We start from the raw sequence: 72,089 nt of genomic DNA, 5'->3' as shown, positions 1-72,089 counted from the left end.
CAAATCACAAGATCAAAGATCAGAATACAAGACCCAATTCTATTCCACACTTGAGATGATCCAAAAGCTCTTTGAAAACTGTCTTTGATTGATCTCTTTTACTTAGTTAATGCATAGGAGCGTAAAACCACCTTTTTATCTTTCAATCAAAATGGTTAAAACAGTTACAACAAAAGCCCAAAAGCAGTTGGAATCATTTAAAACAGAAAAACCACCTAACAACATTTTGTTAAGGTTTTCAGCAAAACAGTCAGTTGATTTTCAAAATAACTGATTGAATGTTATTTGACAGCATTCAAAAATCACTAAGTGTCAAATAACCTGTTGTTTCAAAATTTTAACCTGTTAAAATTTGTTTGACGACAAAGGCAAAGACAAAGCTTTAAAATCCATTAAGTGTCAAAACTACCTATTGATTCGAAATTTCAACCTGTTGAAATTTCACTTCCTTTTAGAAAATCCATCTTTTCAAAATGTTAAAGATTCAATTGAGTTTGGATCAACTTAAGGAGTGAATTAACAAGTTTCAAACAACTAGACACACACACACAACAACAACAAGGTCTTCAAGCTTTCTACTAGGATTTGGAGACATAAAAGCATCTTCTTCAACAAGATGTTGCAAGGGACTTTCACCGAGATGGCTTTAAAATTCTCCAGTTGCATCCTGGACAAAACCATCAACTTGTTTCGGGAATTCTCCCAACTGTTTGGAGCGCAGTTCGTGGCCAACGTGGTCAAGCCACCTCGGATGGTTGACCTCTTTGATGTTAGGCAGAAGACGGGCGAGTCACTAAAGGAGTACCTTAACCGCTTTTGTGAAATATTAGTGTGCATTCAGAACCCAAGAGACGAGATGGTGGTAGACGCGTTCGTGAAAGGTTTGTTGGCGAACCCGTTTAGTAACGGAAGTCTAAGAACGTGTTTCAATCAACATAGCGACTGAAGAAGCTATCCGACACAAGAAGACAAATGAGCACCAAGGCGAGGCGCGGTACAAGGAGCTCTCTCAGAAAGCCCAATCGATAACGGCTGAGACGATAACCAGCAAACTACGGAGAAAAGGTACGTACCTTATGTGGCGCAGAAAGAAAGGACACGTCTCATCCTTGGTCACTACGACCATACCAGTCTTCACCATTCCACTGAGACGCCTGTTCGAGGATGTCGATGTCTCCGCTGGACTAGAATACCCCAGGAAGACTGACCGCGTTTTGGGCTACAACTGGTCTACCTGGTGCATGTTCCACCAGGCACGAGGGCATGACACGGAAAAATGTCAGACCTTGATCTACTAGCTGGTGGGGTTAGTTGAGACAGACCACCTCAAGCAATATGTACAAACAATGGAAATGAGCACGACTGCAAGCCGGAAACGTTGCTCTCGTGGCTAGTTGATCTATGAGGCTCTAAAGCTTAAGTCGGTGTCTCGGCCAGCAATTCCCTTTTCAAGCACTGACAAAGCAGATGTCCACCTTCATGAAGATGATCCTATCATAATCACCATAGTAACAATGGGATGAAATGTACATCGAGTGTTAGTTGAGCAAGGAAGCTCGACGAACATGATGTTCCTAAGCACTTTCAAAGGCTTACAGATCCCCAAGGACCAACTCAAATCTTTTAATGGAACCCTGGTGGGATTCAATGGGGGACAAGTGGAAGTGTGGGGCTACGTAGAGCTCTGGATGACCTTTGCCGATGGAGAAAATGCAAGCACCATTACCATCAAGTACATTGTAGTGAACACTCCCCCATCCTATAATCTACTCTTAGGACGACCCTCGCTGAATAAGATCGGGGCAGTGTTGTCCACTCCTCAACTAAAGATGAAGCTACCATCCCCCTTAGGGGCCGTGATAACCTTAAAGATGGACCAGAAGGAAACCAAGAAATGTTACAAGAACAACTTAAAGACTCAAAGGGGGTCATACACCATTACAACCTCAGAAAGGAGCCCAAACTTAGAGGCGGATCCAAGGGTAGGCCAGCGAGAGGGGCGACCCGAGCCGGTCGAAGAGATAAAGGAGATCGACCTAAATGGCAGGAAGTTCAAATTGGGAGCATCCGTCGGGGAAGATTTCGAATAAGCGTTGAAGGAGGTGTTGTTTAAAAATATGAACGCTTTCGCCTGGTCAGTCGTCGACATACTAGGTATTGTCCTTGATTTTTATGCCACTGTTTAATGATTAATCAACAGGTAAAACTGGTCACCCAAAGGAGGAGGAAGATCAGCAAAGAAAAGAAAGTGGCAGGGCGGGAAGAAACTAGGAAGCTGATAGAGGCCAACCACATCAGAGAAATCCAATACCCGACGTGGTTGTCAAACGTAATCATGGTAAAGAAGGCTAGTGGAAAATGGAGGATGAGGGTCGATTTCACTGACCTTAATAATGCGTGCCCAAAAGACTCATATCCCCTACCCAACATTGATATGTTGGTGGATAGCGCTTTAATCATGGTTTCCTCAGCTTCATGGACGCCTTCTCAGGGTACAACCAAATCCGAGGGCATTTGTTCGACAAAGATAAAACCGCCTTCATGGCCGAAACAGCCAACTATTGTTACAAGGTAATGCCTTTCGGTCTTAAAAATGCAGGGGCAACATACCAACGCTTGATGGATAGGATCTTTCAAGCCCTGATCGAAAGGAACGTTCACTCTTATGTAGATGACATGGTGGTAACGTCGGCTGAGGAGGAATCTCACCTATCTGATCTGAAGGAGCTCTTTCGCACTATTGACAAGTACTTGTTAAAGCTTAATCAATAAAAATTTGTGTTCGGCGTACAAGTTGGAAAATTGATGGGTTTCCTACTATCAGAAAGGGGAATAGAGGCAAACCTTGAAAAGTGCACCACCATAATCAACATGAAAAGTCCGACCAATGTGAAAGAGGTTCAGCACCTCATGGGAAGAATGGTTGTTGGGTTTCCTATCCACAAGCAGGGAGAAAGATACCCTTATTTTGCATGCCTTAGAAAATATGAACGCTTCTAGTCGAACCCAGAGTGCGAGAAAGCTTTCAATGACCTAAAGGAATACCTCGCCCACCCGTCGGTGTTCTACAGAACTACCTTGGGATGACCGATTCGCCTCTACCTTACAGTCATCGACTAATGATTAGCATGGTCCTGTTGCAGAACCATGAAAACGGGCAAAAGCCCATCTATTATGTCAGCAAGGTTTTGCAAGGAGTGGAGGTCTGATACCAATCATTTGAAAAAAGTACTTTGACTATCATAACCACCGCCTGAAGGTTACGCCACTACTTCCAGAGCTTCATGATCGTGATTATAACGGTTTTCCCGCTTCGGAAGGTGTTTAGCAAGCCCAACGTGGTTGGACGAATGGTCAGATGGGAAATAGAGTTTTCAAGTTCGATATCCAGTTCCAATCGCAAGGCCTGCTTCAAGGTTAGATACAAGCCGACTTCTTGGCCGAGTGCACTCCCCAACAAAAGCCTTCAGTCAATGGTTTTAGCTGGACCCTTTTGGTAGATGAGGCGTCTAATCTGAAGGACAGTGGAGCAGAGGTCATCCTAGAAGGACCTAACGGGGTGTTACTCGAGTAAGCACTCAGTTTCTCTTTCAAGGGAGTAACAACCAAGCCGAATACAAAGCCTTAATTTCCGAGATGCTACTGGCCAAGGAGGTTGGAGTACAAAAACTCATAACTGACAATCGGTCAAGTAAAGGAAAGTTTTCAATCCACAACTATCCTTATACTTTAAATACGTAAAGACTTTGGTTGAAGCCTTCTGAGTTTTCAATCTAGTGCACATTCCCAGGGATGAAAATTGTAGGGCATACCTCTTATTTAAATTAGCAACCTCGAGAAAAAGGAGGTGTCCACCAAATAGTAATACAGGAAACCCTGAAAAGTCCCAGGGTCACTACGGGAGATTTCATAGAAGAATGGTTTGTCATAAGCTGAGCAGAAGCAAGGAATACTTGGATGACCCTATACATCTTTTATATAGCAGATGTAACCCTGTCGAGTGATTTCGACGAGGCCCGGGTCATAAGGAGAAACACAAGAAGGTATACCCTGGTCGATGGACAACTATTCAGATATGGCTACTCCCACCCATTGCGGACCTGTGTGGACCATGAGCAAGCCACTCGAATACTTACCGAGCTACATGAAGGAATTTGCGGTAGTCATATTGGTGGTAGAGCCTTCTCCCTAAAGATCACCTGAGCAGGATATTTTTGGTCGACTGTGAAGGAAGACAGTCATCGGTATGTACAGCAGTGCGACCAATGCCAAAAGCATGTTGATTGACATCATGCGCCGGCGGAAGAGCTACATTCCATCACTACCCTCTAGCCTTTCCACACTTGGGGAATAGATATTCTCGAATCTTTTCCTTAAGCAGTCCGCCAGTTACATTACTTGATTGTGGCAATAGAATACTTCACGAAGTGAATAGAAACTGAATATGTGGCACTGATAACTACACACAAGGTACATGGTTTTTTGTGGAAGAACATGGTATGCTATTTCAATATACCTAAACAACTGATTTCTAACAACGGGACACAGTTCACGAATTGGCAGATGGAGGAAACCTGCAAGAAACTCAGCATGTGACAAATCTTTTCATTCGTCAAACATCCACAGACCAATGGCCAGGCTAAGGCGGAAAACAGGGTATTACTTAGGGGTTTGAGAAGGAAGCTAAAGAATCCTAAAGAAGGGTGGCCGAACAAGGTTCCGCAAGTACTATGTTCCTATCACACCACCCCACAGTCCACAATGTGGGAGACTCCTTTTAGCCTGGGGTACGGGATCGACGCAATGATCCTTGTAGAAATTCTAAAGTCCTCTCTTCGAGTCTAAAAGTTTACTGAACAAGCTTCGAACGAAGGACATCGGACCGATTTGGACACCATAGAAAAAAATTCGGGAAAATTCTCGAATACATTCTGAGACCCTCAAAAGAAGATTCGAGCGACATCACAAAACCAAGATCATTCTCCTACAGTTCAAGGTGTCGGACCTAGCCCTTCGAAAATCTCACCCTTACCAGATGGAGCACAAGTTGTCCCTAAAGTGGACAAGACTGTACCGAGTGAAAGAAGTCGTGGGGAATGGAGCCTACCAGCTGGAAACTTTAGACAGGGGAGTCATCCCCAGGACATGGAACGCGTCAAACCTTAGGTTCTACTTCAGCTAAGTGTAATGTGTTCCCCATTTTTTGCAGGAAGACACTTTTTTCCCTTCAGTTTTTTGAAATTTTTTCTCAAGGGTTTTTAATGAGGTCGCACTTTGATAAAACTGCAAGTTTCAATATCCTTTTTTCCTATTTTGCATGATTTCCGATATCTCTTCGTTTTATTTAAAAAATTCATTGAACAACCAAGTTCGATAAAAACAACTCAGAACAGGGAGTTGTGCAAATCCAGACGACTAAAAGTCCATTGAAAACGACCTTAAAATTAAATTCGTTCGTCCAAGTTTGGATCTGAGAAATCCGCAATAACAAGTCATTAAAACAACAAAAATCCAATCGATCGCACCTGCTCAAACTTGATCTTGTGACGATGGGTGCAAACACAATACGATACTCGACCGATCGATGGATGACAAGGGCATTGTGCTTGTATTTAAACCCGACTGACTTAGAGGTAAGACGTATTTTCTTCATTACGCATTTTCTTATGAAATAGGATTTTTACTCAATGTCGAGAATAGGTTCATCAAATCACAATTCCAAGATTCATAATCCAGGTAAAAAAAACTTAAGTAAAGTTCAGAAAATAAACTTACAAAACCAAAAATAGAAATAAAATAAGTCCCAACAAGCTAGGAAAGGTTTCAAAAAAAAACATAAAATAAGCCACCATGTCTTCACAAGTCCTTCACAATTTACCATCCACCATGGCATGGCAAGGGTTCACCTCGGAAAAGTCTATTCCAGGATGACTAACGCACATCTGCTCCATCGCGACTTCAAAACCAACAACATAGGAGTTGGCTATGTCATTTTTCATAGCTTCAGAACTACTCGCCCACTCAACTTCCCGACGAGCAATCTTTCCCTTCAGTTCTCGTATCTCCTCCACATGCACCTTTACGTCCCTCTCCAACTGGTGGATTTGTAAAAGTTCCATTTTTTCCTTGGTCCATCAGCCTTCTTCTGAATGTAGACGATCTATTTCAACCACCTCTTCCTGGAGATGGTCGATCTCCCTCTGAAGTTCGCCTACACGGTGTTCTAGCTCGCCGATCTTCTGAAGATTCTTTTGAGTCTTCACATTGGCCATACTGACCAACGTATTAGCCCGACTTAGTATCCCCTCGGCGTCGCCACAGAGGGTGTCGACCTCCGCATTCTGAAAACGAGTCGCATGGGGCTTCAACCAATTGTGTAGCTTGTTGTGACTCCCAAAGTCAAAGGAGGGATCCCAAACGTTGTTCTTCGTTCCCGAGCCAGAACCAGGTCCCTAGTTGTCCACCATGATCGTCTCTACGTTTGGAGCTTGATCGTCAGATAGGGAATGAGCCCATGGGGCCGACCTCTCAACTCTCCTTCTCTTCGTATTCAGGTCTGAGGTCACACGCTCAACCTCCTCCAAGTGGATGTGGACGGGGCTCGGGCCTCCTACATCAACGACAAGGGAAGGCTTCGGAGCCCTAATCTCCTTCATAATGAAGCCATTCATTCTAACAGTTTCGCTAAAACAATTGGTTGTTTTTAACTTGGTTTGAAAAAAAAATTCTTTCAAAAAGATTGAGAATGCCTATTCTTTGAATTCAATCAAAAGGTGGATTACATACACAATCTACCCCAGATCCTAACTAAAACAGCACAGCGACAACAAGGACAGCTAAGGCTTCAACATCCTTCAAAGGGTTTGGATTTTTCAAAGCTTGAACACCACTTGGTTCAACAATCTCCCCCTATCTGATGAAGACAAATCCCTGATGCTTGTGTTGTACCTGATTGAATCTGAAGCAGTTCCTGCAAGATACAGTTTTAAGCAAAGCATAGAACTTCTGATATTTGGTTAGCATAGAAACAAATACAGAAATCTAGAGCATAAAATCAGAGTAAACAACATTCAAAATATAGCAAACTGTTTTTGCAGAAAAACATAAAACTGAAATCAAACACAAACAGAATAAATCTCCCCCTATTTGTCTTCACAAAAAGACAAAAAGAAGAGATAAAACAAGATAATTGTTTTGATTACATCAGAATTAAAGCAGTAACAGCAGAAAGAAAGAAAAATTTAAAACCAGATATAACCACCAAAAATAATCGGTTGTTTCGATACATCAACCGATTGTTTTTTCTCATTCATCATCATCAACAAACTGAAGATCAAAGATTTTATTCTGGACAGCTTCGATGTGTTCATCTAGAGTCATGAAGCGTGCATCCATGCTGTCAAACCTGTTGTCAATCCTCTGGAAATTACTAACACAGAGATCATGAAGGTTTCTTTGATTCTCGGCAAAGCTATCAAGCCTATTCACCATGAGTCTCTCAAAAGGAGACATGGTTTGCATCCTTTCTTCTTGATTTCCAACATCAGCACTAGGTCCAGCATCTTGATAATCTTCAGGTGGATCTTCATGTTGAACATCCATATCAGCAGGTTCATCTTGTTCAGGATCAGCAGCAGCACTAGATGAAGCACCAAGATCACCATCTTTGCTAATCCACTTGCCACCTACTTTGGTAAAACCCATTTTGCTGAGTGATCCATTGTTCAACTCTTGAGTTGACTTGACCAACTCAGATGTTTCATCTTCAAGGTTCACTTCAAAATAGAGTAGAAATTTAGATACCAAAACAGCATATGGATAGTGATAGTCACTTAACCTCATAGCCTTTTGCATGTGCTCTTTGATGATGTGGATCCAATTGTTTTTGATCTTTTTCATGATGCAGAAGATATACACCAGATCTTCCTCAGTAAGCACTGAATGATTGCTCCCCCTTGGAGTTAGAATCCAAGTCACAATGAGGGCTATCAACCTTTCATCAAGCTTTAGACCTCCAACCGAGCATGTTCTAACTTGAGCATGTTGATTCTTCAAGCAACTTTTGTAGTATTGGATTTTGTTGAAATCCTCCACTACTCCAAGGTTTCCCTTTTTGATTCTAAGACCAGAGAACTTGAGACCAGCAACAACAGCCCATACCTCATGAGTTATCTCCATTTCTACACCTTTCACATGAGAAACTAGATTGTTTCCCTCAAACTTGAGATTTGTGTAGAACACCCTTACCAAATATGGGTAAATGTTTCCCTTCATCTCCAAGAACTTTCTGAGAGATTGATCTTTGAGCAACCTCCTTACATTATCAAGCTTTTGACTTTTCAGGCAATCAAAGCACACAACCTTGGGGTTGTTTATCTTTTAGATACTTGTTTCATACCTATACCTCTCAATAAGATCATTGTCTCCAGAAAACCAGCCTTATAGCCTTCCTCCAGACCTTACACCTCTGGTTTTGACTCTCTTTGAGGTGGGAGGAGTTGATTCCATGATGCCAGAGAAGAAAACAGAGAAAAGCTCACTTCACAGATTTTGCAAGAGATGTTGCAATTGGTTATTCTTGAGGAAGAGATCAGCTGCAACAGATTTTATAGCATTAAAAGAATCAAATAGCATTCAATGATATGGGTGGGCACCAGATTTTCAGAGAGAGAGGACTTGACCCTGCCCTGCACAGAAAACGTTAGAAAAAACTTAAAATCACATGGTCTTCACATGTGATCTTTGACTAGTCATTAAGGCTCTTGAATTTCCAATATTTTGAAATATATTCCTTTATGACAGTGGTAACTTCTCTCTGAACGTGATCAACTTTCAATCACAGGTTCTTTGACCAAGATTCCCTCTTTGAATTGATCTGCAACGGATAGAAATTCAAAATAGCAATTAAATTGATTTCTTCACAGTGTTGTCAGACTCAAAACAATTGTTTGTTTCGAAGAAACAATCGGTTGTTTTTCTGCAGCAATTAAAATTGACTTTGAATTTTAACCATGAGCAGAAAGAGTTCAAAGCAAATGACATTAAGCATTTTAAAGAAGATTTTTAACCATGATAAAGAACTTTAAAACAAAAATTAAGAACAAATAAAGGAAAGTCTTATCCTTATGTTATTTCTTCAATGAGCCAAATGCTTTATGATCAAGAAGCCTTTTTTCACTGTTGAGGACCTTTGGACAGATCCATAGCATTGATTCAGCTTCAATGATGGTCTTTTTCTTCCAAGAACTTGATCACATGACTTAGTCCTTCACATTTCTTTAGAATTCCTGCACAAACATGAGTTCAAGCAACAAGATTTGGTCCCTTCACAAATGTGGGTCCAATAGATTTCTTTTTCTCATTTGGCACCTCACATCCTTTCGGAATCCATTTCATGTAGCCTCTAGGAACAAAAAATTTTCTTATTTTGCAGAATCTAACCGAATGGCCCTTTTTCATGCAATAAAAGCATGTAACAACCGGTTGTTTCAATTTAACAATTAGTTGTTTTACTGGCTTTCTTGAAATTTTTTTTGAAAACTTATCTTGTTGATTCTGTGGATTGAAACCTAAACCAACCTTTCCAAAAACACAGCTTTGAGATGCCAAGACATTCTCAAAGTTAGATTTCCCCTTTGAAAGCTTGTCCACAGTTTCAACAAGATAATGAACCTTTTTCTCAAGTTTTTCACAATTTTCGCAAATGAGAGTGTCACACTTGCAAGAAGAATTTTTGAAATGATTTTCCAGATTTTTGAAATCATTTTTAGATTTTTCAATCTCATCTTCAAGTGATTTCACTCTCTTTTCTAGCCAGCTGTTAAGTTCTTTCAATCGATTGTTTGAAAGAACCAATCAATTAGCTTCATCATGAGTTTCTTGAAAAGCTTCAAGCAACTCACTGTAATTTTGTTCATTTAAAGAAGCACATGAACTAACCTCACTTGAGCTGCAAGATTCATCATCATCTTCAGCAATCAAGCAGATGTTTGCTTTCTCATCTTCACTTGATGAAGAGCTTGATGTTGATACCTCATTTTCATCCCAAGCTATGTAGGCTCTCTTTGTCTTGCCTTTCTTTTCTTTATAGCTAGGTTTTTTCTCCTTGCTCTTGTTTGGACAATCTGCCTTTATATGACCTTGCTCACCACAACCAAAACAAGTATAGTTATTGGAATTAAAATCATTGGATTTCTTGTTTCCATACCTATCTTTGTTGTTGTTCTTGTTGCGGTTTCTCTTCAAGAATTAGCTGAACTTTCTTGACAGCATGCTAAGGTTTTCCTCATCACTATCATCATTGGATTCTTGTTTTCCTTTGTGCTTGGAAGCTTTTAAGGCTATGCTCCTTGTGTGCTTATCTTCGCTTTCTTGAACATTGAGTCTATTCATCTCTAACTCATGTTCCCTAAGCTTTCCAAACAAAGAAGCCATACTTAATGATGTTAGATCTTTAGATTTGGAAATAGCAGTTACCTTTGGTTGCCATGCTCTATCAAGACATTTCAAGATCTTTATGTTCAGCTCTTCCTTTTCAAAGGTCTTGTCAAGGTTCATGACATGATTTATGATGTGAGTGAATCTTTTCTGCACCTCAGTTATTGTTTCACCTTTAAGCATTCTGAACATCTCATACTCTTGGATTAGAGTATGCTTCCTAGCTCTCTTCACCTCATTTGTCCCTTCATGAGTGACTTCCAAGGTGTCCCACATTTCTTTTGATGATTTGCATTGAGAGACCCTGAAAAACTCATCAGAATTTAAAGCAGAGGTTATTATATTTTTGGCAATGCAATTGAATTTGGCCTTTTTGCTTTCTGAATCGGTCCATTGAGACCATGGCTTTCCAATGACAGATCCATCTTTTTCAAACTTTGGGACAAAAGGACCATTTTCAATTGCATCCCAAATTCCTTTGTCCAGTGATTCCATAAAGATTTTCATTCTTACTTTCCAAAATTGGTAGTTCAAACCACAAAACAGAGGTGGTATGTTAATTGAAGCACCTTCCCCAAAAGGTAGTCTATCAACCATTTTAAAAACAGTTTTAGGATCAACTTGAATAACTTTCAAGAACCAAACTCTGATACCGATTGTTAGAATGGATGGCTTTAAACTAGAGGGGGGTGAATTGTTTAAAGAGGGTTTTCGCAAACTTTTAAGTCAAATCATAAAGAATTCAGTTTACCAAAACAGCAAGCAAAAACTGCAGTACCAGAAAAACAATCGGTTGTTTCACAGAAACAATCGGTTGTTTATACCAGCAAACAACAAACAAAAATGAATTTAAAGAGATTAAGGATAGAGAGATTGCACACAGATGTTTATACTGGTTCACTCAAAACCCAGAGCTACATCCAGTCTTCTCAGAAACCCTGAGGAAATCCACTAAGCAACCACACCTTGATCACCTCAAGACACACACTCTTCTTGGCCAACACACCAACACTAAGATTGTTGATCTTGATCCCCTCAAGAACACACATCCAATCTCAGCAAACACAGAAACGAAACTAGTTCAACAGAGTACAAGGATTACACTTGTAAAAGAAGATAATCTGAAATCAATACAAGCAGAATCCTATTCCACACACTTTGATCAATCACAAACTCTAAGCAATCTCAGCTCTTTGAAAAACTCAAAAACTCTATTCAAAATCTTGTTTCACAAATCTGTTTTTCTGAATTTATTCAAAGATGTTGTTTGTTATCAAATCTTAACAAACTCTTAAATTGCATTTAAAGATTGGTCAAAGCATTTAATGACTGGAGCGTAAGCAGTTAAATCATTTAAAGCTCAATCAATGATAAAACAGTTTTTCTGTTATGGTCCCAAAACAAACAATTGGTTGTTTCCTCGAATCAATCGGTTGTTTTGGTTTTAACAGCTCAACCATTTGAAAAATAGTTTTCAATCTTTTCTAAAAACGTCTAAGTATAAACAATCGGTTGTTTCGACAAAACAATCGGTTGTTTTTAACTTAGTTTGAAAAACATTTTTCTTTCAAAAAGATTGAGAATGCCTATGCTTTGGATTCAATCAAAAGGTGGATTACATACACAATCTACCCCAGATCCTAACTAAAACAACACAGCAACAACAAGCACAGCTAAGGCTTCAACATCCTTCAAAGGGTTTGGATTCTTCAAAGCTTGAACACCACTTGGTTCAACAGAAACAACCGATTGTTTTATACTTAGGTGTTTTTAGAAAAGATTGAAAACTGTTTTTCAAATGGTTGAGCTGTTAAAACCAAAACAACCGATTGATTCGAGGAAACAACCGATTGTTTGTTTTGGTACCATAACAGAAAAACTATTTTGTGCTTTGACTGAGCATTAAATGATTTTCTAACTGTTTACGCTCCAGTTTTTAATGCTTTGACCAATCTTTAAATGCAATTAATAGTTTGTTAAAATTTGATAACAAACAACATCTTTCATATATTCAGAAAAACATATTTGAGTTTTAACAATGCAGATTTTGAGATTTTGAAAAGTTGAGATTGCTTAGAGATTGAGATTGATCAAAGTGTGTGAGATAGGATTTCTGCTTGTATTGATTTCAGATTTGTTTCTGTAACAAGTGTAATCCTTGTATCTGTTAAACAAGAATCTTTGTTTGGTTGTTGAGAAGTGTTGTGTGTTCTTGAGGGGATCAAGATCAGCATTCTTAGTGTTGGTGTGTTGGCCAAGAGAAGTGTGTGTCTTGAGGGGATCAAGGTCACTTTCTTGGTTGTGTTGTAAGTGATCTAGGTTTGATTGCTTAGTGGAATTCCTCAATGGTTTCTGAGAAGACTGGATGTAGCTCTAGGTTTAGAGTGAACCAGTATAAACATTTGTGTGTTTTCTCTCTATCCTTAATCTCTTTAAATTTAATTTCAATATTTGTGAACTGGTATAAACAACCGATTGTTTCTGTGAAACAACCGATTGTTTTTCTGGTGCTGTTGTTTTTGCTTTGTGTTTTGACAAACTGAATTCCTTATCATTTGTTTCTCGAAGTAATTTCACTCTTGGCTTAAAAGTTTTCGAAAACCCTCTTTAAACAATTCACCACCCTCTAGTTTAAAGCCATATATTCTAACACGACACACCCAATAAGGGGTCAATGGTCAAGCCGAGAGCACCCATCATGAACAAATCTTTCCCTCTCGCCTTACTTACGAGTCAAATGACTTACACCTAAGCCGAAGCCATCGGACGCTGACCGAGTAGTATCACCATAATCGTGGGTGTCCATAAGTCGTGTTGAGCTCGACAACTAACCGATTATGCTCAAACGACATTTCGACCTTAAGCCTTTACGCCTTGCAAGCTCGGTTCAGGGTTGGGGGACTGTGTACCATCCAGAGATTGATAGAAATTGGACCGAATAAACCAATCTATTAGGGGACCCAGTGGGGCCAACCGAGCTAACCCAAAACGTGACAAAATGGGCCTAAAACCCCACTTCGTGGCCTGACACGAATAATATCAAGAATAAGCAATCTCGCCACAACGTAATTAATGCATTTTTATGCACAAAGGTCCCGACCTTTTTAAACACCCTGATTTACTTGCACAATATCCATTATTATATCACTTAAATACTCTATGTAATATGCCCGATTATATCACTTAAATGTTTTGTGTAATATGCCCGATTATATCACTTAAATGTTCTGATTTATTATAGATTTATATACATAATATTTGAATTTTATGAATAAATACTGTAATATGCCGCATTAAAATCTTAGTATTATATTTGTTATATACAAAAAATTTTATGCTCTTATTAATTTGAACACAGTATATTTTATGCCAAAAGAACCCCACTCATTCTTTAAAAACCTAAAAATTGAATCACTAAAACTTAGAAGAAATATCACTTGAAATTCAGTCGGAAAGATTCTGTCACTTTGAATCACTGAGAACAACACAATAAAATTAAAATATGTGAATATACCTTATACACTTATCAGTATTTTCGCTAGTATATACTCTAGCCGTTAAAACGGAGAGCGGCTTCGCAGCCACTCAATTATATTTTTAAAAGAATGAGGTCGGCTGGCACAGAAAGAACTGCTGCAACTCCCTCCCTGTACACCTTCTTCCTAAAATTAGGCGGTTACAAATAAGAGTTTTTTTTAATTGATATTCATATGAATAACTTTTTAGTTTACATTGTTTGGATTATTTATTTCTCAATATATTTTTAATTGATGTTTCAATGTATGACTATTTTCCGTTGAATGTTAACAAGTATATGATGATTTTTTATTGATTTCTGTATGGTTAAAATAATAATTTTTTCAAAAAAATTAAAAGGTTGAAAAATAAAAAAATGTAAATAAACAAATGAAAAGTAACTGAAAAAGAAGAAAAATAATAAAATAATTTTAAAAATAAAAATTTAATCATATCGGAATAAAATATAGGAAAATATAAGGTATTTGTTTTATTTTAAGTGTGACTGGTCAATGCTACCCATAACTTTTGCATAAGGAAGATAAGATGATATCCCTTACCTTACTTAGATAGGAAGATTAGAGATATGGGAACCTGTATGTAGATGATAACGATAAGACTTAACAAAAAAAGTTGACTATTCTTTAATAAAAGATATTTTTATTTTAATTAACATTTTAAGAATATTTATTATTCTTTATCACCATATTAATTAATAGTTTTATATATAGTGTCTTGCAGTAAAAACCTTGCAGTAATTATAGATAAAAATATATTAATATAAAGACAATAACAAATTAAATTAAAATATTAAACATATATTATAAAATTAAAAAATAAATTACATTTTTTTTATATAAATAAATAAAATACTATTTTTTAATATTGAAAAACCTTGCCATAATGAAAAAAAAAACTTTAATAGTATAATAAATGAGAGTAAACTTGAAAATGATACATTAGCTTGACTTTTTCTCATCTTTTCATTTTGATGTTTTGAGGGAAAAAAATATTTACTATTCATATATATATATATTTTTCTCATAAAATCTAGATCCAAATAATTAATATATTTTTTTGTCAGTATGTTGTACATTACATAAGTAACATATAGGATGTTTCTATTTGAGGAAGAAAGAGAAAAAAAATTAATTTAAGAAAAAAATATAACAAAATGATATTACTTGGATTAAATTAAAGATAGTGGAAAGGAAGAGGAGATGAAAAGAAAATTTATGTATGATATTGATATGATAGATGTGGTTGATTAAATTTTTTAGTTGATAAAAATGTAAAATTATATAATTTTATAATTATTATAAAATTAATTAAAAACTAAATATAAATTACTTATTTTTATATGAAACTTACCGGATTAAAATATTATTTTCGTCGTGGTTGGATATTTCAATTAAAAAAATAAAGTATTTGACATTTTTCAATATATGAAAATTTGTTAAAAATATTTTTTAATAAAAAATATAATATTTAAATATTATCATTGTAAAAAATAATTTTAATATTAAATTTAAATAGTATAATTATACTTATATTTTTGCAATTAATATTATTATTATATAAGTTTATTTTTTATTATAAACAATTATATTTAATTTATAGTTATATTTATTTATTTATATTAATAATATTATTAAATATTTTATTATATAAATTTATTTAATATTTTAATTTATTTAATATTATTTAATTTATACATATTATATTATATAATCATTAAATATATGCATATAACTGACTACAATATATATAATTGATTATAACATATAATCGATTTTATATATATATATATATATATATATATATTAATTGATCCATTCTCTACTATGATCATGATTTTGTGGTTTTTCTTTCAAAGTTATGTCATTTTTATTTATTTATGTAAATAAGAATGTAAATTCGAGCAATCTTTTTTGAATTTGTATTTATATTTTCTTACAAACGAATGGAATCAAACACGAATGTTTTTTTAGTTTTCTTAAAATAAAAGTATAATAATATATAATAATGAATGGTCTATTTAATGTACATTAAGTTAAAAAATTTAAAGAAACAGACAAAAAGAGACTAAAACAAATAAAACTGAAAACAGAAAAATAATCTAGGTCGCACCTCGATGAAATCATAGTAACTGCCGACTTTGAATTATTTAGATGGTAAGGGTATTTTATTACAATGATTTTTTTTCCAAAATGATGTAATTTTATTTGGTAGTTTATGAGATAGGAAAAGAAAATTTTATTTCAAAATTTGACAGTTATATATATATGTAAAGTACAATTTTAAAATAAAAATAAAAATTGTACGTGATAAATACGTTTGTTTAATTTTAAAATATATTTTAAGAAATATAAAATAAAATTACACCTTTTATAAAAAAAAATCTATTATAGTATACCTTCAATATAATCTATAATAAATACTATATTTAACCATATATATTTTTATATAATAAAAAATCAAAATTAGAAAACAGGACTTTTGATAATAGTGATTTAACATCTATATATCGTCGATAACTAATAACTACTACTAACAAAACAAAATTAATACATTTGTAATATTTCTTAAATAAATCAATAAAACTAATCTATTTTTATAATGTTGTTACAAGCTATGTAGCATAGATAGAATATAAACTATGTAGCTGACACCGATATGAATACGAAAATACATAAAATCTATATATTATATAATTATAAATTATATAAATTGACAATAAAAATTTATACACATAAATATGTTTTAAATTATTTTTTAGAGTTGAAAAATATTTTTCATGACTGATTTAAAAGAATTTTTTTTATAATCATAATAACAATTTATATAATAAAATTTAATTTTGTAAAAATTTAATATATTTTTTTTTAAAAATTATATTTAAAGAATTATATTAAAATTATCAAAAATTTAATAAATATTTTTTAAATTATACACTTTCACACGCGTATGTCGTACTAATATCATTATCAAACAGCACGCCATTGATCTTCAATATGTTAGAAGCACGTTGCCTTCTTGAAAAGAAGACGTGACATTATGAGAAACAATAAATGTGAAGCAGTTGAGCCATGGTGGGATCATGTCCATCGGTAACTGTGATCATAAATGCTACACATTAACAGAGAAGAAAATCCATGGCTATTTATTTGTTGGGATGACTCTTGTTTTCTGCCTGCAACAAAGTAACAATGTGGTGGCTGTTTGGGAGAAGAAACGGTTCTGGTTTTTCATCTTCTTCAACTGCTGAGGAAGTTACTGAAGGGATCGATGGCACTGCCCTTACTGCTATTGTCACAGGTTCATCACTTTTACTTCTTCTCTGTTATTTGTTTCCTTTTCACAAAGCCATGTTTCACTATATAAAGAGTTTAGTTGTTTTAAAATCAAATAATGGTAAATAATTTTATATTGAATTAGATTTAAGTTTCATTTATTAATATTTTTTTAAAATCAAATAATGATAAATAAATTTATATTGATTTAAATTTAAATTTCATTTATTAACATGCGAGACTGTATCTTATTTGAATGAGACTGTATCTTATTTGAATCTATTTAAAACTATCGTACCACCTATTCTTAGGTCTTTAATTGTTAGAACAGTTCTTTAATTGTTAGTCAAATTTATTTAAAGCTATCACCCTATTTACTATTAGGTATCCTTTAGTCGGTGACCATTTTATAAAAGATTTTGTAAGGTTAAAATAATCATACAATAGAAAATTTAAATTTTAATGTTTCTTCATTTTTATATAAATATATTTTAAAATCTGTATCTAGATCATATCTTGAAAAGAATAACATGAAAGATAGTTTCTTAAATCAAGAGTTTAATAGTGTTACAATTATGTATACTATAAAAAAATTATAAAATCGGAATCAATTCTTAGAAACCAAAATAATTAGTTACAATAATAACTAAATTAGATACTATTAAATTTGGTTTCTAAAACCTTAATTGTTAATTAGATATTAATTTAAAAATTATTTAACAATAATAAAAACTAAATTTTTATTTAATTTTTAAAATGTCTCTGACTGATGTAGTTACTATTGTAACTATTATTTTGATTTTAAAAATTAGTTTCTATTTCATAATTTTTCTGTAATGATAGTTATTTATGATTATATTATCATTTTGATGTTGAGTGTTTGTAATGAAAATATATTTATGAATTAAGAATTTTTAGTTAATGTGAAGTCTTTAATATTTCGTAAGTAAGATTAAATATTTTTTAGTAAATTTTTTTTTAAATAATATAAATCAGTCTTATATTATTTTATCTGATATAAAATCTTTAACAAACCTTTTTCCTAGATCTAATAATAATAAATGATAATAAATTTAATAAAATTTATTAAAATAGAGTCTGATATAATATTTTAAAATGGTTTTAAACTTAACTTATTATAATAGAATTATTCTCAGTTATATAGTATAAATTATAAAATATTCTATTTTTTTCACATAGAATATCCAAGAATATGTTTAACAAAATAAAAGAGTATAACATATATATTCCTAGGAGTATCTGTTCTAGAAAACAAATTTTGAAAACTGGTTTTCATTTTATTTGTACATTTCTGTTGTTGGACGATGTAACAACAATGAAAAGAAACAGGTGCAACCAGTGGTATTGGTGCTGAGGCTACTCGTGTACTTGCCATGTGTGGAGTTCATGTAATTATGGGGGTGAGAAATTTGGTTGCTGCAAAAGATATAAAGAAAGAAATACTTCAGAAGATTCCTACTGCTAAAGTTGATTACATGGAGTTAGACCTTAGTTCAATGGCATCTGTTCGAAATTTTGCATCAGAGTTCATTTCATCTGGTTTTCCATTAAACATTTTGATGTAAGTGTAGTTACATTGCTAAAACTTTCCATTCATTCATAGAGTAATAATGTGTTATTTGTTGCAATTCTAAGAAACAATGCAGGAATTTTCGCAACCCCTTTCACTCTCTCTGAAGACAACATTGAACTGCAATTTGCCACAAATCACATGGGTACGTATGGAATCGATCCAACTAAAAAATAATAAGGATCTGTTTGTTAGAATAGAACGATAGACAGATCATAAAAAGATGTGTATCAATTTTTTCTAATGGGAGAAGAAAAATGAATTTTTTGAATATGAAATTAAATGATGTAAAAATTATTGTTGAACATCTCACATCAACTAGAAATTAGAGTTTTTTTATTGTATATAAGTGGATGCAAACCTCAATCTCATGAACCGGTTTTATGGGGTTGAGTTAGGCTTAAAGTCCACTCTATAATATGGTATCAGAGCCATTTCGAGTTTATTCTAGCGAGTATTTGTTGGGCTTATCAGATCACCCGCTATCAAGCTGCTATCGGATCACCCATAATATATAGTCTCACACACGAGTTAACAGTCTCGGCGTGAGGGGGGTGTTGGAGATCCCATATCGACTAGAAATTAGAGTCTTTCATTGTATATAAGTGGGTGCAAACCTCAATTTCATGAGCCGGTTTTATGGGATTGAGTTAGAGTTAAAGTCCATTATGTTTTGTTTTGTTTTTATCAGCAAATAATGAATTAAATTAATGGGATACTTCAGAAGCCGCTATCGGACTACCCATAACTTAGGCTTAAAAAATTATATTTGTTTCATCAAAAGCGATAATCTTTTACTTATCCATTTCTACTTAAGTAAATTTTTCTTATTTTATTATGAAAATGAACCTTTGTTGTTACTTAACACATTTCACAGGTCATTTCTTGCTAACAAATTTGTTGTTGGATGCTATGAAGAAAACAACTCATGAAAGTAAGAAACAAGGAAGAATTGTTAATATCTCCTCTATACTTCATCAATTACCGAATCGTGGAGGAATTCGTTTTGATCAAATTAATGACCCATCAAGGTAAAGAAACTCTATGATGCTGACAATTTGGTTTTTCAATTCATGAAAAAGAATTTACTGAGAGACAGAAAAATCCATCAACCTTATTCTTCAAGGAATTTATCCATAGAAGAGCAATTATGATGGAAACTTCTACTTTATTAGTTTAACTCTTTTAAGATTTGTTTGACTATGGATAAGATAAATATGATTCTCAACCATTAATTAGTTTATGAAATTTATTTACATGATTAATGTTGTAGAATTCACTATCTTAGCTTCCTTATGTGTAGTTATCATAAGTGGCTTGCATATGGACAATCAAAGTTGGCTAACATTTTACATGCCAATGAACTTTCAAGACGTCTCAAGGTATGCAAACAATTACTATAACTTAGCCATGCGTGTTATGGAGTTGATTATTGAAATGTGGTTCTGAATGGGAGTGCATAACAGTATCATTATCCCATTCTACGGCACAAAAATTCTACGGCACAAAATACCTAATTTGCTATTTAATTAGTTATTATAACTTTAAAATAATAAATTAGTAATTAAAATTTTGATAGTTAATTATATACTAATTTAAAATATTTATTAATAATAAAAACTACTTTAAATACTAATAATTTTTATAATTAGTTAATAATTAAAATTTAAGTAACTAATTAAATATCAATTTAAAAATTATTTATTAAAAATAGAAACTGCTTTCTATACTAATAAGTTTTTTAGTCTTCAAAATAATATTTAGTTTAGTTTACAGTAATTGATTGTTTTTTATTTTTAAAATTAATTTTTATTTAATAATATTTTTTAATGAAAATTAAAGATTAACAATATAATATTTTTTACTTTTAAGAGATAAAATTTACATTAAGTATAAAACTGTGGTATAAAACGAAAAAAGGAAACGACTTTTTAATCTCATTCAAACTAAAGCCTAGCTAGTTGGATTGATGTATTCATATTATGGCATGACCTATATTTCTAAGTCTTTTTAATGCATGTTTTAGCGTTGGTCATCTTGTAGTGACTTGTATTTAATAGCAGTGATTTCAATACAATTGTACATTTCAGATTTTTCAAATTTAACTAGACCACCGTTTATTAGTATAACAGTATCTCGTTATTTTCTCTTTGTTTTGGTGACATTTTTTTTTATAATTTTTCAAGGAAAAATACCTCTGATTTTATTGTAATAAATATAATTAGAGATAAATTTAAGCACTTCCTAATAAATATTGTTAAGACTCGTGACTTAGAGTAGAAACCCTACATTAAGAAAAGTGTTCTATTAAGGTCAATTAAGTGGTATAAGAAATATCATGTTGTAGGGATGAGCTTGCATTCGTGTAACTCTATAAACATATCTTCAGATTGATATATAAATAAATGAGATAAACACTAACACTTCTTGAGACGTGCAAGATCAATATTCTTAAGGACTTAACCAAAATATCTCTGCAATTATCTAGATTTATAGAATTTTCTTTAATAAAATCTCATTTGCCGAAAAATAAAAACTTCTCAGCCATGGCTGAAGCTAGAAATGTAAATCCAACAAAAGTAAATTTTCTGATAGAGGGGAGGTGAAAAACTTATCAGTGTTTAATAAGAGAAAAGAGAAAAAGAAGAAAAGAATCTTATTCTTTGCTGATAAAAGAAAAAATAAAAAAATAAAAAAGATATCTACATAAATTTAAAGATGTAAGTAAATTTATTGTCAATATAAATTATGATTCATTAGAGACATTAAAAGCAAATAAAAGGATAATATAGATTTAATATTGTAATGGAAGAAACAAGTTTAATTGTGATTTTTAATATTCTTAAAAAAAAAAACTCTTCAAAATACAATAGTTTTTGCAATATTACTTGTCTATGTTATGTTACAGTGAAATGACTTGATTTGTTATTGCATGTTATTGTTCAGGAAGAAGGGGTAGATATTACAGCTAATTCTCTTCATCCGGGAGCTATTGTCACCAATATTTTTCGTCACACCAATATACTGTCTGGTAATTAATTTCTCTAAACATTGCATTATTTATTATAAAAAATTTGGATTGACCAATGGAAAAAATTTATAGGTAACAACAAAAATTTGTGGATAAATAAGTATTACTCATGAAAATATACATAGGTAATTTGGACTTAAGTAATTTACTTATGGATGATGTGTCAGTGGATAACTGATATCGTAGGTATATGTAGATAATGCCCACTAACTCTGGTTCGTAGGTAATACCCATCAATTCTAGTCCGTAGGTAATATCTACCAACTTTAGTTCGTAAGTAATATTCACTAACTCTAGTCCATAGGTAATACTTACTAACTTTACTCCGTAGGTAATGCTGAATTTACTTACGAATTTAGATCTGTGGATAACAATTCATAAGTAACGATGAATTTACATTTAGATTCATAGACAGTGAATAAATATGATTTTCTTGATAGTAATTTTTTATAGATCTCATTTCTAAATTTATGGTTACAGAGAGTAGTGAGTTAGAAAGAGAGAGAGGAAGAGGAAGAATAAGAAGTGAAAACCACTTTGTTCTGACTTTAATTGTTAATATTTTCCATCATAATTATACTTATTACTTTTAATTTTTAGTTTGATTTCCAAAATGCTCTACATATAAATGATAAAGTTAAACTATAATAATAATAATAATAATAATAATATATTTTCCTTATATTTGATAAATAACTTATAGTATATTTAAAATTAAGTTTAATCATCATTGGACATAAATTAATCTAAGAACGATTGATATTTTAAAGAGTTTAAATATATTGACTTATATTTCATAAATTCTAACTTTGATATCTTAAATTTTTTAAAATGATCTAGAAGTCTCACTTTGAGTAAGAATGAGGAAAATAAATAATATATGAAAAAAAAATCGATAAATTCATTGATATTTTTGGTTGAAGATGAAGTTTTATCTTTTATATAGATTTATTCACGACTCATTGGTTTCAAATCTTTTTAAACTTTCAAAGAACGTACAAGAGGTTTCAAAGTCAATGATCCATAGTTTAAAGACTTTAAATTGAATGTGATGTCATGGTCTCTCACAATTTATTGATATCAAATAATAGCATTCTCCTTCGTTATATATATAATTAATTAATAATTTTCTGTAATGTAAGTAATCTATGCAGTTAATGGCATTTTAAGGGTTTCGTTTTTGTTTTATTTATGCAGGTTTAATTAATACGGTTGGTAGACTTGTGTTTAAAAACGTCCAGCAGGTAAGTTAAACAAATATGATGTATATAAGGCAAGTTTGTCGTATAGTAATATTAAGAAATATAATCATCCACGTTTTCATTATTTTTTTAACTATTTTTTTATGATACCCCATTGATTAATATTTCTACAATTTAACATTTTTCTCCTTTTCTCTCTCAAAACAATTAAAAATTAGGCAAAAAAATATAAAGTAGCAATTAATATTGTTTTGAACTTTTAAAAATGACAAATCCATGTAAATTTTTTCTTTCTGAAAAAAATCAACACATAAACCTTAGGAAAAAAGCAATAAAACCATTTTTTTATTGCCATTTTTTGCATTATAAATTAAGAAACACATCTTATAACTAAAGAAACACTTTTCTTGAAAAATAGTTTTAAAATACTTGGACTAACCATCCTTAACATGAGAATGTTTTAATCTTCCAATTTGGATTTCTTGTTCATTCTTAATGTAGGGAGCTGCAACAACATGCTATGTAGCATTGCATCCACAAGTGAGGGAAATCAGTGGTCAGTATTTTGAAGATTGTAATGTTTCCACAGCAAACTCACACTCAAGGGACATTGATTTGGCCAAGAAATTATGGGATTTTAGCTTAAACTTGATCAAGTAGAATACCCAAAGGGAATTTTGAATAGGTTGGACCTTTTGAATAATGAATTCACACATTTTCTTTTGAATAATGAAAACTCAATGGGTATGATTCAATCTTTTAAACATTCTATTTTAACTTAAGGTTTAAGGATGACTATACATTTGCTTTTAACATAATTTATCATTCATTAAAATTTATTAGAATTCACAAATTAGGTCATAGAACTATTGTCATTAGTGTTTCTTTAATGTAAATGTTATATATAATAGTTGAGTTTAGTTGTCTGGATTTTGCCTCACTCATGTAAAAATTATTAATTTGTTTGAAAAATTTTCAATTAAGATAATCTCATAGGTAATTTAATTTTACTATACAGTTTTTATATTAAATATAAAAAGGAGGAACAACAAATATATAAATAAATTATGGGCATTGTTTTATGGGTCAAATAAAATATAAATTTTAAAATTAAACAATACAAAAGTGAAATAAGAAATTTAATTTCTGATTAATCAATCATGAAGAAAGAAAAAATTATTTTAAAATATGTAATTGAGAATGTATTTTTGATCACACAATGTACAATGTACGATTTGAAAGTAAAAAATTAATTCAAAATTATGTAATTCAAAATTATGTAATTCAAAATTAGTAAATTAAAAAGTGAAAAAAACCAATTTTAAACTGTATAATCTATAATATATTTATATACTGCATAATCCAAAAGTATAAAAATTAATTTTAAATTATTCAATTTGTTATAATTTTGCACGATATCTTGGAAGCGTGGATATAGGCTTACGAAGGCATGAATCTAGAAGACAATGTCCGTAAGGTAATTCCATTTTCAGTTTAAGCACTACAAGAAAATCATCAAATAGAAACCAACTTTTAGAGACCAAAATAATTAGTTGCAATAGTAACTAAATTAGAGACCATTTAAGAAACTAAAAAAAGATTTGGTTTCTAAATTAGTTTATATTATTGTTAAATAGTTTCTAAATTGGTATGTAGTTAGCTATCAAGGTTTTAACAACCAATTATTTAGATTCTAAATTTGATAGCAAAAACTTTGCTTGCTAATTAGATACTAATTTAAAAATCATTTAACAATAATATAAACAAATTTAGAAACCAAAAATTTATTTAGTCTATAATTTAGTCACTATAAAAACTAATTATTTTTTGTCTCTAAAATTAGTTTCTATTTCATGATTTTCTGGTAGTGAAAGTTTCAAATGCACGTGTCTAGAAGTGAAATATAAGTTTCAAATACCTATATCCAAAAGGAGTTTGAGTTTCGGATATGAATATCCAGAATGGTTTTTGGGGTTCCGGATTGCTACATCCAAAAGGTTTCTTGGGACTGGGTGTTGGGTGCACTTAAATGTAATCTAGTTTCTACTTCATCAAGGGTATTATAGTAATTCCACAACATGTTGGGTGCCAATATGAAATGATATAGTGTAAGGAGAATAAGTCCCAATTGTTTACATAACCTTTGAAGCATGTAAAACATTAAAGGCTCTGCATTTTACACCTCCATAATTTTAAATTGCACCTCCATAATTTTAAATTGTACCTCCATAATATGTGAAAAACCAAAATACTACTCCCTTATATTTTTATAAAACCTACTTTTTCTTTTTTCAAGTGAGGACAAGTCATTTAACCAATGAAGAGGTGGTGTTTGAAATGAGAATTTATCATCTTTCGAGAGTACTTCCAAAGTCAATTCTCAAGCAATATGAATTTTTTCTTTTTTAGGAACTTGGATATTCAAACACTTATTGATCACTTAAGCGAAAAAGAAAGAAAATTGGTTCTTTATTCTCTCTTTGGAATATTGCTTAAGTGTTTGATGTTATCACTCAAGCATTAGTTATTGCTCAAACATTGATGTTGAGATGACACTCAAAAAAAGATGTTATCAATTAAGCAACATTACTATAAAACAAAATTCTTCGTTGGTATAAACATGAAAAACTTAAATGTTGGGATATATTGAATCAATTTGAATGTTGATGATATTTTATATGTGATTATAGTAAATAAAAGGTGAAATCACATAACATGATTGATGAATTTAATATTTTATACATAATGTTGTAAGTAAATTAAAATAATTTTATTGTGACACATATATAGATAATAATCATGAAGGTACGACTAGATGTTGATGTGCGGTGTAAGTATAAGGTAAAGAAATTTCATGAAATATCTAGGATCGAATAATACATTGAATTAAATAGACAAATATATTACGTGGTGAGAGCGATGAAAAATTATAATCTTAAGTGAAGATAAAAAGTCATGAATAATTAATTAGATATGTAACAAATCATCATATCATAAAAAGTTGTTAAATAAGATTTATTTCAAATGGTTAGATTAGACAAATCAAATATTCCGACAATGTTACTTTTTAAGTAAAAAACAATCTATCATTATGTGAATGACATATTATTTATAATCCTGTTAAATTAAATAATTAGTCCATCATTAACTTTTGTTGCAATTGTATTTTTCTAATGATTATGTTTTTACACGCAAGCAAAGTGATTCTTCATATTGTAGAATTAAAAAAAAAATTAGATAATTTTAAATCTTTTCTTCTTATTTTATTTTTGGGATATATTTTTTTGGAGTATGTAATATATATATAGTAGTTTTTGTATGTCCAAATTATATTTTAATAGAATGAAAACGGGCAAAATTGTGGTGTTGCACTCTGAATCTCACCTTATTTGGCTTATTCATCATATTGCAGTGGCAAGTTGCCTCACTTTCATTTTTATTTTTTTACTTTCCCTTTGCCTACAATTTGTTTCCCTTTAACTTGTAAATTTGTTATGTTTTTATTCGAAGGTGTCGCTGAATTATTGGTGTATAGTGGTTTATGAAAAAGACTCGTATAACTATTAGTGATACTTAGTTTATTTATAATAGTAGAAATCCAAATAAAACTGAAAATGCTTGTGTAAAAAATAAGATTGACATTTTTATAGAAATTAAAATGCAAAGTTTATGTAACTACAAGAATTAAATAAACAACTAAACCAAATAAATGGAATAAATAAACTAGGAATAACTTAACTTAATGTTGAAAAAATATAAATTAAAATATTATACACTTTTACTCTAAAAGTTAAATATAAAAAATGTGAGAAAGCTAGAGATGGTTGTTAGTTAAAATTAGAGATGCATACATCACTAATTACACGAGTTAAACGTGTGTTTTCGTTAACGCGAAATTGATTTATATTTTTAGTTCAAATTTTAGACCCTAAGAATTTAAAGTAAAAAAACTATGAGAATGAGTCATTATCTGTATTTTCTTAAGTAACAAATCAATTCTAAACATACACTCTATTATAATATTACAATATTCACATGAGTAAGCATGACATATTTTAACATCTTACCTCATACTAAAAATCTATTTTGTCACAAGAAAAACTGACAATGACTCATTTTAATATTTTTCTTATTATTAGTACTAAAAAAATCTAAAATTTAAACTAAGATGAAAACCAATTTTATGTGAAAATATATAAATAAAAAATATATTTATACTTAATTACATTAATTATTTATACTTACATATGTGTTGAATATTTTGAATTTCTATATATTTATTACCTTAATGGTCCTGACATGAATAAATTAACCTTAATAGATAATTTTGTAGCATATATAACACTATGAACTCATCTATGACATTTATTTTAATTTTTAGCTACCCAATATATTATTTCATATTTTTGCAATTAATAGGTTTGGTTAAACATCATCATGTATTGGCCTTCGCAACCAAGTTATATATTTGCATGATTGATTGTGTTAGTTGGATGTCTTTTCTCCATCAATCACTCTAGAAATGTGTGATTGAAATTTTAAGTTCTCTAATTTAGTTACAGATTAACTTTGCATCTTCATACTACAAAAAGTAATCATTCCCAAGCTTATAATTAATTAGGTCTTTTTGTTGCAAACAAATGATTTTTTTTTTATTATAGTATTTTATAGCACCAACTTAGAATTTTGTAATAACTCAGCTCCCAAATTTGTTGAAGAGTCGTAATCATCAATATAAAATGTACTATATATATATATATATACTGAGTTTTATATTTTCTTTTCTGAGAGTTTTGATTCAGAGACAGAAGAAATAACACAGCATGAGCAGAAGAGGGGGTTCTGCGTTTTCATCTTCTTCCACTGCTGAAGAAGTTACTGAAGGAATCGATGGCACTGCCCTCACTGCTATTGTTACAGGTACTCACTTTTTATTCTAAAACAAAAACAAAATTATGTTTCTCTTCATTTTAACAAATTGTTGGAGATTCTAATATATTCCAAATTAGATTTGGGGAAAATCTTATCATTTATATATTATGAATCGGTGTTATTTTTAATTAATATAGAATCCCCAATCTAATCTAATTGATGTTTTGTTTTTCTTATCGTGTTAAGAAAATAAATAGTTTTATTTATTGCTTTGAATGAATAACCATTTGAATGGGAGTGAATCGTAGTGATGGCTAACAATTTGATGAACCAGTTTGAATTGAATTTTGGATTAAATGAGTGTTTATGTTTAGCGTTCAACCTCTGAAAAAGGACAAGTTAAAGAAACCGTTTATCTGTATAACATGATGAAGTTAACACCTACTTTGTATTACGTTAAATTCTTATTTAGTTGAATGTTTAATTAATTTATGGCTTAGAAATTCAAGGTCAAGATACTTATTTTTTTACTAATTAGCTTTTGGTGCAAGGGAAGCTACTTGTACCACCTTGTGCTAGAAATAATTCTTTTAAACATTTTTTTATTGGTTAAAATGATCAGAAAATTACAAAATCTTATAGTCTTATGTCTTAATTAATGATTTTTTAAATATTTTTTAGTTTTTTATTTTAATGAAAAGAGTGTGTTATAAGAGTATCTTGCTAGAATTCGTGTAAAACCAATATATGGGGTGCAGAATGCAATGGCCTTCAAATTGCACCACACAAAGCAACATGGGCCTTATCAAGCTCAATAGAAAGTTTAGACTAGTATGGAGAAATTGTTTTTTGCACCCTATAGTTTCTTATTGCATTTCCATGTTGTTGTTGCAAAAGAAAAAAAATGTCCATGTTTTAAATTTTTATATGAAGTAATTCATAAACATTGGATTACTCAATCTAAAATATATTTTTAGACATTTTTTTAGATATGAAAATATATTATAAACTAATATATATATATATATATATATATATATATATATTTAGAAATATATTTTAGATTTTTAAATTATTTAATATAGAATACATTTTTATATTATATAATATGAAAATATATTATAAAATACAATTTTAAATTATATAAATATATTTTCAAATTACGCAATTTTAAGATATATTTTAAATTTGTACAATCTAAAATGCATTTATAAATTAAGTAATTTAAAAACATATTTTGAATTGTATAATTTATAATATATTTTTAGATTGTGTAATCTAAAATACTATTTTTAAATTCTAAATTTATAATAGAAATTAATTTTTAGAATATATCATATACGTACCATGTACAATTGTTACTTTTTCTATTGAAAGAAGATATGAAATTTTAAAACAAAGTGTCCTAATATAAATGTTATTATTAAGAAAGTCATTTTTAGATATAGTATTTTTAGTTTTAAATTTTTATAAATACTTGCTTAAACCTAGTCTAAACACATTGATTGCACATACGACAATTTTTTAAAAGTTGGATTAAACCTATTTTTCAGATCTTTTTAGGTTAGTTTATATGTTATACTCACTTCCGCACATTTTGTCTATCTCGTTGACATGTCACCATTCCAAATTATTAACAACATCCTTAATAAAATGCAGTTCAAGAATTCTACATTTTTTATTACTAAAAAGTAAAACGAAAAAAATCTAATAAATCTTTGAAAATGCATGAGATTTTTGTGAGATTTAATTATTTTTCCAATATATTTACTCTGAAAAACCTTAAACTTGTAACACTTTAAAAATTCTAAAAAGGAAATTTCTCATTAAATTTACAATTTTTTTAGTTTCTTTTAACCTTGGGATTTTGGTTGGAGTTGGAACAGGGGCATCAAGTGGTATTGGTGCTGAGACAAGCCGTCTTCTTGCCATGCGTGGTGTTCATGTAATTATGGGAGTGAGAAATATGGTTGCTGCAAAAGATGTTAAAGAAGCAATACTTAAGGAAATTCCTATTGCTAAAGTTGATGCTATGGAATTAGACCTTAGTTCAATGGCATCTGTTCGAAAATTTGCATCAGAGTTCATTTCATCCGCTCTTCCATTAAACATTCTTATGTAAGTGTACACAACTCACTACAACAAGAAAAAAAAGTTTTAACCTAAAGTTCCCAGGATCTCTCAAACACTTATGAGTTTTGGAAATTGTCAAATCTAGTAAATGTATTTCCTTGAGTTAGAGAAAATATATTTTGTCCTAGCTTGATGAGGTTTGGAAATTGCCAAATCTAGCAAAGGTATAAATAGAGAGGCTCCTAACACTGAATGGACTAGGAGATGCGGGACTAAATGGTGCAAAGTGTAACTGCATTTTAAATTTAGCACCTAACATGTTCAAGTCCCACATTGCTCACTTTTTTTATTTTTCAACTATTTATACGCCTCCTTATGCTTTAAGGATATAAGGAGACCTATAGATACTTGAAAAATAAAAAACTGTGTGGATGTGTAGTGGGTCATGTTGCTCTTTTCCTTGGTCTCTTCAATTAGGATTTTGGCTTTTCTAATGAAGATGACTGCATATTGACTCCACAAATTAGGGGACTTAGCTAACCCTAATTAGGCCCAAATTGTTCCACTAATGCTTATATTTTTTTCCAAAAGAAAATTTCTACTCCTTTATGAAATACTCTCACTACAAGAAAATGATGAAATAGAAACCAATTTTTAGAGACCAAAATAATTAGTTGCAATAGTAACTAAATTAGAGACCATTTTGAAAACTAAAACAAAAATTGGTTTTTAAATTAGTTTCTATTATTTTCTATTATTGTTAAATAGTTTCTAAATTAGTCTCTAATTAGCAACCAAGGTTTTAGAGACTAAATTTAGAAACTAAATAATTGGTAGATAAAACATTGGTTGCTAATTAGATACCAATTTAGAAACTATTTAACAATAATAGAAAATAATAGAAACTAATTTAGAAACCAATTTTTGTTTTAGTTTCTAAAATGGTCTCTAATTTAGTTACTATTGCAACTAATTATTTTGGTTTCTAAAAATTGGTTTCTATTTGATGATTTTCTTGTAGTGTCTACTTCTATTTAGATTTTTACAAGTCAAAGGAAAAGGAGTTCTAATAATTCACCCTCCATAAATGAAGAGTCCTCTTAGATATTTTTTCCTCTTCCATTCTCCTAGCCATGACATGTATTTGAATTATTATTAGAAATTGGGTTAGAAATAATAGTATTGAAAGGATCAGATTGTAGAAGCATTATTTTATTAGTGAAAGAAGGAGAGATAGAAGTGTGGGAATCAGAAAGGAAAGGATTTTTACTTAAAGAGAATAGGAACACATATTCATTCTTCTGTATAAGGGTTGGACCACCTCTGAAGTGTCCCTATTTATATAATCTTTATCGCTGATAAAAAAAATAAGAACACATATTCATCAAAAACCACATGGTGAGAGATATATTGCTTACCGGATGTAGTCATACATATGTAAGCGTTGTGAGTAGGACCATAACCAACAAATAAATAGATTGAAGAGTGAAACTATAATTTATGTTCATTATATGGTCGCAACATTGGATGGGACGAACAACCAAATGTTCTATAAAAATTATAATTAGGAGATTTGTGAAAGATCAAATTATATGGTGTAGATTAATTTAAAATAGGTGATGGAAGAACATTGATAATATAATCATCAGCAGTAAAAGCTTTCCCCTAGAATGACATAACTATGTGTCAATATTTGCGTTCTATAGATCCATTTTGTTTATGGGTGCGGGGACATGTGAGATGATGTAGAATGCCTTGTTTAGTGAGAAACACTTTAAAATACAAAAACTCGCAAGCATTATCAGTTTGAATACATTTGAGAGAAAAACTAGTTTGTTTTTTCACATAAAGATTTCAAAACAGCAAATGCTTGTGGTTTATTGTCAATGAGGTAAAACCATACACAATTCGAATATGCATCCAAAAAGTCAATGTAATAATACGAACCATTAGACGTAGGCATGGATGCTACACCCCAAATGTCTATAAAGAAAAGTTGTAATGGTGTAGTATAGATAGTAGTCAACCTGAAAAGGCAGTTGAAGCATTTTGCTTACCCCACAAGAATCACATAAACTCGATTTAGTAGTATAAGGCATATTACAGTGCCACATTATTCTGTGTTCTACATTGGCATTGACATGTCCAAAATGAAAGTTCCATAAAGTATATGAATTTGACTTTGATAAAATAGAAGTATACTTAACAAAAAAAAAATGAGAAACGGGAAAAAAGTTGGGAAACACGTATAAGTCATCCTTGCAGGAGAATCTCCTTTATGACCTGCTTTTTGACATAACATTTTAAGAATGATACTCGAAAAACACATGATTATCCTTAGTAAATTTAGAAACGCTTAATACATTTTTAGAGATAGTAGGGACATGCAACAATTGATTTACAGAAAACAAATTGGAGGAAGAAGTATCATTCAAAATGGAAAAACAGAGATGAGAGATTTGTAAACTAAAACCATTACCTAATTTTACCATCTCAGATCTTGTGTAAGATGTCTTAGATGAAATGTTATTCTCATCATGTGTAAGGTGGTGTGAAGCACCACTATCTGGATACCAAATGCGTCATGAAGATTCGAAGGTGTGCCAAGAATCATCATCATCACCGACTGAGGAAGCAAAGTGAGAAGAGTTAACACTAATAACAAACTAAGGATGATCATACTTGTGCCAACATGACAATTTTTTCCACAAATTTGACATTGAACACGAGATTAAGTGACAAAAGTTGAAGAAGAGGATGAAAAATTCTAGCTATTGTATCTTGAACCAGGAAAACTAATTTGTAATTTTGAATGTGGTTGGCTGCGACTGAACTTCTTATTGTTTGATTGTTGATGCGGTCGAGAGAAGGAAGAAACAAAAGTGGAAGGTGGAAAAGTAACAATATGAGCTTGAAGAAAATGACCGTTAGAGAATTTGTTCTTTTTAAAATGTTCTTCATGCACCAACAAGAGAGCATTTATTTCTTCAACAAAAAGGATCAATCTTGGTCATGACTAAAGTGACAAAATATTCATAATCCTAAATAAGCCCTCAAGAAGGACCTTAATGTGATCTTATGTTGAAATAGGACAACCAATAAAGACTAAAGAATCTACAATCTTCTTGTATCAAGAAGATAGGCAGTTACAATTCTGTCACGTTTAGGAAGACAGAGTTGAAGCTTTGAGCTTCTTGACACAGGCCTGAGTATAAGATGCTTAATAGGTGTGAAGAGCGGTACATATTTGTTCAGTAGAGGAGAGCCCCACCATTTTGGTGAGAATCAAAGGAGACATAGACGAAAGAAGTCAAGCAACAATTGCTAGGTCTTACTGTTGAAAAGAAAGAAAGGTACGATTGTAGGTACTTGTTGATTCATCAGCTGTAGAAGCATAATGAAAAGGGGGTAGACGATCAATCAAAGAACCACATTAAGTTCAAACTACGCTTGGTTGTATGTACTTGTTGTTTGCAAATTAGGTAATTGTCGTCATCTAATTTGAAGTTGATATAGGTGTTGTGAAGATGTTCACTAAGATAGATATGTCTTGAATCACCTTTTTTATATGGGTTGAAGTAGATGTTTTTTGAAATTTTTTTATGAGTTGAAGTCAATTTATTCATTTGATTATATATTGATAAAAAAACTTATACCTCAAAAATGCTAAATATTTTATATGGTCATAGAAGCTATGATAATCATGGTCATTCATTGCCAAATACAAAGATAATTTTCTTACTTGTAAAGCTTTTGTTGCGATTTTCTTATTCCTACTTATGAAGTCTAACGCAAAGTTTGTAAAAGAGTACAAATTTGATAATAACTTACATAATTAGTCTAATTCTAAAAGATAAGCTTGTCAACTTCAAGACATTTTCTCCGAATCCGTGAAAATTACATGAGGTTAAAGCTTGTAACACTGAAAAATAAAATCTCAATGAGGAGTATTGAAAACTGAGATTCTATTAATATATTTTAATTAATTATCCTAGTGTCGCACCTCTTTAAAGAAAAAAAAAAAATTTTAATTAAATATTTTAATGTTTATGTAGCTTTTTGTCATAAGTTTGGTTAAATTTGTTTTTTTTTTTTTATAAAAAAACTAGTTGTATATGTGAACTAATGATATTTATTTTAAGTTTAATTACACTTTTTCTATTGCTCTGCCCACTCAATTGTTGGTTTTTTATTATATTTAAATAGCTTGTTGTGACACTTCAATGTGGAAAATTTGAGTACATATACAATAGATCAATTGTACTTCTCTCTTCATATATATCTATTTTTGTTAGTTTATAATTTTTCACACACTCTTATATTTTTCCTTCTTCGTCTGGCGATCAATTTTTCATCGTCTTATGCAATGCCTATTCAGTATTTTCATAAGTTTGATATTAGAATAGCATTGTCCATTCAAACTTATGCCCCTTCCACATGTGTTATTGGAATGATAGAAATGTCAAATGATAGAAGTAGTGACATTGAGAAAAAAAAATTGAAACTATGCAATTCGTGTTTAATATAATTGTCAATTACTCTCTCTACATATACATCTTAATTCTAATAATTTAAGAAAACAATGGAGTACTAATGTTGTGGTTTATTTTTTGAAATTTAAGAAACAATGCAGGAATATTTGGAACCCCGTTCATGCTGTCTGAGGATAATATTGAACTGCAATTTGCCACAAATCACATGGGTATGTAGAAACTATCAAATGTCTCATATATAATTTCTTTTAGTTCCCAAAAATACTACAGGGTTTAGGGGGAAATATGAAACATTATGGTAATGAAGTTTCTTGAGTGTATGGAATCCAAAAATCTACAGGGAAATGATTGAAAATCATGGTAATTTAGTCCGTCTAACTTATCATTTAAGATAAAAAATAATTAATTACTATATTAATTAAATAAAATATTATTTTAAAGATTAAATAATTATTAATATTTAAAATAATTTTTATTATTAATAAATAATTTATAAATTGATAATTAATTAGCTACTAAAATTTTAACTAACAACTAATTAAATTCTAAAATTTGTAACTAAAATTTTGGTAGCTAATTAGATACTAATTTAGAAACTATTTATTAACAATAAAAATTACTTACATACAAATTTTTTCTTACTATCTAAGATAAGATATATCTAATTTAACTAATATAATTACTAATTATTTTTAGTCTTCAAAGATAATCTCTATTTAATAGTTTTCTTTAGTATTGGAATAATTTATATAAAATATCATACTCTTCTAATGTATGTATAAAAGTATGGGCTCAGAAGATGAGGAAATACTCGTATTTTTTTTGTTTATATTTGACATAATATTACCACATGCAGGCCATTTTCTTTTAACAAATCTGCTATTAGATACTATGAAGAAAACAGCAGATGAAAGTAAGAGAGAAGGAAGAATTGTTAATGTTACCTCTTGTGGTCATCGATTAACCTATCGTGGAGGAATCCGTTTTGATAAAATTAATGATGAATCAAGGTAAAAAGTTGTCCAAAATACAAATTAAAATAAATTTTGCTGGCAATTTTTTTCTTGTTTATGAAAGAGGGATTTATCCATTGACTTAAAAATCAAGCAAGACCTGCAGATAAAATTTGATGCACCTGAATAAAGTATAGTTTTTTACTCACACGAACCCATATTGTTGCATTGAAAATTAATCATATAAACATGATTTCCTGTGGTGTTACGCAGGATAAGTGTTTTTGCATTGTTTATTAGTTTTGCTTCTTTGTGTACAGTTATCAGAAATTCCGTGCTTATGCACAGTCAAAGCTTGCTAATATTTTACATGCCAATGAACTTGCTAGACGTCTTAAGGTATGTTAACATTTATGGTACCGCTGGTTATTGATAGCCATTAGAAGTTTACGTTTGTTATATCCATTGATTTTTCTGAACTTCTAAGAAACAACAAGGTATAGGTCAAATGCTTTAGCTAATGTTGATATCCAGCGAATGGTTGGATATTTGGGTTATGTGCTATGCAGAAATGTTTTTGATCATTGTTCTTTTGTGTTAATAACACCTAATATGAATTCGGATTTGGATGCTTGGTTTCCATAATTTGGATGCATCTTTCATCACCTTTGCGCCTTAGTTTCCAAAGTGAGAGAGCCCATATTACTTGATCAGTATAGACCTATTTTTCGTATGGGTGTTGTCTATAAAATTATAACTGAGGTGTTAGCACGTCGTATCAAGAGTATTCTACCAACAATTATTGATGATAGCTAGTCGATTTTCTTGAAGGATAGATGCTTGTTAGACAGTGTATTGGTGACCAATGAGGTTGTTGAGGACTTAAGGAGGTATAATAGGAGTGGCGTATGCTTGAAGGTGGACTATGAAAAGACATACAACTCGGTAAAGTGAGATTTTTTTATTAGATATGTTAAACAGGTTGGGCTTTCATAGTAAATGGATTAGGTGGATCAAAGGTTGCCTGGAGTCCTCATCCATGTCTGTTTTGATTAATGGAAGCCCCACAGAGGAATTTATACCATCTAAAGGATTGAGGGAGGGTGACCCTCTAGCCCCATTCTCATTCCTTATTGTAGCTGAAGGTTTGGCTGGACTAGTAAGACAAGCAATCACGTTGAATTTGCTTAGTGGAGTGGAGATGGGAAGGAGTGAGGTAGAAGCTTGTGTGTTACAATTCGTTAATGATACTATTTTTATGTGTGGAGACTCCTATAGCAACGTTTTCTCCATTAAAGAAATCTTAAGGGGCTTTGAGATTGCTTCGGGGCTAAAAGTAAATTTCCACAAATCAAAGTTGGCTGACATAAATGTTGAAAATGACTCCCTTGCACTATATGCAAAGTTCCTGAATTGCACGCTAATGGGGGTACCATTTAAATATCCGGGGTTGGAAGTGGGCGGTAATCTAAGGAAGAAGCAGTTTTGGAAGCCAATCTTGGCAAAGCTTAACGCTAAACTGTGTGTGTGGAAAAGGAGATTCCTATGCGGGAAGAATTTGCTTAATCAAGTCGGTTATTAATTATTGCCTTGCCCCTTTTCCATTTGTCTTTTCGTAAAGCCCCAACATCAGTGTACAATCATATTGCTAACATCCAAAGGAGTTTTATGTGGGGGTGGGGAAGAGACAAAAGATCCATATTGATGACTTTCTATGGCAAATGCACCGCATTGTCAGAAGTAATAATTTTTTCCTTAGGACGGATATCGATCCCACAAGGAACAATTGAATTATCAAGTATAATATTCATTAAATATAAAATAAAACAATTAAAAGTGTGTTGAAAGTGGTTGTGTTGACGATGATCAATAAGAAAACAGACAAAGAATTGGTTGCTTCAAGTTGGAAAAATAGGGATTAGGTTTCATTTGTCTCACTCTTATGTATTTTGATTAGCATGTTAACATTATGTTCTTTGATTGAAATTGATGTTCGTATAAAAGTCATTTATATCGATTCCTCGCATATAAAATTGTTAAGAATGCTCCCTAAATATTGATCTCTCGTATATTTATAAGAACAACTTATAATCAAGCTCAGACGTTAATAGAAATTAACATTTCAAGTCTATTCCTAACACTCAAATATGTTAAGTATTGTTGTTTAGGTCAAAACCCTAAAAATACTTCTCAGTCAGATTTAAGATTCTCAAACATGTCACAAATATTTAGAAGCAAAACAAAAATACCAATAATCAATCAAGAACATAATATTATATAGTAATTAAATATCACCTCAATACATAAGAGTTTGAACAAATTACTCCCAATCCCGTAGGGTAGACTTAGCCATGCATACTTCTAGCACCTTCTATTCTCCCAATTGGTTACAATTCACTCAATGGTGTTTTCCTCTCAATTTGGCACACTAGGATTGTGCCTCTAGCCCCCTATTTAACCTAATTTACTAGGGTTAGGTGACTTCATGCGTTGCGCTCATGGGCTTAATGATAAAAACATAAAAATAGCCTAATTAATTTGACACATTTTCGCTGCTGAGTTGAACTTTTTTCTCTCTTTTATGTGTTCTGGGCCTTCCAGCTTTCTCCTTTTAGCATATATCATTCTTCTTTAGTCCAAATCTCCATTCTTCCCTAGAAACCTGCAATTAACACCAAATTTGGGAATAAAATGCTCTTATTCAATTAAAGATCATAAAATATGTAAAAATGTATAAATTCATAATTAGGGATTATTCAAAACTACCTATATTTTAATATGAAATATTACAAAAATTGGGCACTTATTACATATCTTGGGTAAATTCAGAGAATGTTTGCAAACCCTTAGAGGAAGGTGGGCTGGGGATCAAAGACATCAGAAAGTTTAACAATGTTCCTCTAGCCAAATTGAAATGGCGGTTAACAAGTAATGAAGAAGGGAAGTGGAAGAATATCTTAGTATCAAAATATGGTGTGGAATCTGGTCGAAGGCAGATCCAATTGAAATTTTAGTCTTGGTGGTAGAGAGATTTATCAAAAGTATGTGGTGAGGGTGAAGAAGCAGAGTGGTTCCAAGAAGCTATGTTATGGAAAGTTGGATCGAGGAACAAAGCTAGATTTTGGGAGGACACGTGGGTTGGAAGGAATAATCTCATGTCCCTGTATCCTAGGTTGTTTTCTCTATCTCTAGACCAAGGCCTGAAGGTGGGTAAGGTAGTGTGGTGCTAGAGGTTAAGGTGAAGGAGGGAAAGGTTTGAATGAAAATCTATACAAGAAGAAGAATTGCTAAGGTATATCTCTACGGGCTCTCTAAATAGGGAGGAAAAGGACCTTCAAGTCTGGGACAAGGACTCTTCAGTGGAGTTTTAGGTAAAATCAGCTTATGAGCGCTTGGCTAACCACGTCTAGGGGTACGTAACACGGAAGAAATTTTCCATCAAACACAACTTATATCGTGGCTTTGGATGAAACACAGGATATGCACTTTCAACTTTACCTTCTCGGACCGACTTTTGAATCCTGAGTTGTGCATCAAAAGTTACAGGTGATGTACGAAAGACTATGGAAGATCTGTCGTCTGTCAAGCAAATAGTTGATAGAATCGTGGTAGCTGTTACTGTCATATGCAAGGGGAGTGGAGAATTTTTGCTTCTATGAAGAACAACTATGAACCATCCGTGGCAGCAGGGGATGAGGATTATCTCTTTTGGAGGTGTAGCAGAGGGTGTTTGGCAGCTAACAAAGTTCCTTAGAGTTAATGATGATGTAGGAGTTGAACATAGAGTTGCTTAAATTTGCACTGAGGCATTGCTGGCCAGTATCAACGTTTCCTTTTGCAGGTAGCTAGACGGGCAGTTTGGGACTACTAAGTTGGGATGTGTATGGAGAGGTGGTGATTGCTTGGTATTGTTTTTTATCTTGGGTGCTTTTGGTCAGCCATATTGCCTTACCAAAGCGATCTTAGGTAGCAGATGGTGCATTCTTATACATAAAGTTGTGTGTTACAAAGTGGGAACAATTAGATTGTGGAACTATTCTTTGGGCCTGGTTATTGATCTTGCTATTGATAAGGAGGAAAAGCAAGATTGGTAGTACCCGTTGATTCATGATCAGTAGAAGCAAAGCGAGCAGGTATAGACGATCCATCTAAGAATCTTATGAGATTGAGGTTGCGCAAGGTTGCGTGCACTTGTTTTCAAATTAAGAAGTTGTCATCATTCAATTTGAAATTGATGGGTGTTATGATGATGAAAGTATGAAGGTAGTAGAAATGGAAAATTTTTCCGTCTCAGCAACAGAGGAGGAAGATGAAGCTGCAACAGAGGAAGAAGAAGCTATTATGGCTCATGATACCATGTAAGGAAGAAAGGAATAAAGGCAGAAATAGAAGACAAGGAATTAGAGAACAAAGAAAGCAATGATGTGTTATTGTGAGAACAAAAAAGATTACACGTATCTAGAACAAATGACAAATGAGTCTTTTATAGAAGACCACATAAACACTGAGAGAGCTTATACAATATTTAATATATAATAAATTACTTAATACTATAGAATTGTTAAGGCTCTTTGGAAGAGTTATGCAAAGTACAAATTAGGTATCTTTTTGATCAAAGAGAAACTGAAGCTATTAAAAAAATATTTGAAGAGATGGAATAAGGAAGCTTTTTGGGAGTATATTAACAACCTCACACTAGAGATAGTGGAGCTTAATATGGTATTTTGATTCCAAAATGTAAAGATTGTTTGTGACTAAATGGATATTGTTTTATCTCTTTGGCAGGATGTTATTACAAAGTTGTTGTTGAAGCTCTATTGATCAGTTTAAAAATAAGTCTTACATAAAGTGATAATGACTCACAAAACACCTTTCTTAGGGTTACAAATTTATTGGAAAGACCATTGGTAGCAAATGATGGTAACAAAATGAAGAGATCGAGGAGCTGAAAAGGAAAAGAAAACAATATGACTCATTTTTAAATGTATATTGGAAAAGTCATATGACTCAGTCAATTGTATAAATGAATGCAGAGTCTACATCAGTCTTGATTATGGTCAATGGTAATCTGATCAAGAAATTTATGCCAACTGAAGCACTTAAACAAGGGGATCCACTAAATCCCCTTCTTAATCTTGATAGATAAGTTATGACTAAAAATGTTATTAAAGGTGAAAGTAGAAGAGAAGGAAGTGATGATGAGTTTATTGCATTTTCAAATGACACTCTATTTGTGAGGCATCCATGCAAAATATAATGGTCCTTAAGATCATACTTAGGTGTTTTTGAAATAGTCTCTAGATTGAAGGTCAATTTCCTCAAGAGTAACATAGAAGGGTTGTGAGTAGAAAGTTGTTTCACGAAAGGGGCGACAATTGTTCTAATTGTTTACAAATGAAGATACCATTTTTGTATTTAGGCCTATCAATGGGCAAAAACACTAGGATTCTTCAAGATTTGGAACTGAAATTGGATAAAATAAAAAATCATTTCACAAGGTAGAAAGCAAAACAAATATCATTTAACATTTAATTAAATCGGTCTTATCGACACTATCAATATATTTATGTCAATCTTTATAATGGTGTTTTTATATCACCAAAAATTTTTATATATTTTTTTCTCAGCAAAGAATAAATATAAATAAACGGAACCTTTTAGGGGTGTCCCACCCTTATTCACAAATCTCACTTACCTTAAGAATCAACCGTTCAATGCATACTATGTATAGCAACACATAGCTCACAATTCTTAAACTAAAAGAAGAAAAAACTCCTACCTTTAAAGAACCAAAACCAAAACATGACCCTGGAAAGAGACCAACCCCCTGAAAAACATGGGCTGCAAAAAACCAACAACAGAAGAAGAATAAAACAAAACTATAACAACATTGTTTCTTGCATCCGAAATGGCACCAACATCTGTAATACCCAAATTGCCAGAGCAAAAGATGCAATACTTCATACTCCCATAATGCGTTGCTTCCACCATGTAACCAAGTTCTTATGCTACCCCAATAAACAACCTTTAAAAGCTTAGCTCCCTTGTTGTATGCAACAAAGACATTACCACTTTACTGAATAAAAATAGCAACCTCATTGCCAGGCTATTGAGCAGCTAAAACCTGTACCATATGGTTACTAGACTATATCAAACCTTCACTAAACCCATGACAACATCTCCAAATGCTACTACTTGAGGATACACATACGACATCTTCCTTTCTCCAAAGCATCCTCCCTTATATATTCCTCAATCTGCATAGAAAAAGGTGCCTCGATTGCAACACAAACAAGCATAAAAACATTAGCAAAATTGGCCAGGATTTGGCCTTTGTTTAAAAAACATAAGAAAATATGCATATTTCAATGAGCTCTAGAAAAACCATTTGCTACATCCTCCTTTTCTTTGGTGGTCTACCTACTAAAGTACTTGTAGACTCTTGAGGAAGTCAGCATGAACACCAATGTTTCGTAGAAAATTGTGCTTTAATTGCTGCTCCCAATTCTACTAACTGGTTCCCCATCTTCTTAGCTTTATAAATGTATTTCGAATAGACTTCCAAAAGAGAACCCTTTGATTTGCCACAAAAGCTACATAGAAACTGCAAAATTTTGTATTTAATCTACAAAACTCGCCTTAGATTTTCTCTGAAAGAATTTTCCCCGCTAACTAATATAAGTAGATAAGAAAAGCAAAAAAAAAAAAAAAAGAAGTTAAACTTGTACACAAAGGTTTCGTGATACAAAGCTAAAAGAACAACAATTTTTTTTTTATGAATTTGTTGTCTTCAAATTGTCAAATCTTTCTTCTCTTTTATATGAAATTGATTCTTCTCTTCAATTTTTGCCCTCTCCAAATAATCATTGATTTTATCCTTTAGCTATGAATCATCAAGTAGAAATAAACTTCAAAACTAACTTCCACTCAATATGAATTTCACCTTATGAGGCCAACAAGTAAAAAAAATCAAGAAAAACTCAATTAAAATTGGTAAACTCAAATGAATTTAATTTGAAAAATGCAAGGAGTATTTTAAGACACAAATCAACAATTAAAGATAACAAAAATAGTGAGCATTCAAATAGGAAACCTAAGAATAACACTAGAATAAACTTCAAACAAAAAAAAAATCTAGAATGAAACAGACACTGAAACTTCCAAATTTTTATTTGAGTATCTCAACACAATATTTGATCAAACGAAACAAATTTTAGGTCAAACGGATGTGTATTCTGATAGAAATAAATCAAACATTGTCGTACCAGTATTTAGAGATTGAAATTGTTATTCAGAACTAACAGAGATGATTTACTGGGAAAATATTATAATGAATTTGAATCTCAAACTTTTATCCCAACTCCATAACACATCAAGAAAGGTGTGGTAAAAATTTTAGGTCAAAAAGCCCAAGAATAAGATGCAGTAAGTTTTATATCAGAGCAACACCACACTGAAACTGTTTTTTTTGGGCTGAAAATGTCATGACTTTTACTTTTTATAACTTTTTTCTATTGTGTTTTCGGACATTCTGTTTTAACTGGATACCAAAAACATCTCAATAGGGTTATGCAATTTTGTTCATATTTTTTTTCCAAAATACAAACTCACAATAAAATCTCACAACAGAGACAAAATTTCACAAAAACTGGAAAAGAAGAAACCTAAGGGATTTGAAAAAAAGAATTGAAACTCAAGACATAATAGAAACCTAACTGTAATAAACTTGTTAATGATCTAATAACAAGATAAGAGACTCAAAAACATAAAAAGAAGAGCTCACAAAAGGCACAAAAAGACTCAACCTAATCTGAAATACCTAAGAGTGTGGGGGTGTTTATGATGGAGATCAAGCTCAAGAGAACATGGAGGCCAATCAACAAGATCAAGAAGAGGTAGAGGCACAAATGGAGGACGCCCATGGAGGTCAAAGCCCACCTCAAAGGCTTACAAGAAACATGTTCAAAGCTTTAGGAGCTAGGGGACATTTATTTTCTCTTTTTGTAATTTCTTTAGTTGAAGGTGCTTAGAGGGAAACATTAGAAACCTCTTTTGTTATAGCATCTTTTAGGATTTAGTTAGGAGCTTTAGGAGGGGGGGTGTGTCAGTAGATAGGTGTAGAACTAGAAAAGGAGGTGCCAAAGTGAAGGAAGAGGTCACACCTTCCTCATGCATGGTTTTAGGCGCCGGTTCTAAATAGGTTTAGGAGGGAATTTTGAATTCTCTTAGCTTTGTTTTTCAGCACCTTAGGCTATAAATAGAGGTGCTCTCTTTGTATTTTTCAGATTTGAATTTATCTAAAGAAACTATACTCAAAATTGGAGTGAGCATTGGAGAGCTTTTGAGCCTTCTTCTCTAGTCTTATCTTGAAGGATCCATGGTGTCCTCAAGTGGCGGCAGCACACTCATCTAGGAGCTACCACACTTCTAGTGGCGTGATCATTCATCATTCATCCATCTTCATGAGCAATTCTCTTCTCCTTCCTTTCTTCTTTGTTAATTCCTTGTCTTAGCTTGTTTCCTTGTTGTTTTTGGTTCCTTTTTTTAAGTTTTCCAGCAGCTGTTCTTATTCTTCTTTGTGTTTGGTTCGATACTTTTCTTTTTCCAGCAAGTATTTTCAGTTCTATGCCTTTCTTTTACATTTTGTTCAGTTCAGTTTGCTTCCCTTCCAATTCTATTCGGTGGATTTAAGTTTTACCTCTTTTTGTTGGTTCAATTTGACAATAATTGGAACTTCTATATGATTTTGTGTTTTGGCACTAGTTTTGGTGAGTTCTTGTTCATAGAACCTTGATCCATTTCTATGATAAAGTGCCTAACTCTTAACCAACTCAAGATGATTCCTAAGAATGTCAAGAATCATTCTAATTGTGCTAGTGGAATCACATCAGTTTAGCTAAAGTGATGTTACCTTATCCTAAGAAAAGAAAAATAGACATATACAATTGAGACACAATTTGGTGAAACAATTGTTAAAGAGTGAAACGATTTCTATTGACTATGTCAAGTCAGAACGGAATCTGGCAGATCCTCTGACAAAACCCCTAGGGAGAAAAATGATTTTAGAAACATCAAGGGGAATGGGACTTAAGCCACTTGTGATGGATTTCCTATGAGCTCTTCTTGGATGATTGGTTGAAGATGATGCGGAAGCTTATGGATGAGAGTGGACAAGGTCCTCCTAGGAGGCTTGGTGACCTTGAAGGTGCATGAAGAGTATGGACATGGGGAGGTTCGGGCAGCCCCTTTGTAGGTGGTGAAAGGAAGATTAAAACCTAGAAGCTAGGCAAGAAGTAAAGTATGGCACTAAATGGGCAGCATAACATTACTCAATTTAATCTTGAAAATACAAGGTGTAGGCTCCTCCTTTTATAGGCTAAGGAGGACCATAATGCAACACTAATGCTAATCAAAATGAAATTCAAATTACTCCACATGGAGCACATGGAGCACATGCCCGGCCATGTGAGGAAATGTTCTAGAACGTGAACCAAATCTAGGGTAAAACACATGTAAGACAAGTTTATGCTATTTACACTACACTTAGTACTAAGCTACCCTTAATGGGCCTTCATGGAGCATATACATGTTGCTTTCTCTCCCATCTGTGGCTTGGCCCAAGGCTCCCATCCGTAGCTTGGTCATGGATCTAGTAAGAGGTCCTAGACGCTCTCCTCCTCCTTCTAGATGCTCCCCCTCTAGACGCTCTTCTTCATGTGCTAGACGCTCCCCACTTGGTTCTAGACGCTCTAGGTTTGGCTCTTATCTTTCATGGGGTGTTGAGCTTGGCCCTCTTCCATCATCCCCTCCCCCTTGGAAAGGATTTGTCCTCAAATCCAAGTCGTCTTCGTCGTCATTGGTACCTACAAATGGAGATAGATCAATTACATTAAAAATATCATGTATTCCATATTCAAGAGGTAGATCCAATTTATATTCATTGTTGTTGACTCTCTTGAGGACTTGAAAGGGTCCATCACCTCGGGGACTTAGTTTGGACTTCCTTTGAGTTGGAAATCTGTCTTTTCGAAGGTGAAGCCAAACTAAGTCTCCTTCCTCAAAAATTATTTCTTTCTTCCCTTTATTGTTGCATTTTGTATACTTTTCATTTTGTTGTTGTATTTGGATTTTAATCTTCTCATGCATTTTCTTCACAAAATCGGGTTTTATTACTCCTTCCTTATGCACAAAATCTTGTGAATTAGGAAGAGGTAACAAATCCATAGGTGTGAGAAGATTAAATCCATATACCACTTCAAAAGGAGAAGCATTAGTAGTCTTGTGGACTACTCTATTGTAAGCAAACTCAATGTGGGGAAGATACTCATCCCAAGATTTATGGTTTCCCTTCATGATAGCCCTAAGCATAGTCCCAAGAGATCTATTGACTACTTCGGTTTGACCATCCGTTTGAGGATGACAAGAAGTTGAAAATTGTAGTCTTGTTCCAAGTTTGCCCCAAAGAGTTTTCCAAAAGTGGCTTATGAACTTGGGATCTCTATCGGATACTATACTTCTAGGGAGACCATGGAGTCTCACCACTTCTCTAAAGAAGAGTCTAGAAATATTTTGAGCATCATCTACCTTGTGGCAAGGAATAAAATGGGACATTTTTCTAAAACGGTCCACTACCACAAAGATAGAGTCATGGCCTCTTGCAGTCCTAGGGAGTCCTAAAATGAAGTCCATTCTAATGTCTTCCCAATGAGCATTTGCAATCGGCAAGGGGGTATAGAGTCCATGAGGCATTGTTCTAGACTTTGCTTTTAAACATGATATGCATCTAGAACAATGTCTTTGGACATCCTTTCTCATGTGTGGCCAACAAAATTTTTCTTTCAAAATGTCGAGAGTTTTATCAACTCCAAAATGGCCTATGAGTCCTCCCTCATGTGATTCCTTGACAAGGAGCTTCCTATGTGTGCCTTGGGGAATGCAAAGTTTTCCTTCTTTAAAAAGATATCCCTCGGCCACATAGTAACCTCCTTGCGCCCTATGTTGACATTGGGCATAGATGGATGAAAGTTCTTGATCCTCTTGATAAAGTTCTCTTATGTGATCAAATCCAAGAATTTGGGCACCTAATTTGGAAAAGAGTGTATGCCGTCTTGAAAGAGCATCGGCCACTATATTGGTGTTTCCTTTCTTGTATTTGATTACATAAGGAAATTCTTCAAGAAAATCCATCCATTTAGCATGTCTCTTATTGAGCTTGTGTTGGCCATTTAACTACTTTAAAGACTCGTGATCACTATTGATTACAAATTCTTTGGACACAAGGTAGTGTTCCCAAGTCTTTAGGGCTCGCACAAGAGCATAGAGCGCTTTGTCATAGGTGGGATAGTCGAGGGTGGCACCATGGAGTTTTTCACTAAAATATGCAATGGGGTGGCCACCTTGCAACAATATCGCACCTATGCCTACTCCCGATGCATCACATTCTATCTCAAAAGTTTTGGAAAAATTTGGAAGAGCTAGAATTGGTGCATTGGTGAGTTGAGCCTTTAGCCTTTGGAAGGCTTGCTCATGCTTATCTCTCCAACAAAATGCAACATCATTTTTTACAAGTTCATTTAAAGGACAAGCTAAGCTTGAAAAATTAGGCACAAACCTTCTATAGAAGCTAGCTAACCCATGAAAACTCCTTACATCACTTACATTTTGTGGAGTGGGCCACTCTCGGATGGCTTTGATCTTCTCGGGGTCAACATGCACCCCCCTCTTGTTAACTATGAAACCTAGGAAAACTACACTATCTACACAAAAGGTGCACTTATCCCTATTGGCAAATAAACTATTGTTCCTAAGCACTAGAAGAACTTCCCTAAGGTGATTTAGATGGTCTTCTAGGGTTTTGCTATACACTAAGATATCATCAAAGTAGACTACTACGTATTTACCTATGCAATCCCTCAAGGTATGATTCATGAGCCTCATGAATGTACTAGGGGCATTAGTGAGCCCAAAGGGCATCACCAACCACTCATATAATCCGAACTTGGTCTTAAAAGCGGTTTTCCATTCATCATCCTCTTCGATTCGAATTTGGTGATACCCACTTTTAAGGTCAATTTTAGAAAATATGGTTGACCCATGTAACTCATCAAGCATGTCATCAAGCCTCGGGATTGGATGCCTATACTTGATGGTGATGTTGTTGATTGCTCTACAATCACAACACATACGCCATTTTCCATCTTTTTTGGGCACCAACAAGACAGGTACAACACAAGGGCTTAGGCTCTTTTGAACCCAACCCTTCTCCAACAAGTCTTGAACTTGTGACTCTATCTCCTTTGTTTCCTCGGGGTTAGTTCTATAAGCGGACCTATTTGGTAGGCTTGCCCCCGGAATGAAGTCAATTTGATGTTCTATACCTCTAATAGGAGGGAGTCCAATGGGTCCCTCATTAGAGAATATATCTTCAAATTCACTTAAAAGTTTTTCCACTTGAGGAGGTAGACTCATGAGTTCATCACTTGTGACAGTGCATGCAAGTGTTCCTTTACAAAAGATTAGGCTTGGTTGTTCAACAAGAAGCAAATTTTCCAAGATGTTTTCAAAAGGCTTTTCTTGTTGAGCAACCTTGTGGGAAGGAACACTCTTCTCCCACGCCTTTCTATCCCTAAGGATTTTCTCTTTTTCTAGCACTCTTTTTTTTTTCCTCATCCCTCTTATGTTTCATTTGTATTTGGTCTTTCACCACTTGAGAATGTGGTAAAGGACTAAGTACAAACTTCCTATGCTTATGGGTGAAGGAAATCTCGTTAGTGAGACCATCATGCAAGGTTTTCTTGTGAAATTGCCATGGTCTCCCTAATAAGATGTGGCAAGCTTCCATAGGCACCACATCACATAAAACTTTGTGTTTGTAGTTCCCTATGGAAAACTTGATTTCCACTTGCTTATCTACATTTAGTTCCCCATTTTCATTAATCCATTGTAGTTTGTAAGGTTTTGGGTGAGGAACTACTTGTAGATTAAGCTTATCAACCATTCTAGCACTACAACAATTGCAACTAGATCCACTATCCACAATGAGGGAACATATATTTTCTAAAACATTGCATCTTGTAGATGTTCTCCCTTTGTGTTTCCATGGAAGTGCTAGGTTGATTGTTGAGGGTTCTCCTAATCATTAGCAATTCTCCCTCTAATGGAGCTACCCTCTCATCCTCTCCCCCTTCCTCTCTCTCACTTGGCTCATCCTCACCACTAGTGTATTCATCTACACCTTTTAGAAACAAAGTCCTTTGGTTTGGGCATTGTGCTTGCACATGCCCTCTTCCATAGCACTTAAAACACTTAACGTCCCTAGTTCGGATGGGTGGGGTGGAGGCTTCTTTTGCTAAGGGCTTGGTAGTTTCCTTTGGTTTTTCTCTAGATGTACTACCCTCCCTCTTATAGTCTTTCTTGGGATAAAAGCTAGAGTATGAACCCACCCTTTGACTTGAAGTTTTGCGCAAATTTTGTTGTTCAACTTTAATGCAAAGTTGAACCAAGTCATTCAAGTCTTGGTAGGGGAGGAGTTCTACCCTATCTCTTATCTCAAGAGAGAGGCCACTAAGGAATCTTGCTATGGTGGTGTCCTCCTCTGCCTATACTCCTCTACACTCATATTTTTTTGTTGGAGTCTTTGAAGCTTGTCCATTAACTCCCTATGGTAGTATGAGGGTATATGTCGACGTCTTAGGGCTCCCCTAAGGTCATTCCAATATTCAATGGGAGGTTCCCTATGAAAACGTCTTTCTCTTTCGAGAGAGGTCCACCAATACATGGCGTTCCCTTGGAAGCTAAGGGTGGCTAAGGTTACCTTACGTTCTTCACTCACCTTATGGCAAGCAAAGAGTTGCTCTACTTTCATCTCCCAATCTAGGTAGATTTCTACGTTTTCCTTACCATGGAAGTGAGGTAGGTCTACTCTAACCTCCCTAGGGCCCTCTTGCTCCCTTTGCCTATTTCTTCTAGGGGTGGTTGGTAATAGTCATTGATTCTAAGGCTACCCTCCCCTAGAGACTCATCTTCTTTTGAATGAGATGCATGAGTATGAGATATTTTTGAATTTTGTGATTTTTCTTCCTTTGCTCTAGTTAGTTCATTGATTTTAGACTCGTTCTCCAATTGTCTATAGGAAATGAGTTGAACATCCTTTGCAAGTTGTTTCAAAAGGGATTTTATGGACTTCATATCACTTTTCATAGACTTGCAGAATGAGAAGACATGACTAGATTTTTGTGTACAGAAGTGTTTTACTTTGAGAAAAATTAGGGAAGTTAAAGAAGGTAGTTTTCCAGGTAAGAGAGGTGAGTCACAATGGACTACTTAAATACCAAGTCTTGCCTTAGCCAAAAACTATGCCTCCAAATCTTCACACAAATCTTTCTCTTAGTAAACCACTTAAAACACAATCAAATTGGAGAAATCAAATTTTGAATGTAAGAAACAATGCAAACTATCTAATTAACCAAGCAAATTTAACAAAGCTTTAAACAATACAAGACAATTAATAAGCGTAACTAATTAAAGCAAAGAGATGCAATTAAACAATTAACAATTGCTAAACTAGATAGTTCTAAACTAATCGGCCCTAGGTGAGGCTTCTTGGACACTTGGAGCCCTTGAAGACACACTCACCGTCTAATTGCGTAATTAAACAAGTAATTAACAGGAGTTAAGTAGAAAGAAAAATTAGATGAACTCCCTTTTGTTGATTTTTCTATTTACACTTCTTTTTGTTGTCTCTTCTTGGTTGGGCCTTTCAATGTATGTGGTGTATTTAGAAGGTGTTTGTGTCTACTCCTTACCTTTGTTCCTCTTGGAAGTAGGTGATTAATTCTTCAATCCAGCACCTATTAAGCAAACTAGACTCCCCTAAAGTCAAATCCCAATCAATCAAGCACCAATTGATAATTAATTCCACTACCAAGCTTAGAGGTCAAAGAATTAAAGCAAGAAACAAATTAATTTGAAAACAGTACCCACACAAAAGGAATTAAATGTGACAACTAGAAAGAGTTCCAAAGAAAATAGACAAGCAAATAAAAGGTACTCAAAGAAAGGTGGCACACAAAATGGAACCTAAACAATAGCACTAGATTTGATTTCAAAATCAAAAACAGCACCAATGAAATAATTGTTGTGGTCCAGAGAGCGTGGTTTTCACTGATTTATGCTGAGCTGGCCTTTTAGAATTTGCTTCTGAATATTTATATGCAAATAATTCAAGATCTTAACAAAATTCTGGCGTTGGATTCACTCCAAACGCATGCACCATTGTTTTTTAATAAATTTTCTAAAATCAGTGTTCAGTTACGCCAGTTGTAGCGTCAGGATTGCACACTGTTTTTATAATATTTATCATTTTTTTTATATTGATTTTTTTGAACTGATTCTTTTTTTTGTCTTTTACTTAACACCTCAATCTTGCAAAATCCAGAGGATCAGAAATTTCCTATGTGGGAAAATAATTTTCTTAAGCAAAACAGCCAGCACAGAGTTATGCAAAACATGGGATTCTGTAAATCTGGAAATAAACAACAAGATATACCAAAAGAAAAACACAATGGAATTGGTGAAATGGAATTTGTGTAGATCTAAACACAAATATGAACTCAAGCTAAAAATAAAAAGCACCAAAGGATCAAAAACACAGCAGATTCAGATCAAGCATTTATACCAAAAACAAGAAACAAATAAGCCAAACAAAGTACTACTATGATTTGATGACATTTTTGGAAGAAACATGACTAGACAAAACACACATAGATTCAGAAATTAAAAGACTCAAATGAACACAAAATGAACCAAATAAAATTGCAATAAGGACTCAAATACCTAAAATAAAACAGCAACACAAACTATATGGAATCCTACCAAAAATTGCACAAAGATTGCTCAAGAACAATTGAACAAGATGCACCGATTGGAATTTCCAAACAGCACACCAATTCAAAACAAAAATTAAAAAACAGCAAGACAATATGGAAGATGAAGAACAACACGGATTTAAGAAGAACTCATAAAGAAAATGACAAAGAGATACTCATCTTTGAAGAACCATAGCTCATGATACCAAATCATGGATTTCCTATGAGCTCTTCTTGTATGATTGGTTGAAGATGATGCGGAAGCTTATGGATGAGAGTGGACAAGGTCCTCCTAGGAGGTGTGGTGACCTTGAAGGTGCATGAAGAGTATGGACATGGGGAGGTTCGACCAGCCCCTTTGTAGGTGGTGAAAGGAAGATTAAAATCTAAAAGCTAGGCAAGAAGTAAAGTATGGCACTAAATGGGCAGCATAACATTACTCAATTTAATCTTGAAAATACAAGGTGTAGGCTCCTCCTTTTATAGGCTAAGGAGGACCATAATGCAACCCTAATGCTAATCAAAATGAAATGCAAATTACTCCACATGGAGCACATGGCCGGCCATGTGAGGAAATGTTCTAGAACGTGAACCAAATCTAGGGTAAAACACATGTAAGACAAGTTTATGCTATTTACACTACACTTAGTACTAAGCTACCCTTAATGGGCCTTCATGGAGCATATACATGTTGCTTTCTCTCCCATCTGTGGCTTGGCCCAAGGCTCCCATCCGTAGCTTGGTCATGGACCTAGTAAGAGGTCATAGACGCTCTCCTCCTCCTTCTAGACGCTCCCCCTCTAGACGCTCTTCTTCATGTGCTAGACGCTCCCCACTTGGCTTTAGACGCTCTAGGTTTGGCTCTTGTCTTTCATGGGGTGTTGAGCTTGGCCCTCTTCCATCAACTTGTAAACAAACAAGTGATGGAAACCCAACCTTTGTGATTGGAGATCCCATGAATAAGGTTCATACGGGTAAAAACAAGTCACTTGTTAGTTCTGCTAGCACTAATATTGATTCAAAATCAATTTTGTCCATTCCTATGGTGTGTGTGAAAGTGCTAGTTACTGCATTATCGAGAGGATAAACTTTGTGGTTAAAATTCAGAGGTAAAAGAGTTTTAATGATTTACAAAGTTTTAATGATTTTCATATCCCTTATGGGTGGTTTATGATTTGCAACATACACTTGATGAAATCACCTAGATGAGTGTCAAGTGGGGCCGCTTGCATGAGATCTTGGCAAGATCTCTATAACACTCATGAATACCGGGCACGCGCATGGCCTAGTGGCGCAACACAGCGATAACAACAAGTAATGTGGGGGAGTATTGTGATTGATAAACCTCTAACACATACCAATTGTCTTGTTTCATATAGCTTGCGATACCAACTACACTATGTGTTAAATTCATCAATCTAAGACTGGTTCATATAGTTTGCTATACCAGCTCTGATGAATTACATCTTAGATGAACCCAATATTTTTTTTTCTTTCTCTATCTCTATGTTTTGCAATATGTGGGGGATTGTTGTAAAACAGAACCTAATATAGCAAAACAAAAACGAAAAACAGAGTGTGTGAAACGGAAATCAGATTGTGCGTGGAAAACCCTAGTTTTTCGATTCCGTTGGAGGAGATCTCGGAAGTGCAGTAGAGATTGGAACTTACCGAGATATTCGCGCTCGTTGCCCTCTCCACCCTGGATCGTGGCCGCATGACCGAGAAAGCACTGCCTTGCCCTTCGAATGTTGAAGAACGTTGCTCCGCTTCCGCGCTCGCAGTGCCTGGTCCTTTGGGATTTTAGAACGTTGCCGCCGCAGTTGCGATGTTGGACGGAAGCACGTGGGTCTGGAAGTTGCAACGGACTCTTGGATACTCTCCCTATATAAAGAGAGCTCCACCCCCTTCAGAAAACGCATAAAAAATCACTCACCTCTTCATCTTCTTCAAACCCTCCGTTCACCATCTTCTTCCTTCTCCATTTTCCCTTTTCAATTTCTCTCTCCTCATTATTTATTATTATAATATTTATGGGTTCTATTTGGGTATTACTATTTTAAAGAGAAACTTGTTAGTTCTGATCCTCGGAAATTACCGGGAAGTTCCTATTGTATCCTGGGGGACTTGTGCAATACACTGCGGATAAGTCCTTACGAACAGTGATCACTCACGCCTCGGGAAATCTCTTTGTTCGTTTTAAAGCCTTTTTTTTTACTACACAATGGATATTAAAAACATTTCCAAACCTTTATAAGATGGTAGTGACCAATGCAGCAGAGGAACTTTGCACGAGACAAGTAACTAGCAAGATAATCAACAACTCTCATCCGACAATGAAGAAGACAATAACCAATGTTATATTTTCTTTGAATATGATTATAAAAAACTATTTGCAGTTGAGTATAAACAATTTTATCCACCACATGACAACGTTCATTTTAGTCCAGTTTATTACGATAAACAAGCATTTCGTGTTTAGTAGTGGCAGAATGCAGAACTCACTTTTTTAACAGAATTATGTTGCATAAAATAGCCACATTTTGATATAATACCCACTTCAAGCCATATAACAGGACATTTAGAAAGTTATTAAGGGGTTATCATTCAAGTTGCAACATTAACCAAAGATAGAGTTTATCATTGCTATAACTTGACCATTATTGATTACCAAGACGTGATAAAATGAAAGAACACACTAAGGCATAAATATATGATAAAAATTATGGGAATTATAGCAAAACAACAAAAAAAAAAATGCAGAAATCATTATAACTAACAAAAATACAATTAAACTTATCCTTCTTGTAATCTCACAAAATTAACCTAATATTCAAAATTATAAAACCAATGAAATAAAATCTCAGACACAAATTGATACCTTAAAATGGAGCTACTTGCGCAGGGTGTTTCCAAATTGGAAATATCGTCCTCCTCCTAGCCTATCTTGATCAGCGACTCCTCCTCACCTCCCTCGCCGTTGCGATCCTCCTAGCAGAAATCATTATAAAATTGGAAAATGAACACAAAATTCTAACCAGCATATCCCAACACATTAGGACATGTTTATAAATAAAAATCAAAGTAAAAATGTAATGATTGCACAAATTTATCACAACAGCAAAGCTATACACAATATTTGTTTTACAAATTAAGAACCACAATAGATTTTGAAGACAAGGTTATAGAGCACAAACCTGAACAAACGATGGTTGACAGAAGTTTCAAATCCTTGCACGGAGGCGGCGATGGCAGATAGTGAAGGGCGCGAGAGTGAGGGTTAGGTTTAGGGCACGTGAGAGTGAGTGAAGGGAAGAGTGAGTGAAGGCGAGAGTGTTTTGTGAAGCACAAATTCACAAACGTCAAAGGGCTTCGTGAGGAGGATTTCGTGAAGGCTAGAGGGCTTCGTGAGGAGGGTTTGGTGAAGACCAGAGGGTTTCATTAGGGTTTCGTGTGGAGGAAATGATTGTTTTGTAGAGAGAGATAGGGAACAAAGAGGGATGAGTCATGATTGTTTAGCAGAGAGAAAGGGAAGAAGGTTTCAGTCCAAGAGTGAGTTCGGTTTCCAAGAGTCAAAGCAAGTTTTCAAAAAAAATTGGGAATAATGAGGAATGGTGTGTCAGGAAAGGAAAATGCAGGGTTTTTATTCTTAAGGATAATTGTGGCAGTTTAAAATGACACATTCTGAAGGATAATTGAGGTGGTTAAAAAAATTTCATATTATATGGAAACTTGTGGTGGTTATTAATAACCACCACTTTATACACGATTTTTTGTAGTCACAAGATTTCTGAGTTGTGTAAGGTTCCTAGTCTTCCTTGATGACTCAACCAAATGATCGACCTACAAAGAACAAAAACATGTTTAAGATATATATTTAAATTAAATAAAATAATTTAATTTTAAATAGAAAAGCTAATAAAAAATACTTGACTTCTATTATGGAAGTGTTAAAATGTTTTGCCATATTCCTTCATTGTGATCATGGAGTGTATCATGTACTTCATCTACATCACTTTCGTCATTGAAAAGAGGTAATTGTCTTGAGAATGAAGATTTCTCTACAGATTGGACCCTTGAGTCATCTTGTGGATGAACATCATGTTCAATTCTCTTGTGTATGACAACTGATAACCTTTCATTAGAAGGATCTTCCACATAGAAACCCTGTTTTGCTTGGTAAGCCATAATGAGAGGATCTTCCTTCCACACTATCTTTGTAAGATCAACCAAAGTAAAACCCAAGTCATCTACATGCACTTCTGTGTTACAATCAACCCATTTACACTTAAACACCTCTATTCTTCATAGTACTTTTTTTTATTTTCAGTCTTTTTTATAAAAAGACATCATATAAATACTGTACCCACTCCATGTTATGACATCAAAGTTAGGTCCTCGTGCTAACCATTTCAATTCCTCAATATCAAAATTTTCTTGACCAATTTTTTCTTTAAACCATTTCAAGAAGGTCTTGTTATGCTCAGTCAACAACCATTTCTCATTTGCACGAGGGTTCATTGACTATAACAACATCTTGTGTGCATCTATATAAGGAAGAACATCAACGGTGTTGTTCAAAATATACAAATGTGCTTGGAAAACATCGTGTTTGTCTTTTTGAACCACCCTCACACATTCCTTCATGCCTGGACTTTGGAACTCTTATGACTTCTACTTCTTACATACATGTTGTACAAAACTCAATTGCTTCCTCGACAATGTATCTCTCAACAATAGATGATTTTGGATGGTATGGATTCTTTACATACCTTTTGAATATCTTCATGCATCGCTCAACTAGGTACATCGAACGTAAAAAAAACAGGACCACATATTCTAATTTCCCTCACTAAATGAACAATTAGATGAACCATGATGTCAAAGAATGAAGGAGGAAAATACATCTCTAGTTGACACAAGATAATGATAGCTTAATTTTCTAATTCATCCAAGCTGTTAGGATCAATAACTTTTCTACAAATAGCATTGAAGAATATGCATAGGTGAATGATCACTTGTCTAACATTTTTTGGTAAAAATCCACGAATAGAAACTGGGAGAAGGTCTTGCATGAGAGCATGACAAGCATGAGATTTTAAGTCCATAAGTTTCAAATCTTGAATCGACACAAGACTTTTAATATTTGAAAAGTAATCTTGTGGTACTTTAACTCCCTGTTGACACCGGCAAAAACTTAACTTTTCATATTTTGACAAAGTATGACACGCTGGAGGCAAATATGTTCGTTTACCATGTGGTTGTGGCTGCAACTACAAGTGAACACCCATCTCAACTAGATCTCTACGAGCATTTATACCATCTTTCGTCTTTCCTTTAATATTCAACAACGTGCCAATTATACTATCACATACATTTTTTTCACATGCATTGCATCTATGCAATGTCTAACATCTAACTTTGACCAATATGGAAGTTCAAAGAATATGAATTTCTTCTTCTAGATATTTTTCACAATGTTTTTCTTCTATATTTTTCCAAAAGTCACATTCACATTGTAGACTCGGTTGTACACTTCCTCGCCAGTTAAGGGTGGAGGTGCAATTTTGTCCTCCTGAGATCCATTAAAAGCTTTCTTTAACCTATGATAAGGGTGATTACGCTTCAGAAATGTTCGATGCCCAATGTAAGAAGTTTTCCTCCCATGTTTCAGTTGATGGTAACTTGTGTTCTCTTCACATATCAGGCAAGCACTATGTCCTTTAACGCTATAACCGCTCAAATTCCCATATGCTGGAAAATCGTTAATGGTGCAAAATAACAATGCCCGCAAATTGAAATTGACCTTTTCATATGCATCAAATACTTCAACTCCTTGATCCCATAAAAGGTTCAACTCTTCGATCAATGGACTTAATTAACATCGATGTCATTTCCAAGTTGTCTTGATCCTAATATAAACAACATCATATATTTTCTCTTCATACACAACCAATACGGAAAATTACAAATAATGACTAACATTGGCCACAAACTATGTTTGCTACTTAAATTACCATAAGGATTCATACCATCTATTGCAAGACCAAGTGTAAGATTTCGTTGATCACTCCTAAACTCAAGAAACAAAGAATCAATTTTTTCCATTGCGGTGAATCGAAAACATGTCGTAAGAATCCATCAAATTTTTTTCCATTTGCATGCCACCTGAAGTTTTTTGCATCATTAACATTGGCAAACAAACGTTTAAATCGTGGAATGATTGGAAGATAACATAATGCTTTTGCAGGAGGACCCTTTTTCACATAATCTTCCTCACTCTCATCATCCTTCACATTGTATCGTGATACCCCACATCTTGGACACTTGTGTAATGATTCAAACTCTTTTCTAAACAATATGCAATCATTGGGACATGCATGTATTTTTTCCTACTCCATACCCATCGGATACAATATCTTCTTTGCCTCAAAATGACGGGTGGACAATGTATTATCTTTTGGAAGCATTTCATGCAACTCAGTGAAACTTTTATCGGTCCACCCATTTGTTGCCTTAATATTAATTAATTTTAATACTCATGACAAATGTGTTAAACTTGTACAACCGAGATAAAGAGGTGTTTCAGAATCATCTTTCAATGAATCACACATATGTGCTTGCTGAAAACTATCTTCTCCAACATCACGAATCATATCCTCCATGCGATCTTCAAAATGTATATTAGAATATTGATTGTCAGATAGAGGTGTTACGTCTAGAAACTCCCCATGCCATATCCACTTTGTATAATTCTTTAAGAAACCATCACAGAGAACATGTTCTCTTATCAACCTAATTTCTAATTGTTTTCCATTCACACAATTAACACATGGATAAAAGTATCTTCCATTTACAGTTTGTACATTTTTTTGAGTGAATTGTAGAAATTCTTCGACGCCAATGTGATACAGATCACTGATACGACTCTCATTTATCCAACTTCGATCAATGACTAGTACTATGTAATAGAAAAACTAATCTATCAATATCAACTAATTTTTAGTTGATGTAAACAAAATACAAATTGTCGAGGGTCGATCACCCCAGACCCAGTATCAAAGCGTCCAACATATACAAATTAAAACAACACTATATTCCAAACATAATACATTATAAAACACATTACAAATTGTCGAAGGTCGATCATCCCAGACCCAATACCAAGACGTTCATCATAATATATTATATTTCAAATACAAATAAAACTAATAAACTAATCATCTATATAAATAATTGTTAACTAAACTAATAATTAAATTTAAAATTAACATGTTTGAAAATAAATAAAAAAACTAACCTAGAGCGTGAACTGGGGAGCTGTGGCGGCAATATTGAAACCAAGTAGAAAAAATTATCTATAAAAATATTTAAAACTATATTAATAATTAAAATTAAAATTAAAACTAAACCTAAAACTAAAATTAAATTTAAAATTAAAATTACAAAATTTAAAAATATAAAGCTCACCTTAGAGCGTGAACGGAGGAGTTGTGGGCGTGGAACAAGGTCAATGTGGCAAGATAATGGAGGCGCAGCGGTGGTAGGATTGGTGGCAACGAAAAAAGGAAGAATGGAAGAACAGTGGCACACTGAACAACAAGAGTGGTGGCCGCGAAGAAGAAAGAAACTTTTGAAGAGCAACAGTGGTGAACAGAGTAAGAAGAAAGAAACTTTCCTTGCTCTAGGCACCATATATTACACCAGTTAAATGACTTAACCGGTGTAATATACCGCACTCACAAAAAAAGGTTTAAAAACAAATTAAGTGAGAACGTGGTATATTCTATCAGTTAAGTCATCCAACTGGTGTAATATACCACCCTCTCACTTAAGTTTTTTAAACCCTTTTTTGTTGTTGTGAGTGTTGTATATTACACCTATTAAGTCATCCAACCAGTGTAATATACCATGTTAACACCAAAAAAAATAAAGTTTTAAAAAAATCTAAGTCTTAGAGCAGTATATAACTAGCTAGATGGCTTAACCGGTAGAATATGTACCAAATATTTACAAAAAGGCCACTGCGTTTTTGTTTACACCGATTCTCGTTTGATCGACCTAGAAATTCGTTGTAGTATGTCATTTATACACTAATGCTAGTATGAAATCACATTTAATCCATATATTATAACATCCTACATTCTCTAGATATTTAATAGTTATAATAATAGTCAAGATCTCGATTATAATGATTGTTTTTTTTATTTTCAAAAAATAAATTAAATAAGTATAAATTACTTTAGGGGTACTCCACCCCTTATACAAAAGAGATAAGATTGCTAACCTAGTCTTCAACATATAGCTAGAACCCAAGAATCACCATAATAGGTGTATATTACCCAACAAAAGCCTGTGTGATTCTAATTGGTTTATATATGATACTAATAACTCTTTGTAACCAACCAAGTGATACATAAAACCAAAACAACAAAACAATTGTATTCTACTCCTAAAAGCACCTAGTGAATTGCTGAACTATGAAAAAAAATAAGACACAACAAACTATCACTCCTTCCAAGCTTTCCAAGGTTTTACATAAAACAGAGAGACACGACGCACAACCTATGTGAGGGCTCTTTAAATTCACATTACAAGAAAATTGTGAAATAGAAACTAATTTTAGAGACAAAAAATAATTAGTTGCTATAGTGACTAAATTAGAGACCATTTTAGAGACAAATTTTTTTTATTTATTTCTAAATTAGTTTCTATTATTGTTAAATGGTTTCTAAATTGGTATCTAATTAGCAACCAAGGTTTTTGCTACCAAATTTAGAATCTAAATAATTGGTAGTTAAAATTTTGGTAGCTAATTAGATATCATTTTAGAAACCATTTAACAATAATAGAAACTAATTTAGAAACCAAACTTTTTTTTAGTTTCTAAAATGGTCTCTAATTTAGTTACTATAGTAACTAATTATTTTTTGTCTCTAAAATTGGTTTTTATTTCATGTTTTTCTTGTAGTGTCAGTTCATGCTTCAAGATAAAGTATATGGCAGCAGAGAATATATAATTGTTGTATTTATCCGAATAAAACGTCTAGAAACCTCCCAAAAGGTTACCATCACTTTAAAAATGCCATTAAGTGAAGATATTCTATGATGATTTATGAAAATTGTTTACTACATAAAACTTCCTGATTCTCTTAATTTGGAGCCTTTGCAAGTCATGTAGGTTTTTGCAACCTCACATACCTAATGGACATGTTCTATCATGTTAATGCAGGAACCCATTCTTCCTTTCTTTTCTACCACTGAGAAAAATAAAAGAAGTTGAATTTTTATTTTGTAAACAACAATTTTTTTTACTCTATGGTGTTGCTTGAAAGAAATTCATGTAGTACCTATCTATGCAGGATTGTGAACGCAAAGCATTAGTGAAGCTATTCTGGCACATGTCACTTCCATCTTTACTAGAGACTGGTTAATCGGATCCAGATCCTAAAGGTGCCTTTTGTTGCCGCATGATCTAACATTTCCAAACCTCATTTGACAATTTGGAAAAATAGAAGATTCTGCATCATAACAACAACCATCTTAAATATGTGTTAGAGATTTCACATCAATTAGATATGAGAATATTTCATTATATATAAGCGTGTGTAAACTTTATCCTATGAGTCGATTTTATGGAGTTGAGTTGGACTTAAAGTCCCACTTCGTATCAGAGCAAGGTTAAAGTCTATCCTAACGAGTGTTTGTTGGGCCTATTGTGTCACCTGATATTGGACCGTTATCAGACAAGTGGGTGCAAAACCTCACCCCATAAGCTGGTTTTATAGGGTGGAGTTAAGACTTTAATATCACAAATTGATATCTCAATGTTCGGAAAGAAGTTCCCTGTCATTTTAGCTTTGTGGAAAGATTTTATTTGTATTTTTATTCTATAATCAAATTCTTCATACAAGATCACTTTTTTAGGGAAGAATTTGTTACAGGATTAAGAAACTCATCAACAAAACATCTAAACTTTTAGGTGTATAGCTCCAATAGTGGTGTTTATTTGTTAATATCTCTGGTTGTTGCTTAAATAACATAATTAGACAGCTTACCGTGATGTCCAAATCATGCAATATTCAATATGAAAATGAACCCTTCAATGGAGGGAGGAAGCAACTAACATAAACATGTTCCATAACATGGATAAGAAACCTAAGATGATATTTAGCATCTAACAGATTTTTCTTGTGGATATCAAAAGGTGCAACTTGTTTGGCGTCAGTGACACCTTGAAGAAGTAGTTTAAGAAAGTTTAAGAGAAATTAAGAAAATTGAAAGAAAACGAATTTTGACAAAATAACAATAAAATAGAGACTTACAAACAATTGAAAATTGAAGACCCATAAATCACTAATTTGGTTAACAAACATCAGGTTTAACTGTGTATAACAGGCACAATTTTGATAATTTTTAAAAATAATAGACCAAACATAAGGATCTAATTAAAATACTTTTTAAATGAATGTGGTACAACATAGAATCTTTTACTATTTATATATTTAGTCACTAAATTAATTTATTATCCTTAAATTAATTTGAAAAAAATTAATTATTAAATTATTTTTATGTAATTATCATTAAATTAGTTTATATATGATTAATCGTTAAATTAATTTTATATATTTAATTATTAAATTAATTTTTATTTAATAGTAATTAAATTGATTTCTGAATCGTACATCTAATATTAGCTATTATGATTTAAGCCACTTATTATTACTAGATTTTAAATTAGTTTTTAATTAGATTAGTAACTAATTTTATATTTTAGAGATTAATAAAAGAGCTTTTAAAACCAATTTTTCCGTAGTGTATTTATTTCTATGATTTATTGTGTCTCTTCTCTATGTAAAACTTAAATTTAAGCACTTTTAGAATATGATAAAGTGGGAAAGAGGGTGGAGGCTAATATAACATCCTCTAAGCATTATTATTTGCATTTTGATGTACATCCATTTGATGTACATTCATTGATTGAGTAATTGACTCCATTACCTACTTGTAGGTACCAAATCAAACATTACCTTAATTAGCCCCACATTTGAATATTTTGTGAAAGAAATCTAGTTTATAGTGACATTTACAACTTATGCCATAGTTCTATTTTCTTCTAAATTTTATTAAATTTAATAAGCCTTTTAGGAACAATATACTACTAGTAGAAATTTTCAATCTTTTAGAGTAGATAATTGTTGACATGTATTCAACACATAGTTATATTTATTATATTAGTTACTAATTTTTGTAAGTGTTAGAATTGGGTAGGGTTTGTAGCCATTCAGATTCCGTCTTTGGAAAATGCCCAAACTACGCATTCTTTATTTCTACTAGTTATTCTTGCAACTTCCAACATAATAACATCTATATTCTTGTAAGGTAATTTAAATTAAGGAAACACGTTTCTGTTTATATTTTTAACTATTAAAATACCATTTTATTTTCACTTTTGTTTCTAAAAAAGTGTATGAAACTATAAAGCAAAAGAGATAAAAGAAAAGGATATTAATTAGTTTTTCATTGTTTCTTATATAAACTTTTGAAGATATAAAATAAAGTAAAACTAACTCCATACTTTTTTAATTAAAAAGTAAATTAGTTATTTTTTTGGTATTATTAATTACTTATGTTGATATTATAACAAATCACTTGTTATTTATTGCAACTTTGTTAGGAAGATGGAATAAATATCATTGTTAACTCAATTCATCCGGGAGCCACTTTTTCCACCAATATTTACACTCACAATTGGATTTTATTAGGTAATTACACATTTGTGCAATTTTATTAGGTAATTACACATTTGTGCAAGAGTAAATATATGGTCTACTAGTTAATTATGTAAATCATGGGATTTTATTTAATTATTCTACATATTTTTTTCATTTTCTTTTTCAAATTATTCAATCCGTTAACAGTACTATTTAAGTTTCAAGTATAAATAAAAATGAGAATGGTGGATTGATGAGGGTTGTACGACTGATGTCACATCTCGGTTTCCATCTCTGGCTGACCGAGGTAAGAGCCCATGTCCATAGTCCGACCATAATTTCAAGTCCAATTACAGTTAATCAAGGTCAACGAAGCTAATTTGCGATTAAGAGTTAGGTAATGTAGCCCTAAACACGGTCCAACTCCTTAACCTGACCCAATAAGGAAAGTCCACCAAAGGTAATATAAATAGCACATATTCCAAGAATAAGGTACATCATCCAACTCCTTAACGCTAGAGCAACCTACCAGCAACTCATGGATAAGATCATCAAGGGTCTTATAGGTCAGTGTGTGGAGGTTTATGTGGATGACATCGTGGTGAAGTCCGATTCGTGTGACCAACACATCAAAGACCTTGATGAGGTCTTCGAAGCCCTCAGACGGACAAACATGAGGCTCAACCTCGAGAAGTGCAAATTCGAGGTTAAAGGGGGGAAATTCTTGGATTTCATGCTAACCCACTGGGGGATTGAGGCCAATCCGGACAAGTGTCGAACGATCACCGAGATTTGGAGCCCCCCAAAACATAAAAGAGGTTCAGCAGCTGATAGGGTGTCTTACCGCCCTCTCTAGATTTGTCTCCCGGGTAGCCTAGAGAACGAAGCCGATGGTGCAGCTAAGTTCAGTTGGGACGAGAAGTGTGAAGAAATCTTCTAACAGTTGAAGGACTTCATGTCGTCGCAAGTAGTCATCCAGAAGTCGATACCCGACCAACCCATTGTGGTGTATCTGACAATCTCTGAAGAAGCGGTTAGCACCGCATTGGTTCTGGAAGTGGAGAATGAAGAACAACCGGTATACTTCGTCAGTCAGACGCTCCATGCAGCCAAGACGAGATACTAGATGATAGAGAAGGTGGCCCTCGCCCTAGTCCAAACGACTAGGTAGATGTGCCCATACTTTCAAAACCACTCCATCACGATAAAAATTGACTACCCCATTTTTAAAATTTTATCTAAACTCGACCTTGAAAGGCGAATGATAGGGTGGTCAGTTGAGCTTTCGAAGTTCGACATTCGGTACGAGCCAAAAGGTGTCATAAAGTCCCAATGCTTGGCCGACTTCTCCGCCGAGTTCACACCTCTGTTAGACCTCTCGGTCGGATGGACGTTATACGTCAACGACTCCACAAACAAAATCGTAAGTGGAGCAAGAGTCGTCCTCAAAGGACCCAGTGATCTCCTCTTGGAGCGAGCCCTCCAATTTGGGTTCAAGGCCACAAATAATCAAGCAGAGTACGAGGCTCTTCTGGTCAGACTGAACCTGGCGTATGACATGGGAGCTCGCGAGGTAAATGAGCCTTTGCTCCTATCTCAGCTGTCGACAAACAAGAAGAAAAGCCACCATAGGTCTGTCATGAAAATTTGGCTAAGACAACCTAGTGTGACCGAGACCGAATGCCTAGCGGTCATCGACGCCGAGGCCGAGACCTAGATGACCCCGATCATTTGATACCTTGAACACGGCACGTGCAAGCCGGAAGAGGAGAAAACTATGAAGCAGCAGTGTTCAAGGTACACCATGCTCAACCAGGACCTGTACTGAAGGGGCTACTCAACATCATTGCTGAAATGCATCACCAAAGAACAGGTCGAGTATGTTCTCAAGGAGATCCACGAGGGTGTGTGTGGAATTCACTCAGGTGCATGGACGATGGCTGCCAAAGTCCTCAGGACTGGTTATTACTAGTCGACCGTCCAAGGGGACTGCGCAGAGTCTGTGAAGAAATGCACCAAGTGTCAGGAGTTCGGTCCCCTGCACCACCTGAAGCCATAAGTACTGCATAGCATGACATCCCCATGGCCGTATTGCACATATTATTCTACTGCATAATAAATCTGAAGTGCGTCAGCACATCATTAACTTCACTGTTTTCGTTCAAAATCATTTCAAAACTAATATAAAAAAGATTCGTACTGACAATGGTGCTAAGTTTGCTATGTCAAATTTTTATGCTTCAAAGGGAATTTATACATAAAAAATCTTGTGTTGAAACACCACAGCAAAATGGAATTGTAGAACGTAAACATCGGCACATACTAAATGTAATCAGACTTTACTTTTTCAAGCAAATCTTCCTCCAATTTTTTTGAGAATTTGCTGTAAATCATGTTGTTTTCTTAATAAATGCTATCCCTACTCCATTACTTAATAACATCAGTCCTCATGAAAAGTTGTTTGGAAAACCGTATGACATTTCCTTTTTGAAAGTGTTTGGTTGCCTTTGTTATGCTAGTACCATTATTGCACATAGGAAGAAATTAGATGATAGATCTATCAAAGGTATTTTTCTTGGCTTCCCACAAAATACAAAAGGTTATATTGTCTTAAATTTAAAGTTTCATAGCATAGAGATATCAAGACATGTAATCTTTCATGAAAATCAGTTTCCATATAAATTGGACAGTGGCTTGCTTAGGGACCCCAACACTTTATCTCTCCTTATTTCTAACGCATACAATTTTGCTCATGATTTTTTTTTCTGATATTGCACCTTCTGCCGAGCCATGTGCCTCTACTCCTGCACCCAATACTGTCCTCCACCAATCTCATTATCCTCTGATCTTTCAGTAAATAGTGCCTCATTATCCTCCTGCATCCAACAATTCACCTCCACTAGCATTATCACCGCCTGCACCTCCAGGAGGCACCTCACCCCAATTTCCAAGAAGATTAGCTCGTCCTCACCAACAACCTGCCTATCTTGCCAATTTCCACACTGCAACCAACATTGTAAGTAGTAGATATCTTATTCATAATTACTTGTCTTACAATTACCTATCTTCTAATTTTAGAAATATTATTTCCTCTATAAATTCTCATCCTGAACCTTGGACCTATACCGAAGCCTCCAAACATGCTTCTTGGCAATTTGCCATGCAAGCTGAGCTTCAAGCTCTTGCTGCTAACAATACTTGGCAACTTACCCCTCCCCCTCTAGGAAAGAAAATTATTGGTTGTAAATGGGTATATAAAATCAAATACCATTCTGATGGCACTGTTGAGCGCCACAAAGCTAAAGTTGTTGCTAAAGGGTTCATCCAACTTGAAGGACTTGATTTCTTAGACACTTTTGCACCTGTTGCTAAACTCACTACCCTTCGCCTTCTCCTTGTTGTTGCCACTACCAAAAATTGGATTTTAAAACAACTTGATGTCAATAATGCCTTTCTTCATGGTGATCTCCATGAAGAGGTATACATAGAGGAAATCAATACAATTACTGCATCCCTTCACCATCACTTCAAGATAAAAAAATTTAGGTAATCTCACTTACTTTTTGGGATTGGAAATTGCTCGGAACAATGTTGGTCTTCATTTAAGTCAACGCAAGTATACTCTTGATCTCCTTCACGAAACTGGCATGCTTGACTCTGCACCTGTGGCCACTCCTATGACTCACACCTCCCGTCTCTCCTAACCAAGGCTCCCCTTTTGATGTTGATGCCACTTCTCAATATAGAAGACTCATTGGACGTCTAATCTACTTAACCAACACGTGACCAAACATTGCCTTCGTTGTCCACAATTTAAGCCAATTCATATCTGCACCCACAACTCATCATCAACAAGTTGTCTCACGTTTTTTGTGTTACCTCAAGGGCACCCCTGGTGAAGGGACTATATTTTTCTCATACTAGCTCACTTCACCTCTGTGATTTTAGTGACTCTGACTGGGCAACATGTCCTACCACATGCAAATTTGTCACTGGATATTTCATCTACTTAGGAGACCCTAATATCATGGAAATAAAAAAAGCAAAAAACTATCTCCCGCAGCTCCTTCAAAGCCGAGTATGGAGCCCTTGCCACCACCACATGTGAGCTACAATGGTTGTCTTACCTCCTTCAGGATTTACATCTTCCTCTCTCCTAGCCCGCAAACCTGTATTTTGACAACAAATCTGCCCTTCAAATAGCTTCCAATCAAGTCTTTCATGAACGCACCAAGCACATCGAAATAGATTGCCACCTAGTTCGTGAAAAACTTAACTCCAATCTCCTCAGACTGTTGCCCATTACTTCTGTCATGTAAGTTGCTGACATATTCATCAAACCCCTTGCTTTCGCACAGTTTTTTACTCTCAAATCCAAGTTGGACCTGACGAATATCTACTCCCCCAACTTAAGGGGGTGTTAACATATTTAGTTTTTATGTTTTAAGTTATTAGACTTTGTTTGTTTGACCCAACTTTTCTTTTCTGTTTCAATTAGGTCTTAGTTTTTTTCTTATATACACCATGTATTTTACTCTCTAATACACAAGTAAATAAGAATTTCTTTTGTATTTTCTTTTCTCTGTTTTCTCTCTTTTACGCTTGAGTCATTGTCTCTTTTTTATTTGCAATTAGAATTCATCAGAACCTCCATTTCTCCATTGTGATTACGTGTGTTCCATTAATGCACCACATCAGACAAAGAATATCCATATTCATTGACTATAATAAGGTTATAACATATTTATTTTGATTAATTTTATTTACTTAACTATTTGCTCTAACACTACAGTATTGGTTCTACCACTTAAAAAGTTATTAAATAAAGATTAATTTGAAAGAAAAAAATTAATTAATTATTATATTAATTAAATTAAATATTAAAAAATTTATCAATATTTAAAATAATGTTTATTATTAATAAATATTTTTTAAATTAATATTTAATTACCTATTAATATTCTAACTACCAAATAAATAAAATATAACGTAGCTAAATTAACTAGTAATTTAAAAATTATTTAATAATAATAAAAACTATTTTAAATATGAACTATTTTTTAGTTTTTAAAATTAATTTTTATTTAATTGTTTTCGTATACTAATATCTCAAATTTAAAAATAAAGAACTTATAGTCCCATTTGTAAATTAATATTATAATCACACGAAATAAAGAACATATATATATACACGAAAATCATTATCAGGAAAAAAATAACTAAAACTTATAATCTTGATAATGTTAATAAAATATTCACAGTGATGTAGCCCAATTGTTATCTAACTGTACGTATCATTTATGATTTGGGTAGGTGTTCGTCCACACACATATATTTATATCAGCAACTTCTTGCTTCTGCATTCCTAACTGTAACATTTATGATTTGTGTAGGTGTTCCTGCAACACGCATATATTTATGAGAACTGCTTGCTTTTGCATTCCTGCAATGAATATAGAGAAGATATAGAAATAGTGAGTTTGAGAGAGAAAAGAAAAGAAAAGAAAAATGTGGGGATTGAGTAGAAAAGGAGATTCTGGGTTTTCATCATCTTCCACTGCACTCCAAGTTACTCAAGGGATCCATGCTACCGCTCTCACTGCAATTGTCACAGGTCGCTCTTTTTCTCTTTCTCACTGCTTTTTCATTTTCTATTCAACACTCGTCATATTTTTCATATCATTACATGTTAATTAAAGAAAAAGGTAAACAAATAATTATTATCTTATGAAATATAAATAAAGAAAATTATATTTTAATAAACAAATATTTGAAATACTTTTTTATCATACTGTCTCTCCAATTTAGTCATTGAAAATTAAATTTCTGTTAAAATTTCACTGGATCATTTCCTTGAGTAATGAGTTAATGCAGTGAAATTTTTACTTGAGAGACTACATTTAATTATCACTCTTTTTTCAAAGAAAGTCGATAGTAAGCTTCTTTCATGGTATTCTCAAGCCATCGTCCCAGATTTTTACGCGAAAGGGGAGAGACATGCTACCATTTCACGAGTAAATGTATTATAATATAATAAAAAATAATAATGCATATAAATAATAAATTTCAAATATTTCAAAATAGAGCTTTAATACCTTGATAACTTATTATATTACTATTTTAATGATATGTTTTCTTTTTAAATTAAAATATTGATTATTCACATAAAGTTGTTCATGTTAATTAATGTTTTATTAAATAACTAATAATTATATTAACTAAATTAAATACTATTTTATAAACTAAAAAATTATTATATATAAAATAGGTTTTGTGATTAATAAAATTTATAAATTATTTTTTAAATTAAAATTTTATATTAGCTCATATTTTAATTACTAGCTACTTTACATTTAAATTGATATTTAATTAAATTAGTAATTAATTTAAAATTTAAAATTATTTGTAATTAAAATCTTACTAACTAATATTAGATATAAATTTAAAAATATTTTTCATTAATTTGTTTAAGATTGTTAGTTAATGTTAGTGTGGGGACACATTTAGCTAGTATCAAGTGAGAAGTTATCGGAAAACACTCATTCCAACAATGCCAAAAAAAATAACTTTAGTTAATATCAATTGAAATAATTTTGAAAAACTTTAACTAATATTGTAAAAAATCCTAATCTACATTAACTTAGATTTTTTTCTAAGTCAACTTTGTAGACCTTGATTAAAAAACTCTCTAACTAATATTTTTAATTATTAAAAATATTTAATTGGAAAATAAATATTTATATTTGATAAAAATTGAAATACTATAAATTTAATAAATTTAAATGTCTTTATTCAAATACAAATTTTTTTAAAAAAATTATTTAAAAAAAAATAACTACAATTGATTTTATTTTAAGTTCGTAAAAAAGGTGGATTTTTTTTATCTAATTAAATTAAACTTAGTTAAGTTTCAATCCCTTATTATTTTTAGTATTTTCAATTGAGTGTCTATTATTTTATTTTAGGAGTAACAACTTTATATTTTCCAATTCAATTCCTGTTATTTAATTTTTCTGTTAATTAAGTGATGTCTTTGTTATTTTACTTCATCATAATTTTTACTAGTCTTTATGTGTTAAAAATGTGATGTGATGTTTTGTAATTAATATAAAATAATATCGTGTTGTAAAATGATAAGTGACTTTTATTGAATTGAAAATGTGTTAGATATTGAAATCATTATGCTCGTCGATGGTCATTATCATCTATAACGACGAAATGATCATTGTTGTCACCTACAATTACCAAGAAATCATTATTGTAACCTACAGGTGATGACGATGATTATTTGGTCGTTGTACGTGATGACGTGGAAGTCATAAGGGAGTATGACAACCTTCTTATCCAACACATTTTCAATAAATTAATACAAGTCACTTGTTGTTTTACATTAATAATAATATTATTTTATATTATCTACAAAACCTCACATTTAATTAACTCGTGAATACAAGTAAACAAGATGACATAGTAAGATAACACTTGTGTTACCCAACCAACGGAAAAATTAAATGTCACAAATTCAAATGAAAAATAGAAAAATTTTAAGTACTCAATAAAACAATTTTTTTAATAAAAATCAATAAAAAAACTTAAATGACTTAGAACTTAATTAAATCTTTAAATTATAAAAGCTTTTAGACAGAAAACACTTAATTAAAAAAACAACATGCATCCAATGCAAGTGGAAATCATTGAACAAGGTAGGGAGCAACTGTTTCAAACTAGGTCTAAGACCTAATTTTCCAAACAAACTACCTAAACCTCACAATTCAGGGTTAGCCAAAATTGCTTAGTTGTTAACTGAGTTTAACACTATACAACTTAGGTACAAGAATATCTTTTAAGAAAATGCCATATTTTCTTGATTTTAAATTTTGATAATGTATATATACTAAGTCAAATTAAAAATAAATAAAAAAACTCCATGATATTTTTTGTTGTTGTATACATACACTTTTTAATTGTAATAATTGTTGTTTGAAAACACAATAGGTGCATCAAGTGGTATTGGTGCTGAAACTGCTCGTGTTCTTGCATTGCGTGGTGTGCATGTGATTATGGGAGTGATTGATATGATTGATGCAAATAATGTGAAGGAATCAATACTTAAGGAAACTCCAACAGCTAAAGTTGATGTGATGAAGTTAGATTTAAGCTCAATGGTCTCTGTTCAAAATTTTGCAACTGAGTTTAATTCAACTCGTCTTCCATTGAATATTTTGATGTAAGCACCAACTACATTATTAAACTTTTTCTTTCATATACTATTTCATATATCCTTCCAAATACTTAATCGTATCATTCATTGAAATAATTTAGTATAATAATAATAATTTATTTGTTTTTTTGTAATTCTAAGAAACAATGCAGGGATTTGTGCAACCCCTTTCTTGCTATCCACAGACAACATTGAACTTCAATTTGCTATAAATTATTTAGGTATTTTTTAATTTATCTAAGTTTCATTACATTATTTTTTTATGATATTGGAGCGTGTTTGAGATTATAAGTAATTATCATATGCATATTCATTTTACCCTTTGACATAAAATGTCTAATAACTTTGTTATTTCTATAAAGTTGAGAAATTTTAAAAATAATCTTAATCTATATATTTTGTTGAACATAATTTCACAGGGCATTTTCATCTAACAAATTTGTTGTTGGATAATATGAAGAAAACAACAAGAGAAAGTAAGGTACAAGGGAGAATTGTTAATGTATCTTCAACAGGTCATCGATTTACGTATTGTGGAGGAATCCATTTTGAGAAAATTAATGATCCATCAAGGTAAAAGGTAGTTCAAATCTATGAAGTAGATTCATCTTGTATCAATCATGAACATATGCTAGTTGTCTAAAAGATATTTTTTTAGTAAGTATTAATTATGTTAATGTTTTTATAAGAAAGGGTGCTAAAATTGAAATCTAAACACTCCTTGGTTAAAATTCTTCCAAACTTTCTTTCTCTTCTAAAAAAAAATAAAAAATATTTGGAGAGTGATCTTTAAAGTTGAAATTATTAGGTTATCAACAATAACAAAC

At 32.9% G+C, this 72,089-nt stretch overlaps 4 protein-coding genes across 8 annotated transcripts in view; all 4 read left to right on the top strand.

The window, feature by feature from the left end:
- Positions 1-1,565: 1,565 nt before the first annotated feature.
- Positions 1,566-3,500, top strand: LOC150028076 (uncharacterized). Its single transcript, XM_090301036.1, has 5 exons — positions 1,566-1,982; positions 2,201-2,492; positions 2,600-2,747; positions 3,144-3,228; positions 3,321-3,500. The coding sequence occupies exons 1-5, from the start codon at positions 1,566-1,568 to the stop codon at positions 3,498-3,500; spliced, it is 1,122 nt and encodes a 373-aa protein (XP_090157162.1).
- A 13,430-nt stretch (positions 3,501-16,930) lies between these two features.
- LOC137837614 (short-chain dehydrogenase TIC 32, chloroplastic) lies at positions 16,931-23,834 on the top strand. 2 transcript variants are annotated; one of them, XM_068646667.2, is made up of 8 exons: positions 16,931-17,271; positions 18,597-18,828; positions 18,903-18,982; positions 19,715-19,868; positions 20,141-20,219; positions 21,784-21,868; positions 23,066-23,112; positions 23,572-23,834. In XM_068646667.2, exons 1-8 carry the CDS (start codon positions 17,163-17,165, stop codon positions 23,728-23,730), a joined length of 945 nt encoding a protein of 314 aa, XP_068502768.2. In that variant the 5' UTR covers positions 16,931-17,162; the 3' UTR covers positions 23,731-23,834. The 2 variants fall into 2 exon arrangements, with proteins under 2 accessions (XP_068502768.2, XP_068502769.2); XM_068646668.2 differs by lacking the exon at positions 23,066-23,112.
- Positions 23,835-27,631: 3,797 nt separating this feature from the next.
- On the top strand, positions 27,632-60,900 carry LOC137837610 (short-chain dehydrogenase TIC 32, chloroplastic). 4 transcript variants are annotated; one of them, XM_090301414.1, is made up of 6 exons: positions 27,632-27,990; positions 29,829-30,060; positions 34,638-34,717; positions 35,365-35,518; positions 35,782-35,860; positions 40,247-40,732. In XM_090301414.1, exons 1-6 carry the CDS (start codon positions 27,894-27,896, stop codon positions 40,280-40,282), a joined length of 678 nt encoding a protein of 225 aa, XP_090157540.1. In that variant the 5' UTR covers positions 27,632-27,893; the 3' UTR covers positions 40,283-40,732. The 4 variants fall into 4 exon arrangements, with proteins under 4 accessions (XP_090157540.1, XP_090157542.1, XP_090157541.1 ...); XM_090301417.1 differs by lacking the exon at positions 40,247-40,732 and adding an exon at positions 60,690-60,900 and having other exon boundaries at positions 27,882-27,990; XM_090301416.1 differs by lacking the exons at positions 35,365-35,518; positions 40,247-40,732 and adding an exon at positions 60,690-60,857 and having other exon boundaries at positions 27,831-27,990.
- A 7,540-nt stretch (positions 60,901-68,440) lies between these two features.
- LOC137837609 (short-chain dehydrogenase TIC 32, chloroplastic) overlaps positions 68,441-72,089 on the top strand; it is an 18,260-nt gene continuing 14,611 nt past the window's right edge. Inside the window, exons 1-4 of the mRNA XM_068646654.2 lie at positions 68,441-68,655; positions 71,037-71,268; positions 71,404-71,483; positions 71,682-71,835. Coding sequence (XP_068502755.2) covers positions 68,550-68,655; positions 71,037-71,268; positions 71,404-71,483; positions 71,682-71,835 — 572 coding nt within the window. The 5' untranslated portion in view covers positions 68,441-68,549. The remainder of the gene's footprint in view (positions 68,656-71,036; positions 71,269-71,403; positions 71,484-71,681; positions 71,836-72,089) is intronic.

Source organism: Phaseolus vulgaris, chromosome 4 (assembly GCF_051622355.1).
Source record: "Phaseolus vulgaris cultivar YP4 chromosome 4, ASM5162235v1, whole genome shotgun sequence".
Classification (NCBI taxonomy): domain Eukaryota; kingdom Viridiplantae; phylum Streptophyta; class Magnoliopsida; order Fabales; family Fabaceae; genus Phaseolus; species Phaseolus vulgaris.
The sequence above is the reverse complement of the archived record's forward strand: the minus strand, read 5'-3'. Positions and strand labels throughout refer to the sequence as shown.

Bases quoted from the DNA above. Each gene is read 5' to 3' on its own strand.
- LOC150028076 (XM_090301036.1), top strand. From the start codon at position 1,566: ATGATGTTCCTAAGCACTTTCAAAGGCTTACAGATCCCCAAGGACCAA. The intron at 2,748-3,143 runs GTACTTGTTAAA...GTCCTGTTGCAG, and splicing joins CTCTTTCGCACTATTGACAA to AACCATGAAAACGGGCAAAA. The intron at 3,229-3,320 runs GTACTTTGACTA...CCGCTTCGGAAG, and splicing joins ATACCAATCATTTGAAAAAA to GTGTTTAGCAAGCCCAACGT.
- LOC137837614 (XM_068646667.2), top strand. From the start codon at position 17,163: ATGTGGTGGCTGTTTGGGAGAAGAAACGGTTCTGGTTTTTCATCTTCT. The intron at 18,983-19,714 runs GTACGTATGGAA...CACATTTCACAG, and splicing joins ATTTGCCACAAATCACATGG to GTCATTTCTTGCTAACAAAT. The intron at 19,869-20,140 runs GTAAAGAAACTC...CCTTATGTGTAG, and splicing joins CAAATTAATGACCCATCAAG to TTATCATAAGTGGCTTGCAT.
- LOC137837610 (XM_090301417.1), top strand. From the start codon at position 27,894: ATGAGCAGAAGAGGGGGTTCTGCGTTTTCATCTTCTTCCACTGCTGAA. The intron at 27,991-29,828 runs GTACTCACTTTT...GAGTTGGAACAG, and splicing joins CCTCACTGCTATTGTTACAG to GGGCATCAAGTGGTATTGGT. The intron at 35,519-35,781 runs GTAAAAAGTTGT...CTTTGTGTACAG, and splicing joins AAAATTAATGATGAATCAAG to TTATCAGAAATTCCGTGCTT.